General features: G+C 37.1%; 12 protein-coding genes across 12 annotated transcripts; 7 read left to right on the forward strand and 5 right to left on the reverse strand.

Moving 5' to 3' along the window:
- The first annotated feature begins 11,858 nt into the window (after nt 1-11,858).
- Nucleotides 11,859-12,870, forward strand: LOC135939001 (A-kinase anchor protein 14-like). Its single transcript, XM_065483110.1, has 2 exons — nt 11,859-11,985; nt 12,297-12,870. The coding sequence occupies exons 1-2, from the start codon at nt 11,974-11,976 to the stop codon at nt 12,660-12,662; spliced, it is 378 nt and encodes a 125-aa protein (XP_065339182.1). The 5' UTR covers nt 11,859-11,973; the 3' UTR covers nt 12,663-12,870.
- Nucleotides 12,871-19,845: 6,975 nt separating this feature from the next.
- Nucleotides 19,846-20,998, forward strand: LOC135939006 (uncharacterized). The gene is made up of 2 exons (XM_065483116.1): nt 19,846-19,956; nt 20,430-20,998. The coding sequence occupies exons 1-2, from the start codon at nt 19,945-19,947 to the stop codon at nt 20,685-20,687; spliced, it is 270 nt and encodes an 89-aa protein (XP_065339188.1). The 5' UTR covers nt 19,846-19,944; the 3' UTR covers nt 20,688-20,998.
- Nucleotides 20,999-23,454: 2,456 nt separating this feature from the next.
- On the forward strand, nt 23,455-24,116 carry LOC135939008 (cuticle protein 12.5-like). The gene is made up of 2 exons (XM_065483119.1): nt 23,455-23,608; nt 23,765-24,116. Exons 1-2 carry the CDS (start codon nt 23,597-23,599, stop codon nt 23,975-23,977), a joined length of 225 nt encoding a protein of 74 aa, XP_065339191.1. The 5' UTR covers nt 23,455-23,596; the 3' UTR covers nt 23,978-24,116.
- Nucleotides 24,117-28,110: 3,994 nt separating this feature from the next.
- Nucleotides 28,111-28,839, forward strand: LOC135939000 (cuticle protein-like). The gene is made up of 2 exons (XM_065483109.1): nt 28,111-28,221; nt 28,500-28,839. The coding sequence occupies exons 1-2, from the start codon at nt 28,210-28,212 to the stop codon at nt 28,710-28,712; spliced, it is 225 nt and encodes a 74-aa protein (XP_065339181.1). The 5' UTR covers nt 28,111-28,209; the 3' UTR covers nt 28,713-28,839.
- Nucleotides 28,840-30,498: 1,659 nt separating this feature from the next.
- On the reverse strand, nt 30,499-31,011 carry LOC135939004 (cuticle protein 16.5-like). Its single transcript, XM_065483114.1, has 2 exons — nt 30,933-31,011; nt 30,499-30,878 (listed from the first exon to the last, which is right to left on the reverse strand). The coding sequence occupies exons 1-2, from the start codon at nt 30,942-30,944 to the stop codon at nt 30,606-30,608; spliced, it is 285 nt and encodes a 94-aa protein (XP_065339186.1). The 5' UTR covers nt 30,945-31,011; the 3' UTR covers nt 30,499-30,605.
- Nucleotides 31,012-32,589: 1,578 nt separating this feature from the next.
- On the forward strand, nt 32,590-33,888 carry LOC135939003 (uncharacterized). The gene is made up of 2 exons (XM_065483113.1): nt 32,590-32,676; nt 33,454-33,888. Exons 1-2 carry the CDS (start codon nt 32,662-32,664, stop codon nt 33,775-33,777), a joined length of 339 nt encoding a protein of 112 aa, XP_065339185.1. The 5' UTR covers nt 32,590-32,661; the 3' UTR covers nt 33,778-33,888.
- A 1,547-nt stretch (nt 33,889-35,435) lies between these two features.
- Nucleotides 35,436-35,968, reverse strand: LOC135939005 (cuticle protein 16.5-like). The gene is made up of 2 exons (XM_065483115.1): nt 35,851-35,968; nt 35,436-35,796 (listed from the first exon to the last, which is right to left on the reverse strand). The coding sequence occupies exons 1-2, from the start codon at nt 35,860-35,862 to the stop codon at nt 35,533-35,535; spliced, it is 276 nt and encodes a 91-aa protein (XP_065339187.1). The 5' UTR covers nt 35,863-35,968; the 3' UTR covers nt 35,436-35,532.
- Nucleotides 35,969-37,240: 1,272 nt separating this feature from the next.
- On the forward strand, nt 37,241-38,050 carry LOC135939007 (cuticle protein 38-like). The gene is made up of 2 exons (XM_065483117.1): nt 37,241-37,402; nt 37,724-38,050. The coding sequence occupies exons 1-2, from the start codon at nt 37,388-37,390 to the stop codon at nt 37,973-37,975; spliced, it is 267 nt and encodes an 88-aa protein (XP_065339189.1). The 5' UTR covers nt 37,241-37,387; the 3' UTR covers nt 37,976-38,050.
- An 11,342-nt stretch (nt 38,051-49,392) lies between these two features.
- Nucleotides 49,393-49,983, forward strand: LOC135939002 (cuticle protein 38-like). Its single transcript, XM_065483112.1, has 2 exons — nt 49,393-49,490; nt 49,555-49,983. The coding sequence occupies exons 1-2, from the start codon at nt 49,479-49,481 to the stop codon at nt 49,882-49,884; spliced, it is 342 nt and encodes a 113-aa protein (XP_065339184.1). The 5' UTR covers nt 49,393-49,478; the 3' UTR covers nt 49,885-49,983.
- A 4,113-nt stretch (nt 49,984-54,096) lies between these two features.
- Nucleotides 54,097-54,687, reverse strand: LOC135939192 (cuticle protein 12.5-like). Its single transcript, XM_065483425.1, has 2 exons — nt 54,547-54,687; nt 54,097-54,482 (listed from the first exon to the last, which is right to left on the reverse strand). The coding sequence occupies exons 1-2, from the start codon at nt 54,556-54,558 to the stop codon at nt 54,189-54,191; spliced, it is 306 nt and encodes a 101-aa protein (XP_065339497.1). The 5' UTR covers nt 54,559-54,687; the 3' UTR covers nt 54,097-54,188.
- Nucleotides 54,688-56,839: 2,152 nt separating this feature from the next.
- LOC135939421 (cuticle protein 38-like) lies at nt 56,840-57,392 on the reverse strand. The gene is made up of 2 exons (XM_065483789.1): nt 57,309-57,392; nt 56,840-57,244 (listed from the first exon to the last, which is right to left on the reverse strand). Exons 1-2 carry the CDS (start codon nt 57,318-57,320, stop codon nt 56,933-56,935), a joined length of 324 nt encoding a protein of 107 aa, XP_065339861.1. The 5' UTR covers nt 57,321-57,392; the 3' UTR covers nt 56,840-56,932.
- Nucleotides 57,393-59,117: 1,725 nt separating this feature from the next.
- LOC135939354 (cuticle protein 12.5-like) lies at nt 59,118-59,722 on the reverse strand. The gene is made up of 2 exons (XM_065483681.1): nt 59,569-59,722; nt 59,118-59,504 (listed from the first exon to the last, which is right to left on the reverse strand). Exons 1-2 carry the CDS (start codon nt 59,578-59,580, stop codon nt 59,211-59,213), a joined length of 306 nt encoding a protein of 101 aa, XP_065339753.1. The 5' UTR covers nt 59,581-59,722; the 3' UTR covers nt 59,118-59,210.
- Between the last annotated feature and the right edge of the window lie 1,226 nt (nt 59,723-60,948).

Genomic DNA, 60,948 nt, shown 5'->3' on the forward strand with positions numbered 1-60,948 from the left:
GATTTTCGAAGGGTTTAAAACGCTTAATATATCATAACTTTAAATAGTTCAATAATAAAGTCCTTTTGAAGATAGATTGACATATCAAAGTTTATTGTAACTCATTAAATTCTTTAAAAATTTAAATAACCAAAATGAACGAGCTCTCTGCGTTTGATAAAGTGTTATTTTGTACATAAACAATTGCTTCATTTCAAAAGGAAATTGGAACAGCATTTGATTTGATTGGCTTCCATCTGAAGGTTGTATCAGTTTATACTGACAATTTGTGACGTTATTGCAATTTTGATCACGTTTTCCACCAAGGCAAAATATAAGAAGCTGAGACTTCACGTGCGATCAAAGTTCTCCTCTGCAACCAGACACACGTGCTTCCTTATAGTAGCTCGGTTTGCGGCACGGTATTGCTCATTGAAAGTGGTAGATTTATTATAGGTTGAACGAGATTGTCATGTTTGCAGAGTAATCTGCAAAATTGTTGTTCTTTCTGTAAGAATAATTGGGGAAAATTAAAAATTGCCCTCTTTAGTGAAACGCAAATTTTTTCCCGAGTGTGTGTGTGTGTGTGTGTGTGTGTGTGTGTGTGTGTGTGTGTGTGTGTGTGTGTGTGTGTGTGTGTGTGTGTGTGTGTGTGTGTGTGTGTGTGTGTGTGTGTGTGTGTGTGTGTGTGTGTGTGTGTGTGTGTGTGTGTGTGTGTGTGTGTGTGTGTGTGTGTGTGTGTGTGTGTGTGTGTGTGTGTGTGTGTGTGTGTGTGTGTGTGTGTGTGTGTGTGTGTGTGTGTGTGTGTGTGTGTGTGTGTGTGTGTGTGTGTGTGTGTGTGTGTGTGTGTGTGTGTGTGTGTGTGTGTGTGTGTGTGTGTGTGTGTGTGTGTGTGTGTGTGTGTGTGTGTGTGTGTGTGTGTGTGTGTGTGTGTGTGTGTGTGTGTGTGTGTGTGTGTGTGTGTGTGTGTGTGTGTGTGTGTGTGTGTGTGTGTGTGTGTGTGTGTGTGTGTGTGTGTGTGTGTGTGTGTGTGTGTGTGTGTGTGTGTGTGTGTGTGTGTGTGTGTGTGTGTGTGTGTGTGTGTGTGTGTGTGTGTGTGTGTGTGTGTGTGTGTGTGTGTGTGTGTGTGTGTGTGTGTGTGTGTGTGTGTGTGTGTGTGTGTGTGTGTGTGTGTGTGTGTGTGTGTGTGTGTGTGTGTGTGTGTGTGTGTGTGTGTGTGTGTGTGTGTGTGTGTGTGTGTGTGTGTGTGTGTGTGTGTGTGTGTGTGTGTGTGTGTGTGTGTGTGTGTGTGTGTGTGTGTGTGTGTGTGTGTGTGTGTGTGTGTGTGTGTGTGTGTGTGTGTGTGTGTGTGTGTGTGTGTGTGTGTGTGTGTGTGTGTGTGTGTGTGTGTGTGTGTGTGTGTGTGTGTGTGTGTGTGTGTGTGTGTGTGTGTGTGTGTGTGTGTGTGTGTGTGTGTGTGTGTGTGTGTGTGTGTGTGTGTGTGTGTGTGTGTGTGTGTGTGTGTGTGTGTGTGTGTGTGTGTGTGTGTGTGTGTGTGTGTGTGTGTGTGTGTGTGTGTGTGTGTGTGTGTGTGTGTGTGTGTGTGTGTGTGTGTGTGTGTGTGTGTGTGTGTGTGTGTGTGTGTGTGTGTGTGTGTGTGTGTGTGTGTGTGTGTGTGTGTGTGTGTGTGTGTGTGTGTGTGTGTGTGTGTGTGTGTGTGTGTGTGTGTGTGTGTGTGTGTGTGTGTGTGTGTGTGTGTGTGTGTGTGTGTGTGTGTGTGTGTGTGTGTGTGTGTGTGTGTGTGTGTGTGTGTGTGTGTGTGTGTGTGTGTGTGTGTGTGTGTGTGTGTGTGTGTGTGTGTGTGTGTGTGTGTGTGTGTGTGTGTGTGTGTGTGTGTGTGTGTGTGTGTGTGTGTGTGTGTGTGTGTGTGTGTGTGTGTGTGAGAGAGAGAGAGAGAGAGAGAGAGAGTTGCAGCAAGTAAACGAAAAGATTTCAGATATTGATTTATTAAACGGGGTTGGGAATTCAAGAATTTTCTTACAAAAAATGTTATTATTGGAGAGATATTCAACCCGTGAATCGTTCAAGCAACACCGGCTGCCTATACACGTGCGTCGCACTTCCGAGCTCGCTGTAGAGGTTGCTGACGCTAAATTTGAGACAGTGACGATGCGAGAAATTTGATTGATTGATAAATTACCAATAACGATGGACGATCCGAGCCACGCTGTTAATTGGGACTTTTGATCTCGCGTCTAGAATATCCACGCGCACCAGGTCAACGCACCGTCACTTGTAAGGGCGAGGCGTGCCAGACATGTTCAACCAGGTCAAAGGAGGCGATCCAATTAAGATAAAATTTATTAATTAAATTAATTAAGACCTGACAAGGCTTCAGTTTTGTCTGTTATATGTTATTTTTCACGAAGCCAAATAATTTTGTAGCTGGAATTGTATTGAAACAATGAGAAAAAAGAAACGAATCAATTAAAATGTTCCCAGTCACATAATTTCCTTCAGATTCATGCAAACAAAATTTGTTTAAAAAAAAATTCATTTCGTAATTTGCATATAAGTATAGTGCTTGTTTAACTCTGAGACAGACTTAAATAGCTCCAAATGACCGGAGTTGCTCCTAGGAGCGAGGCCCACGTGCGCTTGATACCTGATGCTGCTGCATTCTCTCTCCATTCCATCCCTTGTGACGCGACGTGCTTTGTTGTGACACATAGCTATATTCGAGGGGAACAATCGGCTGCGACGCTTATAGACAGGAGCGATCGGGGCATGGACCGCGAATCAGTGCCTGCTTTGCTACATCCAAAATTAAGAATGGTTGAAAATTAAAAATACAAACCTGGTTAGACAAATCTGAAATTTGAATTTTCAATCATATTGAAACTACATTGTCAGCCAAATACGCAGTAGTTCTTATATATTAGCTAGCATTATCTTGAGAGAAATGTTTTAAAGTCCCCTTAAAATGAAAAGATGAAGTGATTTGACGTTTGAGAATATCTTTTGCATTCAATTGTTGCTAATAGGCAGTAAAATAATTCTAGCAAGCAGTTTTTACTTCTTTCATCAACATACCAACAATTTCTTTAATTACTGGTATGTGTGGCATCTTTGATTCACCTTTAGGGGGCCTTTAAGAACGAGTCTATAAAATTAAATTTTAATATATGTGGAGAATTCCATAACTTTCTACTTTTACTTTAAATTTTACACATTAAAAAAGGCTGGAATAAATTTTGTTGCAATAATATATATTTTTATAGTTTTATTTACACAATTAATTATGAATTACTATAACTACACAAATTAAAATAATATCAAACTATGGAGTTGTTTGACAAAGTCCAACGACTCTAATTTGTGTCATTCGCCAGCACACAATAAGTTCTGATAAAAAAATTATGCCTATATGTCTGCTGCAACAAACATGCTTGCACAACAACTGGTGTACGTAGAGCAGCAAGGAGCATCCACCTTTTCAATTACCCGCAAGTACTTGCGAGAAGATGTGTCACACCAGAGCGTCTGGCTTGTGTGAGTGAAGCAAGGACAATAACCTATTCTTCCATCAACCCTCGTAGCACCTTTTCTAAATAAAATAAAAAAGTAATGAAAGCAACCACAGTTTGTGTAAAATTTTTATCAATTGGATCTTTTCAGTGAAACAAAGAGCAGAATTTTGCTTTATTGGTTGTAGCTAAAGGTGAATTTTGCAGAAAATCCACTTTAATAGTCAAAATCCTATTATTTTCTATTGATAAATTTTTAGCCATTTCTAATTTTTCCTACAATTTTGCAGTAAAGGTCGCAAAGCAATTAAGCATATCTTAGACCCTGATCAGTGATCTTGTATTGGAAACGCACTAATTGGAGAGCTTCTTAGAGAAAGAATTACGTTGAGTGACGCAATCGGCGTGGAATAATCGCAGGTGATTTGCAAACCATTATTTTTTTGCAGCGCAGATCAAGATGGTGCGCAACGCATAATGTTATTCACAAGGCCGCGCCATCGGACTGATTGACCCAATTCGCCGAATTTGCGACATTTGACACTCAGCTGGCGCCCCAGAAACGAGACCTGATCGGCACATTTGCATTGAAAATCTCTTTGTTGGGCTGTGCAGCGCACTCACTCACAGCGCTGACAGGAGCACTTTCACTTTGGGCATTGACACTGACCGCTCTTGACCTCCAGCGTTCGCGGCTAACAAACCAGAGAGCCGCGGCCGACCGAAACTCACCTCGGCTCGAATTAAATTCAACACATAAAAAACATTTAATTATGCTTGTTTATAAAATTTTCACCGTGTGTTTATAATTATATGTGTAAATTTATTATAGGAACCAACACCCTGATGTGCCCACTATCTCATCTTGATGGCTTCCAAAGGGTCGAACTGGACATATTATAAAATTTGTTGACTTGGCCTAACCAACAAAATGTGCATATCTTGCAGATTGAACCAATTCAGAGCCCACAATTATAAGGGAACTGAATATCGATCGCTTGAGGTCTACCCTGACGCCAGGATTCCATTTCTCACCTGTTATGATGATCTAGTCTGACTTCAGAGGGACCCCCAGCATGATGCAAAGGTCAAACTCAAACGACCATGCAATTTTGATGTTCTCACTAATCACCTTTACTAAAAAAACACCCTTTTTCAACCTTTGACCCATCGTCTCTCAGAAACTTAAGAGTTTACACCATACTAATAATTTCTGTGAATGCTACACCCACTTATTTCATCTCATTATTTGCATAAAAATATAATGTTGAAATTTTTAAAAAATCACAAATGAAATTTTAATTTAAAAAAAATCACTCGTCTTTTATTTAAATAATTGCTTTAAATTTAAAACTTGCTGGTATGTATGTATGGCACAAAGTTTAATTTCTTAGCGTAATTGGTAGAATTAGAAGATAAAATAAAAGTAGTAGATAAAGCCCACAAAGAGTTAATGCCGTCGCCGTTTATCAAAATATATTTGACAGAAGAAAGTGTTTAAATTTTAGTACAACACTAAATACCTAGTTTATACTTCCTGTAAACAAAATATCTTAATCACTGCTGTTCTGCGAGCATCATAAATCTAAATTCATGCAAATAAATGGACCACAGCAAGCTAAAAATCATACCAGCGAAGCTATACCACGCCACAAACAAACCGCAGTCGAGTGAGCCTGGATCGAACCAGATTTTGCGTCCGGGCGTGCAAAGTTTTCTTGAGAAATGATTGGCAAGCCGCGGAAGTTGGTCTGGGCGTCGCAGGCGGCGAGGTCTGCTCCTTCCTCGCAGATCCGCCGCAAGGTCGGTCACGTGGCCCTCCTTTCACTGCTGCCACAGGGCAAGGTCGCGGAGACGATTCTTTCGTGCGCGGCTCTAGTCAATCAATCCTGAGGAAAATTATTCATAATTTTGGCTACGACCTCTGCGACGCGCTGCACACACCGAAGCTAAATTACGCAGCGATTTTGTCTGATTTTGAGGTGCGTGTTATGCGGAAACAAAAAACACAATAGCTAGACAAATGCGGAAACAAAAAACACAATTAGTTAGCAGAGATAAAATTTGATAGAGGCGTGCACTTCCTAAACATTCAGCTATTTTAGTTTTCCAGAGACATGCAACACCGCAATTTTTGTTGACTTCAGAGTCACTGATCATTATCATTAAATCGTTTGGCAGGCTGACAAAAACTCACATTTATATTATCCAAAAAATTGAAGGAAAATTATATGCATCTTTATTAATGCTGAGAATTTTAAACGGATTTTTTGGGAATTAGTCAACTATTTTTACACTTTTTTGTACAAATTAAATGATTTCTGAACCAATTTAGACGGTTTTTGGCACACTCATAACGTGTTTTCTTTAAAATGTTTGCACTTTTATTGAAAAATTTATTTTGTATGAATTTCATGAAATTAACAATTTAAGAGAACTTAACTGGTGAACAAATTTTAAGATTATGGAAATATGGAAAAGGAGTAAAATGTGTGTAAATTTCCTGTAAATATTAAAACCGAAATTAGATGAAGAATGACAAATAATTTGTTGTATAAATAAATAGAAAAAAATAATAAATTAGATATATCTGACGTTTCATACTTCAACGGTCAATTTGCCTACAAGCGGAACTCAGCTGAATTATATCTGAATAACGGAAAATCGTAGTGCCTCTAATTAAATTTAATATCAACATAATTACTGCCAAGGCTGTCAAGATTATTTGCAAGGGTGCAAAATTTAAATTCCCTTGCAATGAGTTAAACCAAACTATTATTAAGCAACGTTTACAAGTAACATTTGACCTGATTTTTTAGTAAAAAGAGCCTGATTTAATGGAAGATGGTACCAATTAATTAAGTGTCTCAGTGTTAAGTACGTGAATGAAGCAATTGCTCTCATTCAGCGAGCAAGGGAAGTGCTGACGCTGACGTGAACGAGTTTCAGTTCGACTTCGTAATGCAAAATGGGATTTGTATATGCTTTTTATGTAATCTCGCTGCAGCCTTGCTGATTCCTGGAGGCCGACCAGAATCTCACCATATGACAATGCTTGCATGTTATTATACTCGCTATAGAGAGATCTTTTTCTCCTGCTTACAGTCAGAGGCGCGTGCAATGACGCACGACTGGCTATGTACCCTGGCTGACCCAGAGAAAAACTCACGACTTTATCCATTTTGTCAACAAGGTACTCTGAAACTCTTTGAGCCTGCTTGATTCGTGGGAAACCATAGAAAGGGAAGTGATATAATATCAGAAAATTATTTTGTTTTGATAATTAAAAATATAAATAGTTTCTTTAATTCATTTGATTATTACTTTCTGACACACTATCAAATTTGAATATTATTGTCAGCTGCCGTGCAAAAAATTCGGCTAGGCCGGTACTACCAGCCGCCGCCTTAAATTTAGACAGCTGTTGAGACATCTATAATTTTATTTTATTCCAAATTATATCACGAAAAAACATATTCAAATATGCTTGTCATCATTATCCTCCTCATAATTAAGAAACAAACTTTTTTCAAGAGGCAAAATTTAAAGATTAAAATATTTTTAAATTTTCACATTTTTAATTCAAACAAAAAGCACAGAAGGCAATATGAAACTGTTAATCACCGCATTATGAAAACGTAATTTTCCAAATGAATTGGCACACGCGTTGAGCATGGATGAAATTGTCGCACCGCACACGTGTGTGGCATTGCCAGACGATGATTTTACTCTCTCTGCGTGCGGTCAATAAGTCGTACTTAATAAAAACCACCGTTTGATTTACTCTTTGAGCTCGCATCCGAAGAAATAATGTCACGTCATTTAAGGCAACGAAATCAAGGATTCCTGGCACACGCGCTCGTCAACGTCAACTTTCTTGAATGATTGCTGGAATTTCAAGCTCCATTAAATTGCTTGTTTATGCATTCAACTCTTCTCAAGAAAATTATTGTTTATTTTAATGCTCCGTTGTTGATTTAATAATTGCTCTATACCTATTCTGCTGCAGCGTAAAATTTTATTCTTCAGGCTAATTAAAATCCAATATATATGTTACCAGAAGGAAAATTTAGATCATAATTCTCAAACCCAAAAGGTCGCGACGAGGGGAACGAAAACCAAGCGAAAAATAATTGACATACCACAGTTTAACTGTCAAAGAAATTTGGTAAATTCGATAGTTAAATTTTTTTAACATATTATGTATCCTCTAAAAAAATCCTGAATTTTTAAGTGACAAACTAAGGATGGTAAAAATTTCAAAAAACTTAATTAAAAATGCTCTTTTTGTTATTTGGATTATAAATAAATTTTGTAAATCAAGGTTTCTCCACTTTTCTCTCTTTTTCACAGCATTTGCCAACGATTTTCTCTACAGAAATGAGTAAATTGATTTGCCTTGCGATGCTTGGTCCAATAAATTGGCACTGCGGCGATCGATATTCGCGAGAGATGTGTCAATCGCGAAAACGAGGTTAAAATGACACAATAAGTACATATGTATATTTTCTTATTGATCAGCACACGCTGTAAGTGCATTTGAATTCTCGCCCGTTTGATTAATTTGCTCATCTGAGCGTGCAAAAGCGCTCGTGGAGGGCATGCATACACATAAAAGGGTGCGTCGCGAGAGTGTGTGTGTGTGTGTGTGTGAGAGAGAGAGAGAGAGAGAGAGAGAGAGAGAGAGAGAGAGAGAGAGAGAGAGAGAGAGAGAGAGAGAGAGAGAGAGAGAGAGAGAGAGAGAGAGAGAGAGATAGAGAGAGAATTGGTTGTCCAGCCTGGTCCGGCCCTCGTAATGCTGCGAGTGTGTCTCGTCTATTACGACAGTTTGTATGTACACCCGACGCACATTATGCAAATACCGGCTACGAGTCCACTCAAACGGATCGGACTGACGTGTGCAGTGCAGTTACAATAGAAATATGTATGCGCATATAGAGCGGCTGCCGCGCGTGGATACGCGGAGTAATGGGGCCATGCGATTGTCACTCGCAATTACCTCATCAACAACACCCTAATAACCCGCGATTGTTTGCACTTTTCGCTCTGGATGCTGGCTATTCACCGTGCTATACATACATATGTAAAAAGATGCTGTGTGTGTGTGTGTGTGCGTGCGCGTACCTGCGGCCGCCGCGAAGCTGAGGCCAAGGTGTGACCTCAATCTCAAGAATGGCAAAATATCGCCGGGTGTTAGCCCTCACTGCTTGCTTAATAAGCAGCGCCGGTTTTTTATTATATTTTACGACTGATGATGGCCATTTTCCTGTTCGCGAAATCTGAGATGTAAAAATAGCGGTGGCGGTTTTCGTAATGATTGGAACAACTTAACCATGGCTTTTGCATTTTAAAATGGATTGATACATAGGACAGCAGTTGAAATTAATTTTAATTGTTGAATAAAATTAACAGTATATAACTAATTTAATGATCTAGATATAAAATGTGCAACAATAAACTGAGGACCAAGTAAATAATAGTTTTTGTCAGATTTAAACGGCTATCTGTAATTTAAGGTTTTTCCCTACTTATAATATTGTGTTTAAAGAGTTAAAATTTAATATATGCTCAATTTAATTTAATTATTTTGCAAATCGGGCTGGGAGGCACACCAGCGCCGACTCGCCACTTGCTGGTTTTCGTAGCTTTCCAGCGACTTTAGGGACAAATGTGTCAATCACAAGCCTCGGTGCGAGGAGGCGAAAAAATGGCCACAAATGGGCCTGAGCTCCTCTGCGGCCACTCGGGCCCCATGTTATTTGCTCAGCGGTGTTATTGGGACCCGGTGCGAGCTCATAGACCACGGGATGAGCTGAGCTGTGAGGTTTAAAATATAGGACCATATAAGCAACATTTATTTATTGATCCCTAGATATTTTCCATCCAGATTTTTTCTGTTGTGTGCCGAGTTTAAATTCCTCTTATCAAGAACTGTTTACAAATAAATTTGGTAGAGCGAAAAAAGAGGATAATAATTAACCAAATAACACATTTTACTGAACATCAATATAGGTCGAAAAATTTCAACAATTTTTATAACTATTTACCCTGTTCTCTTGACCCGGTTTTTTTAATTAAAATTCTCTGCTCTACATTTTCCTTTTTACTCGTTTTGGTTGGGTTGCGCAAGAATTAACTAGAGTCGTTGCTGAAGAAAAGGAGGAAAATGAATCTTTCACGTTTACAGGCATTTATAATGAGTACGAAGTCAAGGATGGAAGAAAGAAGCCAATTCAAAAGCAAAACTAATTAATTGATTTTAAAAAGAACGAGGAGAGAGAATTCAATGTATCGATGTAATGAACAAAAAAAATGAAGCAAGTGACGATTGAGCGTTTGTGTTTTAAAATGCTTCATTTCCTTGACACTAATACTGAACATGAAAATAAACTTCTGAAGCACTTGCATGAAATTATGTCAATATCTATTAAATAGTATATAGGCATTTTCTATCAAATTAAAAATCGGAAACAACAATTATGGTCAATTTTGCAAAATGATATTAACAAAAAATTTGATACTGCAATTTACTGATAATTTATTGTATTTTATTGTATATGACGAGAGCAAGAATAAACAAATATAAAAATTCCTATTTTTCCATAAAAATTAAAACGTTTGCAGGAAAATTTGACTACTTAAAAACCAATTTATACCCACATAAAATGGCTCTAAATATTTTCAGAAACTAATAATTTTAAAATCAATGGTATTCATTGATTGGTGAAAAAATGTGGTAAAGTAAATTTTGAATTTGCAATGAAATTTCTTCTTAATGCCTTCATTAATTTTGCAATGCATATTAGTTAATTGAATTACGTACCATGGTGTTGGGGTAACGAAAAACATCCAAGCTTTATAGTATAATATCGAAATAAATTTGACCCTCTCTGCGAACCTACAGCATACTGGATTGAGTATCATCTGCGATCAAGCGAGACCACCTTGCGAACTGATGGCGCAGAAGGCAGAGGCCAAATGTGTGACCTCAATCTCGAGAATGGCAATAACACGGGGCAAAATAAAGCACTTGCCCAATAATAACAATGCAGTGGCCATCAGCGAAAATATTTCCTTAAATGTTTACCTACTAAGTAGGTGTGACATTAGTGATGCCTAATTAACAAACAAGTAATTATTTCCTCGAAGTTTACTGTAATTATTTTACAAGCTGCGCGTAATTTTGCAAAATTTTCCTCGTTATTTCGTTTCTCAAATCCAGGAAAAAATAAAAATCATTCACCGTCGTCAGATCGCAATGAAATTGTTCGGGGCTGTAAAACGAGTTTCATTACCTGCTGTTAAGTGAGGAAATCGTGCTGCCGCGCGTTGCTAAAACAGCAATAATTGAAACCTCTCATTTTAGTAATATTATCGAACATCAAACAAAAGCAGCAATCTGCTCTCATAACCGTTTTCTGCGTTGAAATAACTCTAAGGGAAAGAGCACAGAGTGAAACAATATCATAAATTTTACTACATATACCAGCTGTTCACTCTTACTCTCTCACGTCTCGACGTCGCGCATCCTTTAATCCGCGCGACATAAACACATACTTAACACGCCTGTTTATAATAACATCATCACAACGTGTTTGTTTATTTACACCGAGTGTGCGTAATGAATGATTCTCGCTGTGATTGATAAATCTCTCTCTGACCCGATTCCCGCGAGAAGGATGAATAATTTCAGATGCAACGTTAGGCAAATAGTCTTGAAAAATGACTTTCTTTTTTTGGAAATAGCCTGAATAAATCAAAAACTTGATTGAAGAAATTTTAACAGAAATCCCCATTTTAACGGTTTGTGAATCTGGAAAATGTTGCCATTTTTCTGCTGATTTAAATTTGTTATTTCTTGCACACATCAAACGTGCTTTTTAATTAATTTTTTTCATTGGCAGTTTAAATCAATTCTATTTTTCATAACATCGCCTTTAAAAAATTCAGATATACATTTTAAAAATTTTACTGCAAAACTTTTCACTATCCATGAAAACAAATTTTACTGAAATCAATTTCTTGGCCATAAAAATATCTACTATATAGACTTCCATGTTTCAAAAATTGATTTTTTAGGAATTTTCAAGACGATTTGGGTAAAAGTTTGATGCTTTTTTGTTCTTAGAAATCTGCAAACCTATATTGGCACACGAGCCGAAGTCGTAAAATCCATATAGCGAATAGATTGCAACTGTGACAATATCGACTTTCCTGCCGCTGGACCAGTACGAGTATAATTAAATTGATTAAGTAAACATAATGATGATGATAGACCAAATTAAATAGCCTTTCCTGCTGCCGTGCCGTCGAGAGTGAGAGCGTTTTGCAGAGAGGGGCAAAGGTGTAGCTGACGCGAGATCTGCTCCAATCTGGCTGCGGTAGAGAGACGCGCCTTCGAACCCCTTCCCTGAGATCAGGATGGCAGGTATAAAAGGGTCTGCGACCCAAAGGGAGGCACGCTTCTGTCTACAGAACTATAGCAACCATGTACAAGCTGGTGAGTAAACGTCCAAGTCTTTTCTGGCTTGGGTTTAAATTACTACTTGAGACTTAAAAAAATTCACTGAAAGTGATGGTGTAAATGCTTATAACTTTTTTAATTCGTTTATTTCACGTTGCAAAAATTCTTTGGATTATTTTTCTAATTTTTTTAAATACACTTCTAAGGTATGTACCTGAAAACTTTAATTGAAAAGTAGCAACCTCAAACAATACGAAATTTAAATAGAATTAATTTTTCTTCCCATTTAACTCTCTCGAAAACTAAATTTTTGTCTTGCTGATTTTAATCAAAATTATCCGTTTTAGATCCTCCTGTCCGCCCTCGTGGCCGTCGCCTCCGCTGGATTGTTGCACACTGCCCCCGTCGTGGTGCCCGCCGCCGTGAGCCACGCCACCGTGGTGAGGACCCACTCCGCCATCGTGCACCCCTCCCCCATCGTCAAGGCCGTGCCCGTCGTGCACGCTGCCCCCGTTGTTCACGCTGCCCCCGTCGTCAGGGCTGTCCCCGTTGTGCACGCTGCCCCCGTCGTCCACGCCGTCCGCACCCACGTGCCCGTGATCCGCACCCACGCCGTCCCCCTCGTGCACCACGCCCCCGTTGTGCACCATTCCCCCATCGTGCACACCGGTGTCGCCTACGCCGCCCACGCTCCCGTCGTCCGCGTCCTCTAAGAACTTTTCACACTGCCCCCTGTGCTGACTGAGTGATAATTTATTTTGTATATTGAATGAAAATCCACCCTTTTGCACCCCTACAACGAATACACACACTCACTGCGTATAGTTCCATCCTTTGAATCTCAAGTGTTGCGCAACCAAGTGCAACGCTGCACGCTGATGCTCAAACTGTGAATAAACCAAATTTTCACTGACCAACAAACATTGCTTTTTCATTTTGCTCTCATTTAAACAATCTTCCACGCAGCTTTCGGGGGCTCACGGCGGGATTTTCACTCAAACCTGCTTTTGGTGTGACAATTATTGAATTTAATTTTGCAATTTTTATAAGCGAAATTTTTCCTGATATTTTTTTACATTTTTAATCTGAACGTAGCACCTAACTACACAAAAACTCTAAAAAAGAATTTAAACTCATAAGAAACATTTTAATTACATATTGGGTCATGTAAATGAAACTTACTTAAGTTGCTTGGATGAAGGATTTCTGGCCATTTTTGCAATTAAAACATAGTTGGGATAGATTGTTGAGTAAAAACTGCTTTTTGGAATTAAATTTTTAGCGATTAACAACAAGAATTTTCAAACTCTATAGTGCCAACCAAAGTTAAACTTTAGGGGGTCTTTAAGATTTTTCATTTCTAGCGCTAAAAATACATTATATAGTTTTATTTTTCCAACGAAGACGTAAATTATGATGTCTTTTAGTTAGAAACTAAAATTTCCCCTTTGATTGACGTGAGGCAACATTTAAATTATAAAAAAATGTCCAGAAGAGAATAATTAATGAAATTGACCAAACACATTTTCTGGGCAATTTTTCAACTTTGAATTTATTTTGATATTTTTTAAACATTTCAATGCCAGCTAAACAATCTTGAAAAATTCTTATCCCATCTAGAGATTCAACATTTGAAATTTTTGAATTTGGTCTAGACTTGTTTGTCCCATAAATGTTTTAGCTTCATTTTAACACATAATAATATAATAGTGTTTTCACCAAATCAAGCACAGATTAAATTTATAAAAAATCAATCTATTAGAACCTTTCCAACAAAAAGTTATTTCCCTTTGAAGTTAATTTACTTCCTTTATATTTATTTTAATTAATTTTCTATTAAAAATTCCAGTTCAGATAGTTCCATTTAATCTTGGCCACATTTCTGCAAGGAAATATAAGGCTTACGAGAGGAAAGTGCTATAATCATTCACTTCGTCAACGCGTTTATCTGCAATTAGTTTCACTCCGCTGCAAACACATCTGTCTGAATGCATAAACAATATTAACACACACGCGTATCGCAAGAGGTGCGATTCTACTTGATTTTATATAAACACTCGCGGCCGGATTAAAAGTCCGTTAAGCGAAGTCTAACGCAATGCTGATTAGGAAAGCGCGTTTTTAAACCCAGGAAGCGATTATTTTGAGCTAGCGAGTTTCATCACACGGGAGAGGAAAACATATATCTGTGCAGGTCCACTCGATTTCTCAATCGCCGCGTTTGGAGATGATTGTCGGTTTTCACCCGTCCGACACAAAACCTGTGCGGCAGCCTTGACAGCCCAAATTACACGCGGCGCGCCCCCTCCTGCGGTCCGAATTTATCGCAATTCCACTGAATGAATAGAGTGGACTTTATTTTTGGAAAAATTACGCTGACCGTCTCTGCAATCAGCACACACGCAGCGCCAGCTCCTTGTAATTTGGCCTACTTGTTCGCTTGGGGTTTCTGTGTCTGGGCCAACGCGTGGGCAGCGCAACAACAATCTTCGCAATTTTATTTCTTTCGTAGTTTAGATTGAGGAAAAATATGCCAAATCCAAATAGTTGCGAGATTTTTTTAAACGAAATTGTGCTTGAGAGAATACACAAAAGAAAGAAGAAGAATACGGGAATAACGTTATATTATTTTTAAAAAAGAAAAAATTGTGATAAGTATTAAAAATGTATTTTTCAGCCATGATTTAAAATTTAATAGTATGATTTAACTGGATAGATTAGTGGAATCGCAACCAAATTTTTATAGGGATATAATTTTAAACAGATTTTTTATTTTTATATTTCTCTATTTTGAAAATTAATAAATTTACCGGTCCAATAATAACAACATTAAATTTCAGGTCCAGACTTACAAAGTGAAGGCCCCTAAGGTGCATTTGATTCCGTTCCTGTCCCTCAAGGTGAAGGCCCCCAAGGTGAAGGCCGTGCCCGTTGTCCACCACAGCCCTGTCCTCGTGCACCACGCAACGCCAGTGTACCACCACGCATCGCCAGTCTACCTCATCCATTAAATATTCCACGAATACATTATTTATTTTGAATGTAAATATGATTATGCAAGCTGCATAGTTATTTATTTGTATTTTGTAAAAAGCAATAATTTATAAGCAGAATAAATACCATGCGATCAAAATGATTTTCCATCCATCATATGCACCGTTTATTATTTTTTAATGAATAATATATGTCTCTTGAATTGTTATGCCCTGTTGATTAAATGTGCAAATTATTTTTAAAATTGATAAATATAGAATAATCAATTAATTAGCAAATCAAGCGTTCACTTTCACTTTATTTATAAATTTTGTATCTTTGTCATGATTTGAAAGCACTCGTCATTAAGGAAACATTTTGCACGAAGAGTTAACTTAGCGTGAAAAATTGAGTTCAATAACTATCAGAAACTTCACATCACTAGGGCTGTGAATTTACGATTTTTTTACGCTAAATAGTCGAGCATTTAGAGGCTATTTTTTGGTGCATAATAGACCGTTTTAGATGTTTGCTCAGTATAACCTTTCTCGATCAATAAAAACCATAGAACCAAAACATCTAACTCTATATTTAACTCGATGAAAATGTCATATCCTCACAAAGTATTGCACGAATTAAATAAATGTATTTTAGGTTCTAAATTTAACTTATTATTTTTTCGCAATATTGTAACATAGAAACTTTTAGTTTGGTTTTCTTCTCTTTTCGAACGAATTGAATACCATTTTATTCGTAATGATAGGAATCATTTAATTTCATAACATTTATTTGACTATGTTATCAAATTATTCTTGCATATGCCATCAAAAAAGAAAAGACAAATTAGTGTTTCCCATGTAATAGAGATTTGCGAATTATTTAAAACGCTAGTGAGTAGCTAGATTTTATTTTTGAATTTAAACCCCAAAGAAATAAAAACTGAACAGTATTATGTCTAAAAATAGCATCAAACTCGACTTACGCATGAAGTAAAAATAATTTGATTGGAAACCCGATCAAAATTAATTACGGACTAAAATGTTAGTAAAATTTCCTTACGCGAAACGGACTTTTAAATGGTTTGAGATGTGGTTTAAATGGATCAAATACGTAATAATTTGAGGGTCCCTTTTGACGGTAGGAAACTCATTGTCAGAAAAAAAATATTCGATCGTCTTAAATACACAGTCATTCACTTCAAAATCATAAAAGGTTCGACAGTATTGCATAAAATGAATGATTTCGTGATTTTATATCACCCATTTCCACTTTACTTAAATTTGTATAGAATGGATTGTACAAAAAATGATCAGCGCTGTCGTTAGACATGGCGGCAGCTTGGATTTGTGAACAAAAGCTTCATTCAATTCTGTGGGAACAATATTCTTTTGTATTATCCATGCCTTTTAAAAAGAGGTGCGATAACAGGAAAAACGTGCCTTTGAAACACGTTTTCGTATTTTGGATGATATAATTTTTTCGTCAATAATCCACAATGAAAGCAATCAATACGGAGTGTAGCTTTGCGTCAGATAAGTTATTTGAATGTTATGCAACTTGCTTAACTCCAGAATGAAGCTTTTTGCCGATGTTGCTAGTCCTTCGCTGAATAAAATACAAGCGTGCGCGCGCCTTTCAATAATCTGGTGTTCCTCCATAGGCTCCATTGTAAGATACACATATAGAGATGCTGTAAATTAGAAACTACACAGACTTAAGGTGTCTTATTGTATCGAAGGAAAAAGGAATATATTTATGGAAATTAATGTTAATATTTAAATTAAATAAAAATATTAACGAATAAAAATCGCACAAATTTTGACCATTTGGTTTTTCCTAAAAAATCAGTAAGACAATTCCGATTTTTCACTAAATGAGTGATATTTTATGTAACTCTTTTTTATTCATAAAAATTGACAACAATATGTGCAGGAGAAACGCTCAGAGAAAACATTATAATATATTTTCTTAATTTTTCAATATTTGAAAATGAAAATAATTGGTTAAGCTATTTAAATATTTATGTAGATCTCGGTCTCCAGAGCTCTGCAAAAACATTTGAAATTATCAGAACGCTTTTCTTCATCGTTGATTAGTTTAAAGGAATAAAACCTGTGCAAAATCAAAATAAACATTTAGTTTAAAATTTTTTATAAGGTTTTCAGTTATTTCTTATTTCTGGACATGCTTGGGGAAAAATTGGGTTAATTTCCACCCTTTTGTCTATCTCGACAATCGCAGTCACAAAAAGCAAATACCAATTTGTTCTACAGCAGAGAGCATCTAAGCGTTTTTAAAATATTAAAAAATCATTACTGCTGAGTTAAATCATTAATCAAGTTAAAAATTTCAAACTTTGACAGCCTATATTATTTATTGTCTTAAAACAAATTTTTGCACCCGTTGATGGAACCATTATTTACATTTTCGGCTATTCACTTACAAAAAAGTTAACCATACCCCCCACTGCGTAAAAAGTAGTAGCGAGAAACACAATCTTCTCATGGTCAAGTCACTAATCACGACTCCTTATATCCATAATGCTCAGGCTTTATTAGCCCAAAGAGCTATATAGTGCAATAAAAAACCTCATGTATTCAAGATGAAGTCGGATATATATGTAAATCTAAAATAGCACTACGGAAGTTGTGCGGATGAAGGTGCAACAGAGGAAAGCTTTGTGTGCTTGTCTAGGGAAATCATGATTAATATATGCGATTCGATAGAGCTGACGCACAAACATCCGTAGTAACAGTTTTTTGCTCTCATATGTGCAATAATGAACTTTACTCAGAATAATCAAAATGAAAATTTAAAATTATTTATTGGTTTTGTAGTCACATGCTCATGTTTATTAACACGTGTTTCATTTTAACGAATTCATAAAAATGTGACATGTGTCCTGTGACACCTGAACGAGTGAGCCGCAAATGTGATGAACTAATTAACTTGTACGTACCATTCACTCCCATTTCCTAGAAAGTGGGTCTGAAGCTGCTAAAGCAAAAGAGAAGAGCAGTAAACGATATAATATTATAACTTTATTTATCTTATAAATTCATATACATATTGTGTTTTGTAAAGTATTTTCTATTGTTTTGCAGGTTTTATGATAAGGCAAGTCTAATTTAATGATCTATATAATGCCCTTATTTAGTTTTTAAAATAGTTTTGATATTTTAAAACGCATACTACCCTGGCAGTTTTGGTTAGTGTAATTTAAACTTATGAGAAAAAATGAAAACCAAATTACACGCATGTTCCTTTGAGATTGTGAGCGTTCATTATGATTTAAATAGACTCTTTTTGCTCATCTGCTTAATCAACAATTTTCACAAAATTACTAAAAATGAATTAAACCCGGTCAAGATTTAATTAAATAACTCTGAAATCAACGAGGGCGAAGTTGTGTTATTAATTTACCACGGGAGAATGCAACAAATCTTGAATTAAAATTTGTTTTCAAGAAAAAATAAATTGCCCAAAGAGTGTAAACTGCATAGTAGCGTGTGGGTTTTGTTTTCCTGACTGACATCGCTTCCGGGCATATCAGACGCGGAAGATCAGCATACACAATGTGATAAATCAAAATCCCTTTTGACTACGCAGTTTTGCATTAAAAAATTTCAAGGAGGAGTGATGCAAGCTAGACAGAGCTAGATGGCTATAAAGGTCACTCTAAATTTGAAAATAAAAAAAAAACGCCAGAAACTAGGCACACACGTTGACTGTAGAAATAAATAAAAATACAATAAAACAAATCTTCATTCGCACGTTTCTTCGCACAAAAAGATGCCTCGTGTTTCAGTTCAATTTTCCTGACGTGAGTGATGTGTGGCGTGTAATTGTCGGTATCATTTTGAAACATTATTATCCTTCCCAGCCACTCTAAGGTGTATAATTGCAGACACTCCTTTCGCTCTCGAGCAATCAAGAAAATTCGCGTCGTCATTGAAACAGAAGCAAAGCACAGAAGCCGGAAAGCAGCACACAGCATCACGCGGCAATAAACGAGACTAAAGCAGCAGGAAACACAAATGTCAAAAAGTTTCTGCGCAGCCAAGCATGCAATTCAAGCCTGGAAACAATTCCAGCGCAAATCACGTGCCACATTTAAAAGCGGACGAGTGCTGACAATTGCAAGATAGTTGTCTTTTCCTTGAGAATATTGACAGTCTGTCTGAGTTCATTTTTTAGTCAGAAATGCCATTTTCAATTTAAATTAATTGCAAATATTTTGACATTTAAATCCTTGATACAAGAATTTAGCAATAAAAATAGCATTTAAATTGCACAGTTTATTTGATTATATATCCTATATATGTATTAAAATGAAATCCAGCCCTTTTAACGTGCCATATAGAATAATAAAATATTTAAAGATCCAAAATTTTAAAATTTTATTTTGCTTGATAGTTTGACTTATCCTGACTTATTTTACTGGGCCGTCACTGCAGACCCTGAGAATATTTAATAAATTAAATAAAATAAAAATCAATGCAATATTTTCGAGTGCAAATAAAAATGTAGACTAAATTTATAAAAACTATAGACTAGAACTTTCACAATTTTAAAAATGCCGGATTTTTTGTGTTTTCTCTTAAATTCTGTTTTTGGATCATTCCCATAATTTATGAGATATGTAATAAAAAATTGATAAAACCAACACTTAATGCACAATCAAGCGAGTGGCTGCCCTTTGTGGTCCCACTTTAATGTCAAGAATAGTCCTAGAGTCCTACAAATAAATGAAGTATTGTTTATTTTATCAAGTGGCGTGCAGGAATAATTAGAAAAAAAATGATGAGCTACGCACGAATTTGAGAGAATGCGCGCGGGCGATGCGGACTATCGCGTGGTCGGCCTTGGACGCCGAAAAGTGCTGCAAGGTCTCGGGCGTTAGATTGTTTTCTGCATTTGTGGGGGAGACGAAGAAACGCACCCGGAAATTATCTCAGGTATAAAACTGCGGCGCCGGGACGGACACAGCATTCTGTCTCTGCAGTCAGACCTCAAAGCATCATGTACAAGCTGGTGAGTAAACAAACACACACGCATATTTCGCCGCGTAATATGTCAGCAGGCTTTGGCCGGCCGACGTAACCACGCTGGACCTGCCGCTGACAGCGGGCTTGTTTTGTAAGCGCGGACAAAACGCGGCTGACGCAATTCTCTTCTTGTGGACAAACAATGTACATCAAAACGGCGCAGGATGGCTCGCCCTTCTTGTCACAAACACTCACTTGCGCTTTTCTTTGACTGAAAGTCACCCTGAAATTTTTCTTGCAGAGAAATCTTCATTTTTTTTTGTAATTTTCATATATTTTCTTTTAATATATTTGGCTGCTCTAAACTTTTTCATATTTTTACACATTTACAAAAAAAGTCCTGAAATGTGGAGTTTTGCTTTCAGCTCAAGATCACTTTATTTTTTCTCTGTTTGATTTTTAAAACATTACAAACAATTTATCCATTTTTGCCCTTTCTAAATTTTCCCGAATTTCCAGGTTGTCTTCGCCGCCCTGGTCGCCGTGGCCGCCGCCGGAGTGTTGATTCCCGCACCCCAAACCCTGGCCTACAGCTCTCCTGCCCTTTCGATCCACCCGTCACCTCTGCTGCGCAGCGCTCCGATTGCCCACATCGCCGCCCCCCTGGCCTACTCGCCGTCCATCCTGCGCTCGAGCACCGCCTGGGGCAACGCCGCCTGGGCCCCCGGAGTGACCTACGCCTCCGCCATCCACGCCGCGCCCGCCCTCTACCTGTAAGCAGTAGCAGTAGCAGCAGCAGCAACCCCCGGATCGAAGCCAGCAGCCGTAGTTTTTAAGGCCTCCAGACGTAGCCGAGATTTGGCGTTTTAAACGCTAGTCCTCGGAGTTCGTTTGGTGACGAACCGACGACCACTTGTCCAACTGGTGCAGTGTCTGATTTGCGTATGCGGAACCAAAAATCGCAAACGTTCATCTGACGACTAATTTTTTTTTATAAATTTGTAAATTTGTATACCGACTACTTGCTCAATTAGTCTGATGTACATTTTGACCAAAAATAAATTTTTATCGAATGTTACACAGTCAAACGTCACGATTTTTACTCACAGGTAAAGGAACTAGAACCCCGATATTTAGACCAGGTAAAAATTCCTAACTAGCATATATGATAATTCGAAAAAAACGACTCATACTATTCACTTCAGTAAACACCATTAACATCATTTGAATATTTTAATGAAATGCTACTTAATCTAAAGAGCAACAAGTATGTTACGCAGTCGGTTAAGTAAAATATTAGTTTTTTTCAATTTTCTCAGAACATTATAGCGTTATTTGGCCATGCTAAATTGTTTCCCAGGCACCTATTTCAATTTGTCTTGAATCTTAAATTTTGCGTGCCAATTGCCAATTAAAGTAGAATCTCGTCTTAAAGAAATAAATTTTTATATTTCCAGAATAAGAAATACACTACCGCGTATTGTAGAATAACTAAGCTTTGCAACCAATTTTCTATTAAAAAATGCTGGTAGTTTGTGGCTCCTAGAGAACTGTTATTTAATACGGTAAAAAGAATTTGTCAGGTTTCCATTTTCCATCCTTTTTCTTCCCTCTACAAAATAAGTTTGCCAGCACAAAAAAATAAAACAGAAAAAGAAAAAAATATTGCAAATTGAAATCTTGCGAGGCCAGAAGCACCAAAAACGCCAATTAAATTGATTTCAATCCATTTTAAGATTAAAATTACATACAGTTAAAGTTGCGAAAATTTTAATAAATATCATTTTTAAACGTAGGATCAGTCTTTTTACGAATTACCGACCTTTGCCAGGCTCATAGCTCTACACTTTGGTGATGTTAACCAGCCCGTTGGCTCGCATTTTTAAGGCATTCTCAGTGGTGTCAAAGCAATGGGAGGCATTTGAGCAGTTCGGAGATCTAATACTGGCTACCCAATGTCAGAGATGGCAAAAATTGGTTAGTTTAGTGACTCGAAATGCTCAAATTGCTCAACGGGCTGGGAGGCGCACCGGCGCCGACTCACCACTTGCTAGTTTGCGCACCTTTCCAGCGGCTTTATGGACAAATTTCTGGCGTTTCAATTAAAAGACCTCGGTGCGGGGAGGCGAAAAGATGGCCACAATGGGCCCAAGCTCCTTTGCGACCACTCGGGCCACTCAGGCACCATGTTATCCGCTCGGTGGTGTTATTGGGGCCTGGGACCCAGTGAGCTCATAGGCCTCATAGCCCACAAGAAGTGCTGCGCAGAGAGGTTTAAAAAAAAAGGAAAAAAACATAAAAACTACTCGTCGAAAATTTTCTTCCCAGTAAACTGTTAAGGAACTATGGAAGCCGTTTTTTTAATAATTTTTTAATTTAATAGACGCGTATGAAAGCTTACGTTATTGATTTGATTACTTAGATCATTCAAAGATATAAGTAATATGATTAAATAAAATCATGTTAAAACTTGTATAGGATCAAAGAGGTATGAGATTCATTTACTATACTAAAAAATATTTTTTAACAAGAATTGCAGCATAATTTCATGAAGTGAGCATTTGTACTTTGCGAAGATTAGAAGCAGATAATTGAGTCCGTCACGTTGATGCATTGTTCCACTCAGATGGCTTGAACTGTGGTGCTAGATGCCAAGGTAAACCAGCGAGGCAATAATTTTTGAATTTTTCAATTTCCTTCGTCATGCGTCGAGTCAGTCGAGTGCCATTTACAACCACTTAAAATTTTATCACAGCAATGTCAAATAGTTACTATCCAACGAGTTCGCAAAGGTGAAAAATATTAAAAAAAAACTATTACACAATATTTAGCACCAAAAACAAATTCTTCGTTATTTAAAACTTTTTTGAGAGCTTTAGTAGAGAAGAGCTTAATATTTTTATTAAAAAAATAAAAGGAAGATATTCAACCGAATATTTGCAGTTTTAACTTTGATGCTTCAATATTGTTTGTGAGGAGCGTTCGTCCGCTCTATAGGTTGGGAAAATTAATCCTATATTAGACTGATCCATAGATGGTACACACTGATGCAAAATATTTAAATTACAAAAATTCGGGAGTAAACCAAAATTTTTCAGTAGCATACAAGTCAGAAGTTTATTGTAATAAACTTTTGATTATTTTCAAGTCTTTCTCACTGAGTCTCTAATAACACACTTCTCACGAGGTAATTGGCGTTTACGACGAGTGCAAGCCTATTCGTTATGAGCACTCACAGTTAAAAACGAGCTTTAAACACGATTTACCGTGAACCCCAAAGTGGCCCTGAGCTTCGCTGCTCTTTATAATGCGGCAGGCGCAAACAAAAACAAGCAAGCAATCATCTCTCTGCATGTGAAGATAAACGAGAAGGGCGGTGAAATAAAAATTCGATCGCCTGCCTGCTTGGCAATGCATGCAGCGCAAGAGATGAAGTCACGGTGAATGAAGCTGCCTCAAGGATGACCACTTGGCTGATTATGTGAGCGTGCATTTGTTGCTATCACAGCCGCCCCCACCGCCACAGAAAACAATGCACGCCCGCGATCACAATTTCAGCCGTTCAAACTGGCTGAAGATTTTTTTGAAAATGATTATTTCCGCAGGTGGGGGTCTCACCGAGGCATATATAAACCCCTGGGGTCGACGAGCAAAGCAGATCACAGCACAGATCAACAATTATCATCATGTTCAAGCTCGTGAGTATTCATCGGTTTTAACTGTCCTCTTTTTTGGACTTTATTTTTTATTTCTTGACAATTTCCAGTTTTGTCTTTCATTAAATTAAATTTTTGTTTCTATTATGCCATCTATTGAATTCAAATGAAATCTAATCCAAATTTCCCCTCTCTTAGGTCGCTTTCTTCGCCCTCCTGGCCGTGGCCAGCGCTGGAGTCGTCGCCCCTCTGGCCTACTCCGCTCCTCTGGCCTACGCCGCCCCCGCCGTCCACGCCCCCATCGCCTATGCCGCCCCCGGAGTTGCCCCTGTCGCCTACGCTCCCCGTCTGGCTTACTCGGCGCCCCTCGCCTACGCTCACGCCCCCGTCGTCAAGACCTACCTGGGCTAAGCTGACTTGCTGTGACCTCATCATGGACTGATACTCAACAACCCTGAACGCACCCCCTACAAGCGAATGTGATTTGGAGCTTGACTGTTGAAATTGTTACCTATCCCCTCAAATAAATATAATTATCATAGCATCATAATTTTAATCTTTTTAATTTTTCCAAACACAAAATGTTAGGGAATCTTAGGAGCATTGTAGTTAAGGCTATATACGTATTTAGTAATTTTTACTCTAATATAATATGAATTTCAAGCAATTGAAAGCCTCTATAAAATTAACAGACTTCACAACTTTTCTTTGACAAGATTTCACGTTCTTTTTTTATTCATTAAAGTTTGCAACAAAACTAGATTCTGGATATTTTAAATAGTCATCTGAAATAGTTTTAACTAGATTTTCTTTCTACCCTTTTTAACGAAAAAAATTGTTTATATAGACCGCTTGAAACTAAATGAAAATAAAAAACCACTTTGACTCATTAAAATAATTTTTTTAACAAAACAAAATTGGATTTTCACACTTTGGACTACACTCTCGCACTCAAAAAAGTTATTGAACCATCCTGTTTTTATAAGAACGTTTGTGGTTTACTCTACTGTCACGATGATTGTTACAAAATTAACTCCTCTTTTCTTTCTATCCGTAAGGTGATACTTAAAATGAGCAGCTAGAAAATTTACATCTCGCAAATTATGGCAGTAAAAATTGTGGTTATCAGGTGAAGACTTCCAAGGGGTCTAGAAAAATCGTTTCTAATTTTTTTGTCGTTTATATTTTATTGAAGTAGGATTTGCCTAGAATCGTTTTAATTTGTATAAATGAGCTAGTAGGCATATTATTGTTTTTGATCGCCCGCAGCTGGTCCCATCGCCATGTTCAAGCTCGAAAGTCCTTTGAAAATTTTTACTAAAATTTCATTTTAAAATTAAAACCCACTTCAAGGTTGCCTTCACTGCCCTCCTGTCCATGGCCACCATTGTTTTCGTCGCCCCCGTCACCTATGCTCACCCCGGTCCATTTGCCGCCCCCGTTACCCTTGCCTAGATAAAATGCTTTGCAGAAACTCACGCAGGTCGCTCGCATTCTATATAAATGCACGACTTTTAATTGGCAATCATGCCTTTGACCGAGCTCGCAAGAAACGCTCGTTAGTCTAGTTGCAGAAGACAACCTTGGTCACGTGAATCCTCAGCTTCTTTATTGACTCTTTGCTTTAGCAGAAAACGTGATCAAATAAGTAACAATTATCTGTCCTGTAAATTGATATTTATTTACAAACTGTATTTAGAATCCGCACTCCTTCCTAAGCTGACTGTGACAGATTCTTTTAGTTATTTTATTTTAATGATTCAGTAAACTCTTTAGTTAACTGAATTTTCATTTTTATATTTCAACTTAACTAGCTCGCGCGTGAATTTGTGGAATGGGGCCGATCTAATATAGACCGATTGAGGATGATTTTTAAAAACAAAAATTGAGCATCGTGAAAAACTCAATAGGTGAATGTGAAATTTTCTATTGCGCTCTGCGCTGGTCAGGAAAGGTAGTAATCAAAATAATTTCAAACCAGTTCTACATTTGATTAAGATATTGATATCCTTGCAAAATTATAAGACGCAAACAAGCATATGGATATTTATTAGTACCCGCCATACATGGTTTCAAATTAATATATTGTATTTTATATTGTTTTATAATACTGCAAACGTCATTCATGATGCTCAATATTTGATAATATACGTCGTAATTTAATTTTTGTAGAATTTTTATCCAGTGAAGAATTACACATTCTAATTTGATTATTTCATTTTATAAAAAACGCATTATAAAAATAATAACATGAAAAAGATTTTTAGTGAACATTGCAAGAAGAAAAAAAAGATTCTATGGCAGTCATAAATTCCTGATTTTGTGAAAAATAATCAGGCAAACTTTATTTTCATAATTTCATACAATATAATTTTTTATTCGTGGATCATTTTAATGGGCTGGCACTGCAATATCGGTCAAGCAATGCAAGAATAAGTAAAGCAATTTGCCAGCGAGAATGCGTCAAGTTGAGTCGTTGCAATTCAATCGATGCGAGTGATCCGGGTGCCAAGTTTTCATCCATAAGGGCATCAGGGCGTGTTTCTCAAACTGAAAAGTGACTGTGCACAAAGCGGCCGCGGCACGTTTTCTGCGCGACGAATATACACCTTCACAAAAGAGAGAGAAACACAGACATGCAGTCAGTGTGCGTGGCGAGCGAGTTAAAAGTTGTCATCCTTGTTTGGCCGGGCGGTGGATTGGATATCATTTTAACTCAGGCGCGACGGTAAATTTGCTGCGTGTATATATGTCTCTCTCAGCGGCGTGGGTGGCTGTGCAAGGACCACGACTCGCGGCTTCTCGTGGCCCAGCTGACAATGAGCACAAATCTCTGCACTTCTGTGCAACACGTTTTTTCAATTATTTTCTCCGCGTAACTACGCACTCTCATAATTGCAACGATTATATAAATCACAGAAGTGGGCTTGGTGCCAGTAAAAAATATTGTATTTTTGCACTCCGATTTGTTTTACTTGCCCTAATAAGGATTGAAAATAATTAATTCCAAGAAAATATCTTGAAATGATTTTGTGGCTAAATTAAATCGTTTAAGTAATGATAAAATTTATGAGCATTAATGCGATTCTAAGAAATTTTTTGGTGTTGAGTTAATACTTAAAAAGTGCCCCAAATAATTTTGAAATTTCTATTTACGTTAATTTTTAAATAAAAGTTTTATTTACAATTGGAAGCTAATATTTATAATTATTACTTATATATTGATACTGGAAATCGTTGATTTGAATTCGTTAATTTTTTGTGAACTCGTATTTTGGAACGGTACTTACACCCTAAAATGAAAATTTGTTTTAATTCTAAGTTTTGCCAAAGTTTAAGGTCCAAGTGAATGTTTATTTTAGGCGTTCAATTCCCACGAATTTTTTAAATTCTCGTTCGATTCACTTATTGGAAGCCTTTTTATTTCATGAATTACTGCCTTAAAACCTTTCGCGGATAAGAAAATATTAAAGTCGATCATTTAAGATGCCGGAAAGCTGAAAATACGAGTTAAGTGTCAATCAAGAGTACATTTTTGCCAAAGTGCCGATTCATTGCTGGTGTGATTGATAGAGCTGCTCTTATTGTCCGACAACACGGAATCGCTTGGCTTGTTTGCATCTGCGTTAAATCTATAGGAAACGCTGGAGAACCCTTTTCAAGGTGCAAGGTCGAAAGCAGGAAAGGAATTGTCTTCGCAGCGGCCTACAACACAAAAGCTTAACTCGGTATTGATTCCTGCACCGCCTCCTTTTCAATCAGTAAATTGACACTTTAAATAATCGACAAGGATATTTATGGTGAACAGTTCAAACGAGAAACAAATAAAATTATCTGACATTAAAAGTTATTCAAATGTTAAAAACTGGATAAAAACAACTGTATTGATTTTGTTATTGATTATTTTTTTTACAGAGGTGGAACTCAACATTCATTCTTTTATTAAATATTTTATTTATAGCTACATAAAACGGCAGAAAATTGAAAATTGTGTATCACTTTTAGGTGAGAAGCAAATTTTCTGCCATGTGGGTTTGCATTTGCCTTCCTGGTGGCCTGAAATTATTACTTGAACTACCTCAAGAACGTCACCCTTCCTGTAATATTAATGGTAGGCTATGATCTAGTTTTCAACAATTAAGAAATGTATTCAAATTGTTTATATTTAAAAGGATTTTTTAAATAAAAGCAATAAATTGCAAATTATCGTAAAAATCTACACGCTTCCTTCTTCGTCCAAACGAAGCTTAGTTGGAATTGACTGTTTTTTTCTTAATGCTGGTTTAGGCTTATTCTCCTGCAATGGTTTTATTTCATGAAGTCTCTTTACATAAATTTGATTGGATTTATACGCGAGGCCGCTTTAGGATGACCACTCGGCGTCTACCTGATTGTGAGTGTGCATTTTTTGCTATCAGGGCCGCCCCTCCACCGTACCAACAATGCATGAACGATCAGAACAACACACGCCTGCGATGGGAAAATCAAAAGTCTACAGCTCGAACAAATCCCGATTTGTTTTTATTTTTTTTTATCTTTTGGAAATAACGAGCATTTCCTCAGGTGGGGGTCCATCCGAAGCGTATATAAGACCCTGGATTCAACTACCAAGGCAGATCACAACCCAGATCAACAATCTCAACATGTTCAAGCTCGTGAGTATTCAGCGTCTCTTTGAATTTCAAATTTTTCTTCAAAACTTCATTTCAAATCGTTTACACTTTTTAACCACATTCTCGCAATCGGTTTAGTTGCATTTGATGCACCTTTTAATTTTTGTAAGTCCTATATTTATCCACACAATTCTTGTTTTTGAAAAGTATAAAATGAAAATTTTCTTTTAATCTGAATCGATTTTTTTTGGTCTTACTAAAGAGATATCCAAATTTTGATTCAAATGTTTAAACTAATGTTAAAAATTCATGATTTTCAGTTCGCTTTCGCTGCCCTCCTGGCTGTTGCCAGCGCTGGAATCGTCGCCCCTGTGGCCTACTCGGCCCCACTGACCTATGCCGCCCCCGCCGTCCACGCCCCCGTCGCCTATGCCTCCCACGCTGTTGCCCCCGTTGCCTACGCCGGCCGCGCCTTCTCCGCGCCTATCGCCTACGGAGCATCTCCCCTGTACAGAGCAGGCTACCTCGGCTAAGTGCCTTCAATGTGACATGCACGGACTGATAAATTGCACACAACACTGATCGCATATCCCCAGACTGTTTTCGATCTTCAATGTTGAAATTGATTCCTATCCTCAAATAAATGTAATATTGAATGAATTTTTGTGTTTAATTATTACATATATAATTCGCATGAATTCATAGTTAATTCATAATTAAGGGTTGGGAATTCAAGTCTACGGTACAACTCTTCAGGCAAGCCCCGAAGGAATTGGGACTTGGTCATCCGGTCCTGAAGACTACTTCGAGAGGAGGCTGTCTCGCCCGCGTAGAATGGCTGGATGCGGATGCGGGGGCGTGCCTCCGCAACTAAAACGGTGTGGTTCTTGGGTAACGGCTTTGGGTCTGCACTTGCAGGCGCCGGGGCAGTTCATTCCGAGTGATTTCACGACAAAGACATTCTCCATTTTATATTCTGTTCGTCTGAATTTAATTTAGATTCCTGCAGGTGAGCACAAATCACATTAATTTTAAGACTATATTGAGAGTCACACTTTCAACAGTCTGAAAACCTGCTAGAAATCAATTCTGAAGACTGACAATCTAATTAAAAATCGCACAAAATGATCTTCTTTGCTGGCGCAATGGGCATATAAAAGATTTTCTTTAAAAAATTGATTTTAGGATAGTTGATAAATGCAATTCTTTTTAAATGTTTCTTTTAAAGTGCAAAGATTTAACTCATTTTATTTCTCAGATATAACAGGTAAAATAAAATATTTTAAAATTAAATTTTGATGTCGCGAAATAACGCGCTATGGCAAATATAGACTTTTGTAGTGTTGCAGTGATCGAGCGCGTCACTGAAAATCATAACCAGGATATTAACAAAATTTCTACTACCTCGACTACTCACACTACAGCCGCGATGGAAAAAATAGCAAAAGTAGAATTCATATAAATTTTAAACAGCTATGAAAACTGGGAAAGTAAAAAAATACTTTTTTCCAAAATTTTCAATTGCCTGGGCGCCTGGAAATGGCGCCTCCGGTCAATGGCAGGCCAAAGAGTGTCACGACCGTCACGTAAAATTTACGTAAAATTTATTGACCAAACAAAATTAACTACTCCCTACAGGAAAAACACAATAAAACGTCAAGAATTTTATTTCAAACACAATTTTCGCGAATATGTTGCTTTGGAAAGCAGAATTTTAGTAAAATGAAGCAAACAAATATAAATAATTTTAATGAAGAAAATATTTAATTTACTTCTGTTCTTACAAAAATAACCTTTGTCTAGTTGAAAGCAGTTGAGCCAGCTCCTTTGGCCTTATCAGTAGAATTTGTTAAGTTTTAAATAAAATCCAGCACAATGCAGAAAAAAGCTTAGAGGCCCATATAGAAACGGATTCAATTGACGGACAATAGCTAATTTAAAAAACTTTTTCATGTGTGTTTATTTCGTTTTTCATTTTAGATTTTTCGTGTTTTCCATTAGAATACCTAATTACGAAATTAAAAAAAAACAATAAGGAAAATGAAGAATATTTTAAAATGCCCTTTTCTTAACGAATTTCGAGTAAATATATGTATAACACATATTTCGTTGGTTACAAATCGTTAACCACATGAATTCAGCTTTTAAAAAAGAGCTGAAAGATATCGAATTCATATGGTTTACTTAATAAGTTATATTTTCTTGAAATTTTATAATTTTATTAAATAATATTAAGCTTTTATCAAAAAATGTACCTAAAAGTCATCAATTTTTAGAAATATCAAATTTTGGGCTATCAAGTTAAAAGAAAAGGATGTGTTCAATTTTCATTTGCAGCGTTTAATTTAAATTTTTACATCTTATTCACAGGAGCAGGAGACATTGCACAATTTTTCTCTGCAAGCCAAAGAGTTCAGTTGATAAGCTCAGACGTAGTGGACAGCGGGGGCGGCTGCGACGTAGGGCGCAGAGTAAGCGTAGGGGCTGAAGGGGCTAGCGACGTAGCGGGCGGAGGCGACCACGGGGGCGGAAGCGACCAGGGGGGCAGAGTAGACGAGGCCGTTGTAGTTGCGAGCGATGTACTGCGAGCTGGTGGCCAGGGGCACGGCGGCCGGCACGGTGTAGGCGGCGGCCACAACGCCGGGCTTGGGCTCGGGGGCGGCGGAGGCGGCAAGCACCACGCAGGCGGTCACGAACAGCTGAAATGAAATTTTAGTCAATTTTTGAAAAATAAAACCTGACTGGATACTCACAAGCTTGAACATTTTGGTAGAGGTGTGTGAGTGCAGTTGGGTGAACTGATGCTCATCACTGGGTCACCGTTCTTTTTATACGATGACCACCACTGAGTGGCCAACAATGGAGAAAGCGTGCGTCGCTGACCATCGACATTCAGATCGCGTGCCAAACGTTATGTAAGCATTGTTATGATTAGGAGTGCGAGCCGAGGTGGAGGCCAATCAATATTGTATCACAGTTGCAAAATCGTGGGAACATCGCAAAACATCTTCCTATTCAGTTCACTGCTGAATCAATAAAATCATCGAGCTGGCATTTTCTTGGCAATCAAATATTACTATTTGCAAACCTACCAGAAACATTTAATTCGTGATTTATTACTAATTTCCACATAGGGCACTACCGTTTATTGAAAAAAGCTGTCAAATTTAACCAATTTTGTTCTTTCTTTCATTTTTAATAATTTTTTCCGTATTTCGATTTCCAGTAAGAGTCATATTTTTCTCCAAATTAGACTGAAAAAGAATAACAAAATTTTAAATCCATTTTTAAGTAAGTGCTAAAAATGTCACTAAAGAAATAAAAGGAATTTCTATATACAACTCATGTTTTTGTACTGCAATATTAAATATTTTTATGATTTACTATACAAATGCATGTTGTTAGGGAAAATGTGCCAAAAGTTATGTCTTTAGCGAAGCAGTGGGTATTTTCTCGAAAAAAAAATACGGGTGATTATAAACATGTAAATAACTTCATTTTTTCCCCGGATGCTTCAAAATATTGACAAAACCTCCAACACTGAATTAAAAAAATTGATAGCATTCACCAAATGTCCTCATGCAATTTTTTTAAATCATCTTTTATAGTGAAAAATTAAAAATCGATAAATTTCATGACCGTGTGTCAGATACATTTTGTATTGTTCAAAATTTTCCACATTCTAAATGCACAGAGAGTCGTGCCAATGATTGCAAATGCATTCGAGGTTTTCATAAATTTATTTTACTGCTGAATTCTCATATCAAGAAATTTGCAAAACAAATTAATTTTTACGCCAGAAAATGAACATATTGCTCAATAATTAGTGCAAATCAGTGTCGGATAGGGTTCTTTGAAACGTTTGAGGTCGTATTTTTTGTCTCGTAATGATTGAAAAGTGATATAAAATGTGGTGAGGCGTGTCCTTGGGTGACATAAACAGGCGTAACGCTTTATAAATGGCTTTTGTATAATTGCTTTGGATGTTTCACTTTTAGACGAGTGCAGAGCATTTAGTGAAACAATGACACTCAGAGTCTGTGTGCATATAATAATTTGGCGCATAATCTGGCGGCAACTGCCTCTGTGATAGACACTTGACTCATTCCCAGCCGCGCTCATCAATATTCTATAAATGAAAATAGAATTCTAGGCCGGCTTGGTGTGCGTTACATGCACACGCCTAATCGATCGAATTAATATTCTTGGGCCGCCGCCGTCTCGACACTCGTCCTTAGCATTGTTTTTTCTTCGAAATTCCATCCGCACTCTTTGGGGAAGCTGCAGTTTGGCCTCTACGCGAAATACACACACGCCTTGTGACATAACAATAAAGTGGTGCGGTAATTGCTGCCTGCTAATAAAACAAATATCGAAACTGTAAGTGGCAGGAAGGCCTATTGCAAATTGCACATTAGACCGGCTCTCGCAGTATAAAAAGCAAACGAGCTGCTCGAGGAGCATCAGTCACTCGCAACAACAATGGCAAGCAAAATCGTAAGTGCAAATTTTCTTTCTTTGAACGTCATTTTCAGTAATATTTTAAAAATGTGTTGTTTTAGAAACACGGATAAAAATGAAAGACATTATTTATTTTTTAGTTTTTCATTTTGAACATATTTAATCATTTCCTCTGTGCAATCTTTTACTAAACAAGTTTATAAATAGAAATTTCATGCAGCTTAATAATTTTATTTAAATTTTGACCAAATTTATATTCTGAAAGCAAATTACATTTATGAATTTTATTGATACTACAAAATCCTATATAGAAAATTTTCATCTTTCTGCTTATTTTATAACGTAAATGAATTATACAAATTAGAGTGGATGCCATTCAAAAACATTTTATTGCAAGTAAAAATATATTTATAAAAATCTTACATAATGCATATTTGGCTATATAATTCAACGGCTATATGAGTATTATTAGAGAATAAATCTTGGCAAATTCGGAAGGCTGACCAAATGTGCAATTTTTATCATATTCTGAAAAATTGTTCCTCTCTGCATTGTCCCGGAAAAGCCGTTTTGCAAAATTACCCCGCATTTTTTAGCAAGTCATGCGACCCGCAAAATATTTTAAAATATAAAACTTCATTTAATGACAATTGCGTCTTGGAATTATCCCTAATATAAACCGTTACATTTTATGCACGCAGCCCCTTTCTGTCACAAAATTTAGGAAAAATCATCAACTTAAGCGAACGTTTGAAAATTGTACTTCATTTGATTCGTCTGCTTGAGCACTTTTTTAAATAAAATTTATTTCAGGTGTCCGTCGCTCTGTTCGCATGCCTGGTGCTGGCCAGTGAGGCGAAGCCGCAGCTGTTTGCCACCCCGGCCGTCGTGGCAACCCCCGTGGCCACCGTGCGCTCTTCTGCGGCCCTGAGCGCGCACCCCGTGCCCGGCACCAACCTGATCAGTGGCTACAGCTCGCAGGCCGTGCACCAGATCTCCAGGTCGACCCTTCTAACAGTGCCGGCCGCCTCCTACGTCGCCGCCCCCTACGTCACCGCCCGATACCTGTCCTCGCCCTATGTGTCAGCCCGCTACGTGTCTGCACCCCTTGTCTCCGCACCCACCTACTACGTTTAAAATAAAAACGTGTGTAACTTACCCCGACTGCGCAATGCCAAGGATTCTGTAAATTAAATTGTAAAAAATCAAATTAATGCAATAAATTATTGTAGAATTATATGCAAATTATTATTTTATTATTTTCTGATTATTTATCCTGGATAGGTCCGTGATGTTTTGGTGCTAATTTCAAAAGTTGTGTTTATAGGAAACGATCATGTGCGAAAATAAAATGTTAAAGAAAAGGTTGAAATATAAGTTTATAAGTTAAATTTTAATTTTGCAGAAATTAGAATAGAACAGAAAGTTGCATGCAAATGGAAGAACTTGTTTCAGTGGTTTAAAAAAATATTCAACTGTTCTACCAAAGTAGTACTGTAGAACTCACAATCAGAAATATAGTTGTTACTAACTTCAGTTAATTAATCTCATGCATGCATACACAGTACGTATAGATGTTTCTCTCAAAATTGCCTTTGAGAGAGGCAGCTAAAATTTGTAAAATATTTATCCATTTTAGATTTAATGTTGCACGCATATTTTTGCGTTTAATCAATCATTAATTAATGAACTTCAGTTTTTTTAAGCATGCTGTTTGAATTTCCAATAAATCAGCTACGAAGTTTGCATCCTAATCAAGCGGCGTCTTCTAGTTGAAAATTTTTATTTGTTTGAACACAAAGGAAATTTAACTCATAATTTAAAAAACCGTTGCATAGATCACGACGCGAGGAATTGAAAACTAGAGTAAAAATCCATCTTGACAATCCGTTTAATTTTTAGATAAATTTCACCAGAATCTTGAATTAAATAGTTAGTAGAGGTCCTTATCTAACTATCGAACGTTTAATTTTTTGCTTTGATAACTATGAAAAATTTAAAATTTCTTAAAAAACATTTTTGGACTCTGATAACTGGTAAAATTATTTAAATTATTACATTGTGACATGTGTTATAATACGATAAATATAAAAAGAAATGCTGCTGACTGTATACCTTATGGAGCATGAATGTAAGATTTTTTTTGATGTTATTGTCACGAAAATCAGCCTCAAAATTATGAAACTTACATATTAATTAATTCCCTCGTCAAGGAGAGTCTGCATGCCAAATGTCACAATAATTGGACAAACACTGTCGATTTTTCAAAACATGGAAATCCTCGTAAAACACCATATACTATATAAGGTTTGGGTCCATAGCTCTACTATTGTATAGGTTGGAGAATTTCATCGGATATTTTCTTCTAACTTAATGAAAATCTAAATGACTGATGCAAAAAAATACTTATAATTCCGGAAGGTATGTGGGGGTTTCCTTGTTACATTGTGACATAGAATTGTTTAGCCGTGAAGAGTACATTTTTAATTTATTGTTTTAAATAATTGTATTTTTACTAACGGTATAGGAGAGTTAAAGAACCCAGTGCAAACACAATTAATTTAAAAAAATGATACTCCATAACATGATTACGTTTTTGCCAACTTGCCATTGCCTCAAATAAACAATTCATCGTCACAATATCATCAGATTTTTAAATGGACTGAATTATAATTTTTATGGGTTTAATTATAGCTATTCAAGATAATTGAAATGATCCCAATCAAAATATTTGGGTATGTAGTTATTACTATTTAAGTGGGGACGATAAATTACTTAATAAAATATTTTATAGATTTGATTTGCAGCAATTTAAATATTTAATTTTACATCTTATTCACAAGAGACATTATACAATTTTTCTCTGTAAGTCGAGGAATTCAGTCGATAAACTCAGACGTAGTGGACAGCAGGGGCGGCGGCGACGTAGGGCGCCGAGTAGGCGAAGGGGCTGGCGACGTAGCGGGCGGAGGCGACCACGGGGGCGGAAGCGACCACGGGGGCAGAGTAGACGAGGCCGTTATAGTTGCGGGCGATGTACTGCGAGCTGGTTGCCAGTGGCACGGCGGCCGGCACAGTGTAGGCGGCGGCCACAACGCCGGGCTTGGGCTCGGGGGCGGCGGAGACGGCAAGCACCACGCAGGCGGTCACGAACAGCTGAAATGAAATTTTAGTCAATTTTTGAAAAATAAAACCTGACTGGATACTCACAAGCTTGAACATTTTGGTAGAGGTGTATGAGTGCAGTTGAGTGAACTGATGCTCATCACTGGGCTGCCGTCCTTTTATATACAGTTACCACCACTATCATTAATGCTGGACAATTGAAGCAACGCGTTTCGCGTTCGGTCGCACATCCATAAACACACTGGCGCTGCCCCACCCTATGGTGTATTCACAAAACATGACGAAATGCAGGTGATTGAAACACATCAACTGTCAATCAGTTCATGTTCGACATCCTTAAAGGTAATTAGATTAATTAAATATCAATATTTTAATAATCATTTCTAAACAATAAATTGTGTTTTTTATTAAAGCTAAAAAACTCAATTAAAACTCTTCAAAATTATTAAATAGTTTTTATTAATCTACTACTAGACGCCAATATAGTGCTGTAATAGTTAGTTCAAACATTTTCCTCATGAACATGTCACAGAATCGTTTGAATTGTAAAGTGTCCAGGCGTGGTGATTCCAGCACGCTCTATTTCGATAAAATGAATGTGCAACCACATTTGGCACGGAGACAAATGCACCCATCCATCCTTCACTTTCGCTTTTAATAATTTGCTCTTGTTAATCAATAGCCACATACGTCAATTTCTGAAATGATTAATTGTGTGAAAAATATATTCCAATAGCTATCCAAATTTAAGCCAAAATCTCGAAAAAAATGTTAACTGCCATAATCTCTTGAAAAGTGGTCGCATTGCAACAAACAATAGACATCTACTCAAGTGAGTCTAATCTAAAAGAAGTAAGAATTTCAAACTCTTGGAAAATTTGGTGATTTTTCCAAAATTTTCCAATAGAAAAGTACTCTGGGAAAATCGCATCGCATGCAGATATATAATGGCTTGAAGTTTTTTCTTAAAGAAATCATGCTAAATTTTGGCTCTTTCAAATTTTTTGTGGCTAATTATGAGTCATTAATTATTATAAAACAGTTGCTTTCCTTTAAAAATGATTTTTCAAACCATTGTTTTTGAACTCATTAAGTCTCTTGGATCTTGGATTAGATTTTTTCATTATTTTTTATGTTTATAAGTTGTGAAAACCATGCATACAAATCTTTAGATACCTGAGCACTCATTTCAGACAAATTATGCGAAAAATTGATTTTATTGAATTTCCCTTTCTTAAGCCTAGGCAAAGAGCTGTAATTTATTTTTAAATTGAAAAAAATATATTTCTCAAGTGTATTTGCAGACGCAAAAATTTGAGTCTGCTGTCGATTGAAGCCGATATAATCACTATAATTGAACTGATTCAAGGCACTGGAATCAAATAGTCTAGAAATTTCACGAGCACATTCATTCACGATCGATCATCTTGCTGCCTTAAGTGAATTTTAATGTACCCTTCACTAAACTCAGGTTTATTTAGTAGTTTATTCCCTCCGCATTCACAAATGTAGCAATGTTGCAGGGCTCGCTGCCAGAATCCATCGCGTCGGGGCTAGTATATAAAGTGGCCAGTTTGGCTATCAGGCATCACACACCACAGTGAGCCATACACATCTAAACATGTTCGCCAAGCTGGTGAGTTTCAGCCATAATTTAAAATACAATTTCTTAATAATTCAATTTTTTATACTTTGTATAATTTATTTCTATTCTGACTATCAACATTGGAACAATAATAATTTCACCCAAACATGAATTCCCTTTTTCAACATCTTCAAAATTGTTAACCAGTAGTCTTTACTCCGCATAAATTCCCTGGCAAATAGAATCAGAATTTTAGCTTCAATTTAATTTCTGATCAATCCAGGCTATTATTAATTTATCCAAACTAACGGTAGAAAGCGAAATATTAATTTTATGCTCAGAAAATAACTAACTGCCCAATTTTCATTTCAGATCCTCGCCCTCGCCGCCTTCGTGGCCGCCGCCCAGGCCGGACTCGTGCCCGCCGCCGTCGCCTACACGGCCACCCCTCAGGCCATCTCTCCGTTCAGCTACTCCGCCAACCTGGTGCAGCGCAACCTTGCCGCCCCCTTTGCCTACGCTGCCCACCCCCTCGCCTACTCCGCTCCCCTCGCCTATGCTGCCCACCCCGCTGCCCCCATCGCCTACTCGGCTCCCCTGCACGCCCCCCTGCTCTTCAAATGAACACTATGATTGCCGCCGCAATGACTGTTTTGTAAAATACATGGTTGAAAATTAAATTATAATTTTGCACTAAAATTCGTTGTTTCAAAACATTCAAACCCCAATAGAATTTGATGACAAAATCCGAAAAAGAGCCAGACGTTCTCAAATGCGCTCATTGAACTCTCCGAATTATCTCTAATTTTTTTAATATTAAATTGCTTCAATGTTTTTTATATTTCTTTAGCACATATATCTTTACAAAGTTTTAATCAGTTTAAAATTCGCAGTTTGGGAGAGTTAGCTTTTAACTAATTATTACAAAGAAAATATTATTGTCTATAGAGCTGTGAATTTTATACAGCTATATCTTCTTAGTTTCCAATCATTTTAAAACATTAATCATGTAATTTTAAACCTTTCGTACCGCACTCTTCGAACTGTCTAAATCATCTAATTCAGCTGGAAATCATGCAAACTCGCGAAATGTTGTTTTTCATAAATGCAAAAATATATTTATTGATTTTTCAGATCAACATTATTTTTTAAGAGCTTATTCGGATACTGTTTTTTGCTCTAATTGTTGCAACAACTTAGCTATGTTATATGTAGGAGAAACAAAATGAAAAATTGTAATTGTGTTTGCATTTTGTAAACTGAACCAGATATTTTAATTACAAAAACTGATGTATCTTGTCGATAAAAAAATATTCAAAATTGAGTCAAGGTTCAAAGGCAATTATTCTGTTGTGAATTAAAAAAGGGTTAACAACTACTGAAGATATCAAAATCATACTCGATTGAAAAGTTCTTAATGCTTTCTTCGTAAGAAAAACTTCACCATATTTGATTTTAAGATGCTGTTATAAAAAACGTCGCTTATGGTAGATTTAATTAAAAGTTAAATAAACAAGAAATTGTTGTTTTTTAACAATTTTACTAACCAAAAATGTGCAGGGTGCAAGCAGCTAACTCATAAAGGATGTTGGAATTTTTTTAAAGGAAACAAAACAAAAAACCTCATTGAATCTCTTATTAATGTAAATATTTTTATGGGATGGTTAAGCTGTACGATATTAATAATAAAGGATTAAAAACCAAACATTTTACGCCAAACAATTAATATATCGGCTTTGTCATGTCATAATACCTGTGCTTTCTTTTGTCACGTGTTTTTAGTTAGTATAAAAATCTGCATTCAAAAATATTATACAAATATTTGCTTCAATTATCACGTAAACGACGAAAGTTAAGACACACTTAATTATATAAATGGCTAGATTCTACAGTTTAGACTAATACATTTTGCCGTGCTGATGTAGTGTGTTTTGCAAATAATATGAAGGAGATACTTTATTTAGGTAATGATTTGCAACAAATAGGCCGGACACACGAAATATTCCAATTAAATTATTTAATTAATTTATCGGGAAAAGTAAAAACCTGAAAACTGACTGAGAAAAACAATACTGACAATTAGGTAGAGAATGGTGTGCAAACAAGACATTGGAACGATGGTTATCACGTTAAGGTTTGCAATAAACGGCGTAATATTTCATGGACATTGACCAAATGCAGCCACGCGAGTTCAAAAATGGATAAAGTGCAAGGCCCTGCTGCGTTACACATTACATTGCAAGGGCGGACACACTAATAGACAATCGTTAGAGCTGGTGCAACTTTCCCCTACTTGAAATGCGGATGGCGCCTGCAACGAATCTTATATCACACTTTGGCGCTGACCCAGCACGTTGCTCGCAATCGAAGCAGGTATAAAAAGCGGCGGCGGAATCAAGATGACACTCACAACACAAACAACAACCAAAACAGCAACATGTTCAAGACGGTGAGCTCTTTACTTGAAGTTTGCACCAGCAATCCATTTTATTGAATTTGAACTTTCTTCCTAAATTATTAAGTTGATATAGGAGATTGACAAATTTCAATTAAAATAATTTTCTATTTATTTATTTCCAATTGTTCTTGGATAATTTAAAATTCGCCTTCATTTCTATTAATTATGGTTGGTAGAGATAGATTCTTGTGATGTAATTTCGAAAAGAGGAGAACCTTCAGTCTTAGAAATATATAATTTTCTTTTTAAATTAATTTCCTCAATAATTTTAGAAATTTTCCCTTTATATGATTTTCCGCTTATAAATTGAAATTTTTAATTCATTGAAAATTTTAATACTTATTTTGATTTTTTGTTCTTTAGATCCTTGCCCTGTTCGCCCTCGTGGCCGTCGCCCAGTGCGGAGTGCCCTTTGCCGCTCGCTTTGCCGCCGTCGCCCCGTACGCCACGAGCTACAACGCGCACGCCGTGACCCACTCTGTGGCCGCCGCGCCCGTGGCCGCCCCGATCGTCGCCCCGGCCGCCTACTCTGCCCTGCCCTACACTGCCGCCTTGCCCTATGCCGCCTACCCCTACCACACCGCTGCCTACACTACCCTTCTGTAAGCGAAGCGATCGGCCACCGAATCGACAACCGACGCCCCCATGTGAACAACTGCTGCAATCAATGGACTGGTCTCATTTTATTTGAAAACAGTGTAAAAATAAAAAATTAATTTTATAACCAAAAATGTATTTGTTTAATTGATAATTGTATTATTGTCAGTTTCCTAATTATACAACTTAAACAAGTTCTAGAAATTATTTTCGACAGGTTAATAATTCTTTTAACGCTTTTCCGGTAAAAAAAAACTTGCACACGTGCATTACGAGAGAATTCTTCGTTGTGCTCGGAGCAATTAGGATCCTTGTCAAAAATATTGTTTTTATAACAATCTGAAGCAGTTAGTGCTTCTCAAATAACTGTAGGGTTTGAAATTTTTTAAAAGTAAAATGATTTGTATGTGATTAATATCACTGCAAAATAGCGGAGAATTGTAAAGAAACATAACTAAGTCTGAGACGATCAGGACCGAGGAATTAAACTGTACAATTTCAGAATTGGCCAAATTTATCGAAAGGTTTAATCGGTTCGTCGATGATTTTTTAGTTTGATTATGATTCCTCTCGTCACGTCATAGTAATTATGAGCCAAAAATTCATTTTTTGCAAAGTAAATCATGGATTTTCAATAATGATGAAACAGTGTCTTGCCGCTTGGTCAGCGACCAAACGTTTTCGCCGATTTTCTCAGAAATTAAAACGGCAGGCTGGGAAAATTATAGCTGTTTTTCAAATTTTTATAGAAGGCAAGGGTAAAATATATTTTCAGAATTTTTCAGCACAGATCAATTTTTACTTTTGTTTGGCAACCTGTACAGTTCGCATGTCGAGACGGTTGCATAGCTTTCGCAAACGAGATTCAGCAGAAGTTGTTTGCTGACCACCAAATATTAATGAACTCGCCATTTAATTATTATGTATTAATGGAAGCAATTTTTGACAGACACCTCAATTGATGTTTATTTTGGTTTTGTTTTGACACTGCTATAATAAGTAATTTAAAATTTCTTTATTTTAACATAAACATGTTACACAATTTTTATATGAGCTCTATTTTGAGATAACTTCATGAATGATTAAATAATTAATTAAGATATAATGTTGTTAATACAATAAAAATTTAAATAATGAAATCTACTCATTTCAGTGCTAATATGTTGCGCAAACTTGACCTTTTTAGCAGATACACGGTCTTGCACTTGCAATATGACTCAAAATAATTAGGACTTTTACGTTTAAAAATTGTTTATTTTTACAAAGGCTAAACAAATATGACAAAATTAGCCAAAAGACCTTTGGTTTTATTCATTAACATGTTTTCGATAGTAAAAATGAATTTTTCGTTCCATAATAGCATGGTCAAAATAAATTAATTTCTACACCAAACTGCGGCAAAAATTAATTCTTGCAAAATTTAATGGCCAAAATCGAAAGTTATTTTACTACATGTCAATTCTTCGCAGATTTAATTTTTACTCTTATTTATTCTCTAAGTTTTAAAAAATGTTCATTAAATAAATCTATTATATGTACAAATTGAAAAATCATTTCACCCTCCAGTCAGTAATTTTAGAATTGCTTTTTTCCTAGCTGGTGTGTGCGGTCTAGTCAATTAAGATTGCTGAAAAAATCAGCCGTTATAGCTTAACAAAAAGCTTAAAAAAAGGTGGCCCTATTGTTCCAATTTGGTTTTACCGTAATACTGTGAATAATGTAATCATTTTGTGTTACTGTTCCATTTTAAATAATGCCTCCTCATTTAGATAATTTCTCCTTTGATCAAATAATATAAGTGCGCCGGTTGGACATGAATACAATTTGTTTCATAACAGTTTTTCATTTTTATTTCGCTCTACTGCATGTGCAACGTGAAAGGCTGCAATTTAAGTTGATTAGTTCATTCTCTACGTTCAAGGGAAAGAGATATTATATTCTGTTACAAGTTCAATCAAACTTGATTATATCGAGGAAAATGCGATATTAATAAAAAATAATCAGTGCAGACTTGAGCAAATGTGTGCCAAAACGGCAGTAAGGTCGCAATTAGAATTTCGCAAGCTGCCAGGGTGCTATTATAATTAAAACCATGCGTAGTGGACATTTGCATGTGTGTACACGCGGGTAATGAGCAATCAATCGATTTCTCACGGAGGCTCGGCGCAACTAATTGTCTTCGGGGAAAGAAAATGCAAAAGAGTTGCATGTGTGCGCGATTTAACACGTTTTTGACTTGTAAATCAGTGTGCGAAGCGTATTATTAAATGTTAGAGCTGAGCACGGTGGCCGCAAACGAGTCGTTTCTCAAGGAGCAGCTGACGTCACGACTTGACCCAAGCGGCAGTTTTGGTTTCGAGACTGCTATATTCTCGCTAATAAATCGCCAATCATTCGAACAATGTCCGACACACGCAACGAGTTAAGTAGAGCACTGAGTGTTTCTATTATTGTCGATTTGAGCATAAATTATGCTGATTGGCCTGGGACTGGTGTGCGCGGCGCAGCAGAGGTCGCGACAAAGGTGAAATTGACCTTGCAAGGAGTCAGGTCAATATTTCACAAGGTTGCCCGGCCAAAATAGGTAATGCTGCGTTGTTTGACGATAATTCTTAAAGCAAACTGTAACGAAATAAGATCATTTTTAACTCAATTGCTGCTCGAGAATGTGGAATTTATTGAGATGAATGGGCGGCAAACTCAATGGCTCAATTAGGACGACATGGTTTCATTTTCAGTGCCTTATATATTGGATATATTGAACACACAGATTTTTCTGAAGTAAAAAAATTATTTAAGCATGAAAATTTGTAAAAAAAATATGTAATGAATTCACCTTCAATTATTTTTTCTACTTCCACAAAACACAGGTCTAACTTCGTTTCAGGTTGCAAAATTACAATCGAATAACCAGTCGGTGCTTGCTTTGTGATTAGCGTGAATTTTTCCTTGTTGAAAATTGAGTGAGATAAAACATAAATTTAAGTTTTATATTTCTGATTTACTAAGATCAAGGATAAAAGTCGATTTAAATATTTATTTAAGTTATATCTTGTACTGAGCAATATAAGCTGTAAAATTTAGACGACCGTCAATTTTTTCTTAGTTTCCAGTCGTTGCGGGACCAATAAGTGAGAAAGAACCATATTCACTTAAATTAACCACTTGAACCATACTAAAAACCATCAATAGCTGCCAAAACCATCTACACTAATTGTCTAAAAATCCTTGACAATTAGTGCACATTTTTGCTTTGCGTGTTTGGAGATTTTTTTCTTGGTTTCATTTCAAGTAGATTATTTTGATTTAAAAAGAAGTTTTAACATGACAAATGAAGTTATGTAAAACAATTTAAAAATAGTGGACCATTTTCAAGAAATAAACATCATGCATAGCCCTACAGAGAATCAACCTTCAATGTCACAATAATTTTAACGCCGCAACACTCAACAATTGACTCAACGACGCTTCAATTAATTAAAGACTTCCATTCGTGTAATATTAAACCGCAAATCGAATCGAGGCAATCTTTCCAAATGACTCCGCTCATTGACAAAAAAGGTCACACACACGCAACTTCCTGATTGTTTTATGGACGCACAATATTCCTGGCGAATATTGTGGCCATAGAGCGAATTTGAGGTCAGACACTTGAACCCGACTTTCGGGACGGGCAGCGCAGGGAAACGAAGCTGCTCGCACGCGATCCTTGAAGCTGGTAGAAAAGATAGGCATCGCATTATTAAGTGTGGTCAAGGTACGTCCGCTTAGATCCAGCCACTTTATTTATCCACGCGAGAAACAGCGAACGGAGCGCGGTGATTCGCATTGTCAGGGACTGGCCTCGTTTTTAAACCCAGTCACGTGTGACAGCTCGCACGTCCATAATATTTTTCGTGCATTTATCATTTGCTACACTTATTTCGCTTTTTTCGTATTAAATAAGGCGGTCGCGTTGGTCGCCCCTGAAAAAAAGATGACTTGGCCTCAGTGGTGCGCAGAAATTAGGCCGCCCGCCCGCCTGGCCCACCGTGCGCGGAGTTATATCAGAAATGTAATTAGCAATTAAGATCGCTTCAGGCGATATCTCGCCGCGGTGTATATAAAATTGAAAAAGCTCTCGTTGATCCCGAGGGACTGCTTTCGTGTCGGGAGCTGCGAATTTGTTGCGAAATAACTATTATGGTGGTGTGCAAATCGGTACTGTGCAATTATAATCATTGCTTCAGCCACCTCGGTTGAGGACGCTGATGACGATTTCCATTCTGTTATTTGCAATACGGTATAGAGGGAGACAACATTGAAACATAAAAAGTACAGAGGTATTAAATAATAATAGTTAAAATATAACAATTTTAATAACTCTATAAATAATTATTGCAAACACAGTAAAATCTATAAAGCTGACAAATTGTATTTTTAAAATTTTTTAATAAAACATATTTAAAACTAAAAATTTAATTTAAGCATTGTTTTCAATTTTTTTTCATTTGTTCTACATAACACATTATCAAATTATTTATGATAAAAGGTGCATTGAATACTCATAAATATTATAAATAACATTAGCCATTAGCCTAATGTATTACTATTTTTAATGCTAACGAATGATTAATTGTTGACTGCGTTTGTCAATGAAATTTATCATGAACTCATTCAACCAACATAATTACAACCAAATGCAATAAAAAGGCACGGCGGAATTTGATGCAATATTTGTTTTACAACAAGCGCCCTTTCTTGCGTGAAAATATTTATTATTATTTTTCAGCAAGTCCTATTAATGTGACATATTTCATGTAAAAAATCGGAAAGAAAGAAGATTTTGCGAGCTATTCAACTGATGTAGGTAGTTTTGTATGTTTACATACGGTTAAGCTGCTTCTTCATAGCTTTAGCAAACATGACCGACAATCTGAGCAGTGTACAAGGCCACACTTTACATTCCACCATGAATCATCCTTAATTTGATAACTACTAATTTATATGCAAATCTCTAGAGAAACTGTAAACGCCTTGGTATACACATCAACTTTTAAATGTTGAGAATACTAGCAAATGCAGCATACATGGATTTTTCCCTACAGCCATCGTCCCAAGTTTGAAATCAGGAGAAAATTTGCCTAAGGAAAATTTACCTTTATTCGTGGTTTTTGTGTTGTTGATATTCAAATCTCAAATGTTGGAGACTTTCTTTGCTAATGCCTAAGCTGAAAAATCTTAAAAATCAAAATCCGGATTGCTAAGACGATTGATCTAATTTTATTAAATTATATTTTTTTATTGATGAAAACATGGGTACGAGTTTGGCTTTTTAATTCAGTGACTGAGTGTCTGAGTGAAAATCTTGGATAATTCGTAAAGCTGATGAAGTTTGCAGTTCTTATGATTTTCTTCATATTCTGAGAATAATTCCTCTCCCAATAATGTACCGTTTTAAAAATTTACACGTATTTACCAGCCAGTTATGGGACTGTGAAAAAATAGCTTCATTTTTATGAAAACCACATCTTAAAAAATGGAAACTCTGTTACAAGCCGCTTCATTTCTACACGCGATTTACCTACAGGCTTTTTTGACAATTTTGGAAAAATCCAGAACTTTTCCAACGTACACATCATTTGATTCATCTAGCTGAGCAGAATCCAAAATTGCAAATTGTATGTCCATCCACTTTTCAGAAATATTGGCAAATTGAATTTTCTTAAATTTTTTCATTTTTCAACACATTTTCGTGAATCTAACCAACTTTAAATATCGGCCGGCAACAAATTTTAATATTTTAACAAACACTATACCGAATGGTATTGCAAAAAACACCACAAAATTCATTCAGCCCACGATCTTCCAAAAAAGATTTACCTCTCGCGTGATAAATCACAAAATTTGCCAAATGACAAGATTGGAGGCGTCAAAATCTGCGTGACCTCTGTGAAACTAAACAATACGAAACACAATGGGAACAGCCTTGCGTTTGGCAGAGATGCAAAGAAAACAGAACGTGCTGGACCAACAAATATAGTCGCTGCAAAGGTTAATCAAAATTAATGCTCTCCAGTCGCGGCATAAGCCAGCCGCGTGTGAGTAAATTATGTTCGATCCGCGAAAGAGAGCCGCGCCGGAGCTATTAAAAGCACAAATTTATGTGCGCGCGCGAACGTTGCGAAATCCAGTGGCAGCGTGTGTTGGTCTATTGCAAAAGTTGGCAATTTTCGCCACAACCCATCGCAAAATTAAATGAACCATAAAACGTGTTTTATGTTGATCTCTCCTCCGCGAGGATTGTTTTCTTTCGTCGGCTGCAATAAAATATAAAAATTAAAATGGCTGTGAAATTTAGTTATGACTATTTTTTTCTGGACTTACAATCGTTTCCATTTTCTTCTTTTTATTTTCTATTAAGAAATGAAATATCTAGTAATTTCTTGATATCTGTTACTGCAAAAAAATATCCAAATTCAGAAAATAAATTTGATTTATATTTTTTTAATTCAACGAAACTTTTCATGATATTTTTTAGGACATACATTTGTTTGAATCCATGTCCCTATCTGTTCTGAAAACAAAATTAAAAAATGTAATGAACTTTCATTTATATCGGAAACAATAAATTTCGGATGATGGTTACGTTGAGAGGAGTTCAATGTCACTTTGAGTGGTCGGAGATTTGTATGCCTGCAAACGCAAATATTGTTCAACTATCCAATTGTTTATATTCGAAGACGTTTTCACAAAGGCTTGTTCGGAATTAGCATATTCGAGTGTGTATGTGTGTCGTGCTTTACGTGTGGGCGCTGAGATTCAATATCGTACACTGGAGTTTGTTCGTTGTGTAATTGGAGGAGGACTGGCAATGAGTATTTGAGTGTCTGCGCTGCCCTCACGACCGCCGCTGTTTGACTGACACTTCAATGAGCAATTTCTCAGTTGTTTATTTAGCCGCAAATGCGAATTGGGTCTCACTTGCAATGGAAATAAAAGTGAAATGATCAATGTTCGCTCGGCAAGACAGGAATAACTCAGTGGAGCAATTAAATGTCTGTCATCCCGTCTGTAAATGTTTAAATTGTTCTGTTTATCAGCAGCGCAATGAATACTTTAGAGTGTTTTATTCATTCATCTTGTCATCTAATTGATAGACATAAAATTTAATTATTAATTTCCACTAAAGCTGTTAATGTTTGACTGCAAAATATGGCTTAAACGTTTAACCACCAAAAATAATTTTGGGTTCAAGGGGTAAAATAATTAACAAAGTGAAGGCTTTTTTCCTTTAGAGCTCTTGAAATTTCATATCAATATGTGATTAATTTCATCAGAAACATTTTTCTAATAAGTCTTTAAATTTGCTGGAAATAAAAATATCGGAAAAATCAATTCAATTTTTACAAGGTTTTTTCTCGACAGGATTCTTTTTTAATTGCATGTTGTTGTTTTTAATAGTATATATCTTTATGGCCCACTTTGTCTCTCAATACATAATCTTGATTTAAAATGAAAATCAATGGTAAAGCGGAGCAAATTTCGAGAAAACCAACAAATTTGTATTGTTGTAATAATTTTTTAATCCATTTCATACAGAGTTAATTTAATTGACCAGCTTTATTATCGCTCGCCTTTAATCTCGAGTAATCCTGCTAATCCACTCTACAGTAGAGTCTGTAGCGGAGGTAATCGAAAGGAGTGAAATGCAATATAGATCGATTTCGCAATTTTTTCTCAAAGCAGTGCCAATAAATTGTACATTGTTGAAAGTTGGGTGCGTGGTTAGCAAATTGTCACACTTTGACGAATGCGTGCAATTGCGATAAAAAAATTATGTCACCGCGCGGCTGAATAGCCCACGAGGAAGCACGATGAGCCGCATACAAATTAGGAAGCAGCGGGAAAGTGAGAGTTTGCAGTGCATTATTTGTCTTCCTCGCTCTATCGCTTTTAGAGGTCTGTGTGCGTTTAGTTTTTGTCAACAATTTTATTTTGTGCGCGCATCCTACGGTGCAATGGACTTCAAAATAAGCATGAATCATGGAATTTTATGCATTTTAGGTTCGGGTCAAATTCAACTTTATAGCCTTTTTTAACATAACAATTATTAGCTTTTCGCCGTTTCTACAAAATGTTACTCTCTTAAAGTTTGCAGCACAAATTATTTTTTGTGAAACAAATTTCGACGAAATTTTTTTCACTTTTTAGACCTTCAAGTGAAATTAACAAAAATAAAATCATTTTTAATCTAAAACCAGAGTAGTTTTTTCAAAAGAATGAAAATTTGAAGAAAATTCTGTTCCTTTTTCTCAGAGTTTCGTGATTTTTGGGGAAAGTTAGCTATGACGATCCTTTATTATTGTTGTTTAGTCTCATCAAAGTCACGGGGAAATTAATGGTCTAAAAATAGTCATATATTTATTTAAATTTAGATGCGAAAGCTAGCGGAAAACCGATCAATGAGAACGTAAAATTGAAATTTTTACCATGCAACCACCTGCATTTTTTGAAATAAAAAAGTAAAAAATCCAGAAACGAATGTTAAAAACATATTTTACACGATTGAGTTTAAAAAATACCAAAAAACAACCATAAATCTTTAAACTTTGCTGGAAGATTGTCAAAACTGTTGAATTTTTTGGTTGGAAGGTCGCTTATGTTTAAAATGAAACAAAAATATTAAATTTGTTAATTTAAAAAACGTTTAATAAAATTAATAAATAATAATAAATGAAACGTTGGTATACAATATTTTGCAGTTTTGTTTAACGGTAAAAATAGTTTTACCCCCTTTGTCCCCTAGTGTAAAGCAAATGAAACTATTTCAACGAAATGTAACATATACCAACTTCTTTAGGAAGTAAAAAAAAGATTAAATATTTTTCTCGGTTTAAATGTAATAGGAAAGACACCGCGATAGCCCCCATCCCTTCTACCAGGTTGATCTGTGCTCCTCTCCTGTATCAAAGGCGGCGGTCACGTGGCCTGGGCGGAGAGTGACCTCCAGTCGGCGAGGTATATAAGTGCGGCTCATTTGCCGGAGAAGCCAGATTGCTCACTCGCAAATCACAAAACCCTATCAGCACCATGTTCAAGCTCGTGAGTGCTTCATCCCTTTTATCGCAAAGGAAATTCTTCTGACTAAAAGCCCTTCTTTTCTCAGGTTGCCTTCGCCGCCCTCCTGGCCGTCGCCAGCGCTGGAGTCGTCGCCCCTCTGGCCTACTCCTCCCCCCTGGCTTATGCCGCCCCCGCCGTCCACGCTCCCGTGGCCTATGCTGCCCCCGTGGCTTACGCCGCCCCCGCCGTCGTCAAGACCGTTGCCCCCGTCGCCACCTCTTACGCTAACACCTACAAGGTCGCTGTGAAGGCCCCCGTCGTCGCTGCCGCCCCCGTCGCCTACGCTTCTCCTGTGGCTTATGCCTCCCCCCTCGCCTACGCCAGGCCCGTCGTTGCTGCCGCCCCCGTCGCCTACGGCACCACCCTCCTCCACTAAAGAGTTCCTATACAGTCATGTACATATAATTCGTCATATTTATTTTGACTGGCCACTACAACACCTCGTGGTCCAATAAAAAAGAAAACTGACTCTGAATTTTGAATATTTTATTCATGGTATACCTCATCACCTATCGCTGCTCATATAGCACACAACGAAATTCTCCTGCTTCAAGTTAATTTTTGGCTTTTCTTTAAGAGATTATTGAAGTATTGAGGTTTTTTGCTTCTTTCTGTCAAGATTGTACAAAAAGTATTTTCAAGAATTAAAAATCATTTTTAAAATTTAACTAAGAATTTTTAAAAAAAAAATATTGATGAATTAATAAGGAATGAGTGGCTCTAAATTGATTTATTTTTAACAATAAAAAAGTTTTACCCGTTTTAGGAAGGTTTTAGCTGGACTGTTGCCTTAAATCACATGATTTTTAATTTTTGACTATGATTAGAGCTGCACAGTGGAGACTTTGGATCAGCAGTACCCAATCCTAAAATAAAATTGATAATTATGCCACTATTAGATGTAGTGAGGCATTTTTGCCGTTGTAAAAATATATTTCAAATACAAATTAATAATTTGTTTCTTAATATGGTTTAAAATAATTAAACTAAACAAATATGAGCCATAAAAGTATCTGCACTTACGCGTGTTTCTTATACTTTATACCGTTTTAAACAGCGGGGGGTCAGATGTGTGAGAAAATTGGTTCCCACTGCGCAGATCCAAGATGGCATCTGAATGTGGGAAACAAAAAGCTCTATTTGGATTCCCGTACGAATGTCAAGAGTTTGTTTTTACGATCCAAAAGACACAATTAGTACAAGTTGTGCAAATTATGTGTCAATATTGATGAAAACTTGGTTCTTTTCGCGCATTTTCACGTGACCATTTTTTCGCGCCCAACTCCACCGGACGCCATATCTGCGCGTCGCACGAATCTGGCCCCCGCGGGTTTTAAAACGTGTATTTTAGCTGCTAATCTTATACTTCAATAATAATAGCCAAGATAATTTAAACAAACAGAAAAATTAAAGAAAAATCAAACGCACGCAAGACATTCTATGAAAATGGATTTATTCTCTGCGCTGAATTTACTCTAAGTTTTAAAACATTTTCGGTTAAATGAATTTAATTGCGAAGGTGATATTAAAAGGGTAAGTCTTTGAAATTATTTCACCTGCCTGTCTTATCTGATTCTAATGTCACCATCTGTCCTTCAGCGAGTGGCTTGCGAGTAAAATCTCTCATCCACTTGGCAAAAAAGGGTAGCGCTTCTTCAAGTCACAAAACAAAACGATTAAATATCATTCCTTTTTAAAATGTAATTAAACCACTTTGGACGTAAAAATAAAGTGCAAAAAACATTAAGACGATCAAAATATTAGGAAAATATATAAATCTCTGAACGAAACAAGAAATTTTCTGACCCAGATTTGCTGATGAGATCTGGGGTTGACCTAATTTGCAACACAGACCGTGCTGGATCAATTTTGTTCACCATATCTATCATCTCACTGCACAATTTTTTTAATACTCTCACCATGCATTCTTGGAAAAATTTTACACTCCATTTAGAGATTCTGTTTTCTATTTAAAGAAAGAAATAAATTATAATTTAACATAATCACTTGTGGTTTTTTAATAAAGGTACATTTAATTTTAATGAACAGATTGGTATGTGATTTTCACTTTTCCTTGCCATAAAAATAAGGTTGTCTAGCGCATTCACCACCATGGCATAACCAACAGAAATTGCGGACTAGCACATCTTGTGAAGGCACTTTATATCAGAAAACAATTAAAAGTAATTGCTTCTTTAAGAGCATTACCTCATATTAACACACTCGCATTGGGCGTACGATAAATATATGTATATAAACACAGAGCTCTCCCTGAACATATATACGTAATAAAATCATCTGACATCGACGCAAACATGACCTTATCTTTACTCTCCGTGAAAAGTATTATATGTATAATGAGCGGCCGTCCTGTTCACAGCAGCATGCACACATTGTGTATTATTTCTTATTCGGTCGAATAAGTACGCTTTATAAATCAAGAGCTACGCTGTGATTGTGGAAAAGAAAGTTCCTCGCGAGTGTCCACATAAATTCTACCAGCCCGTTGGCTCGCATTGTTAAGGCACTCTCAGGAGTGTCAAAGCAATGTGAGGTATTTGAGCAGTTCGGAGATCTAATACTGGCTACCCAATGTCAGAGATGGCAAAAAGTGGTTAGTTTAGTGACTCGAATTGCTCAAATTGCTCGACGGGCTGGGAGGCGCACCGGCGCCGACTCGCTACTTGCTGGTTTGCACCTTTCCAGCATGCGTGATTTGGCTTCACGGGACGAATGTCTAGCGTTTCAATGCAGTCCTCGGTGCAGAGGCAAGTGGCCCTTCAGTGGGCTGGGTCCCTGTGCGGCCTGGTGCGCCCATGTTATCCGTTCGCGGTGTTATTGGGACCCGGGTTTCAGCATTCGTGCTAGTGCAGTGCGCGCCCTTCCCGGTCCTCGGACGGACAAGGATAAAGAGAAAAAAAAAAAAAAAAAAAAATAAATTCATTCATACGTTGTTCTCCAGCCTCTGCCACTCTATCTGATTAGCATGAGAAGAGGAGACACGCCGTGCGCGTTGCGTAACTAAAGTGTAACTTTTATCAGTCGGACAACGCCGATTGACTCACTCGCCGCGCTGGCCGAAGGCGGCAGGCAATCACCGTGCTTTTCTGGCAGCCTGAACTGCCTTGAACTAAGTTGCTCGTTAATCAAATCTGGGTGGACACGGAAAATATGAAAATACTTTTTTACTTAAGCGGCCTGATGAGAAGGGCTTTTAGTCAAATAAAAGTCTTGTTTGCATTTTTAAGTTATTTTAAGAGGTGGAGTTGAACGCAAAATTTTTATTTAATATTGAATTACTTAACCATTTTATTCATCGGGTTGGACGGAAGTTATCCAAAAATAATCAATCTGAAAGCCTATAGACTATCTCAACGTAGAACATGTTAAGCGTATATAATCAATAACTTGGCATGTCAACAAGGCTAAAATGTGTAAAAACCCTTTGATAAATTTTGAAAGAGCCAAAAAATCTTTTGATTTGATGAAAGCTATCCTTAGAAAAAAATTAAAACTTTCCTACAATAAAGCCACTAAGTTTTTGAACGCGATTTTCCAGAGCACATTTATGTTGAAAATGTTTTAAAAATATCGAATTTTTCCAAAGGTATAAAAATTGACGCCTTGCTGGCTATATACATATATAGTTAAAAAAAAAGTTTATACAAACAAATACCTCCAGTTTGAAATTTGTTAAAATGTTTACTTTTAAATTACGGATGTGTGTGGATCTAGCATCATAAATAACGGAACTATTCATTTGGCAAATTGTCATCTTTTATTTAAAATGTGTGCGCTCCCCTTTATAGCATACTATAGTCTCTGTTAATCGCATTACGCGAATGGGAGCACAGTGGAACACGGAAGTGACGGCCATAGGGGGCCAAAAGAAAGGAAGGGTTTCGTGAGGAAAGGTTCCTTTAAAGCAAGGTCATAGTGAAGTACTCACCAGACAGAACACAGTAAAATTGCGGGTTGTGTCTAAACTGGCCGAGCTACTTGTATGTGTCTCTGCTGGCAAAGAAACGCCCTTTCAAGCAAGTCTACTCCTTAAACAGACTGGACTTTTAAAGAAAACCTGAAAATAGTCCATTTCAGAAACGATTGCACTCATCTTAAAAAATCCTGTTACCTGTCCTAATGTAATTTTTATAAAGGGTGTAACAGGATTTTTGGAACATTGTCAGATCCTATAAGCTCTGTACTATCCTTACACATCCTGGGAATAGTCTAGGTTTTAGGTCCAACGATCATGTTACCTCCGCAATCGAATTCTTTTACAATTGGCATTTTTCCAGGAAAATCTCCTTGTTGGCAGATACACATTTTTGTTTTTCAAATTTGAGCAATGACTATTCTAATTTTCAATTAAATATAGCTAAATGAATAGGTTGTATAGTGCTTCATATGCTGATGAATAAACAAAAATTGTGAGGGATATTAATTGATAAACATAATAGGCTTCAAGAATTTCTAGTAAAAATTGATTTGTCCTTTGAAAGGTGATAACCATTCTTAAATCCGTGATCAATGTAGTCCTCTTAAGTAAGAACCATATAATGTATGTTGTATTAAAATTAAAGACATATTTAAAATATAATTTTCATTATATTTCAAAAGGATTTTCCAATTTTGCATCATCATAAATAACTCTGTACAAGGAACATCTTCGTGACAAGTTTAGTGGAGGAGGGTGGCGCCGTAGGCGACGGGGGCAGCGGCAACAACGGGCCTGGCTGCGTAGGCGACAGGGGCGGCATAAGCGACAGGGGCGGCAGCGACGACGGGGGCCTTCACAGCGACCTTGTAGGTGTTAGCGTAGGAGGTGGCGACAGGGGCGACGGTCTTGACGACGGCGGGGGCGGCATAGGCCACGGGGGCAACAGCGGGAGCGGCATAAGCCAGAGGAGCGGAGTAGGCCACGGGGCCGACGAGTCCAGCGCTGGCGACGGCCAGGAGGGCGGCGAAGGCAACCTGCGGAAAGAAGGGCTTTCAGTCAGGAAAATTTCCTTTGTAATAAGAGGGACGAAGCACTCACGAGCTTGAACATGGTGCTGATGGGGTTTTGTGATTTGCGAGTGAGCAATATCTGCCTTCACTGGCAAAGGACCGCGCTTTTATACACAGCAGAGTCGAGGTCAACCCCACCTCGGCCACGTGTACAGTCTCTGCAAATTAAAGCGCCAGATCCGAGTAATCGATGTATGGGCAGAGCAAAGTTGACCTGCGGGTACATTTTAGCGATCACGGGGAGAAATATTGATTAGATATACTGCCATGGGAGTTAGCTCTTACAATTAGCTGGAGTGTAGATTTTTCAGAGATTTTAAGTACAAAAATAAAAATTGTGATGTCAAGGATTACCATTAAGTGTTTTAAATTAACCATACCTAATTTGCCACATTAGATTACAAATTTTATACTCTGTACATTAATAATTGTTAATGGTGTCATGAAAACAAGCTATAAGTATCAACAAAATTTGGAAATTACAAAATAATTTCCTCCGCAATACCTTCTCCAAAGGCACTATAGATTTGAGTATTCCCTAAAAATTTGTATAAATGTAAAACCGAAATAATCTTACATTTTTACCCTCTCAAATATGACCTAGAACCTAGATACAGATAAAACAAACAATTAAACATTTTTCAAAACATTTTACGCTAGAAGATTTTACATTCATCGACCACACTTTCGATTCTCGGCATTATAGTGCGCTAAATTTAATTCTTTTGATGAGAAACGAGAATTGTGAGAGGAAAATGTGTGTCCAGCATATATCTTTTAAATCCAAGGAGAAACACCCACCAGACTATTTAATTACACACTTTTTAGAGAATAATATTTGAAGAGATTACAGCTAATTTTTGGGAATCTCTGCACAACCCTTGCCGTGGGCTATGATCTAACGTTGTCCCATTACCACCGCTTAGCGGATATTATGAGTCCCGAGGGGCCACAGAGCTTGGGCCGAATGTGACTATCTCTTCGCCTCCCCGCACCCAGGTCTTTTATTGAAACGCCAGATATTTGTTCCTAAAGACACTGGAGAGGTGCGAAAAGAATAAGCTAGAGGCGAATCACAGCCCGTTGAACTATTTGAGCGTTTCAAGTCATAGTCTTTTGACACTGCTAACAAATGCGAGCTTTTTCAATTTAAAATTGCATTTATTACGCAAAATCGACGCCCTGTCAGTTTTAACTATCTATACACTTATAAAATTTTATTTCGTTTCAATTATCAATAATATGCTATTTTAATATTAATTTTATTTTTTAATTCTTATATTGTTAGTAATTTAAAAAAATATTTTCAGCAGAACATGCAATTTTATAGCTAGTAATATATTGCTTGTGGCTGTATTTTTTTCATCCAGTAGTCATCGTTGCTCATGCGTGAGATATTGACGATGTTCCTGCTCTTGTTGTCAACGGGGGCTTCAAAAAGCACGGAAGACAAGGTGACGGCGGGAGCGGCCATGGCAGTGGAGTGGACCACGACGGCGAAAATCAGAAGGAGGGCGAAGGCCACCTATAGAGGGTAAATTGATAGAAAGACACTTTTCAGGGAATATTGTGCAAAACACTCACAAGCTTGAACATGGCGATGGGTTTAGCGAGCAAACTGCCTCCAATGGCAAAAGGCTGCTATATATAAACCGTTTTTAGGGTGACTCCCACCTTAGGCACTTAAACAGTTAAGAAATCTAAGATAAGTGTGCACAGAGCTTATAGGGATGTCAACAGATATTAAAACTGCATTTTACTTAATCTGCGTGGCCCATATTTTGAAGCAACTTTTCGTTAGTTCTTGATAACTCCTTGCAGAGAGGTGTCCATCTTCACGAAATTACAAGTAAAAAATTTCTCCTATAGCCTTCAGGTGGTCCGACTGAATTTGTGAATAGAGCTATCGCTTGCGTCACTTGCATGTTTTGCAACTATCCAATTATCATGATAATTATGACAAATAAGTTATTATTAAGTGCCAATAATTTAAGTTAGCGTAATTGGTCACATTGAAATTCAATTAAAAGATTCCTTCTACAGAAAAACTCAATAGGGTTGAAATGTTGGTCAACTGTTTTTGCATTGTTTCGTAGCTGAGCGGATATGTTTCATTGAAGGGATGGGTTTACCAAGCGAGAAAGGCGCCAAAAACATCATCACAACCGAAAATTATCTTCCGTTTAATTTTGCGATTATAGCTAAGCAAAGAAAATTATATAATATTAGCAGATTGAACGCGAGGCATAAATTATATTCTTTTTGCGTTGGACTTTGAACGGTTAAAGTGTGTAGGTTTCATTTTTTAAATAAAAACTAGATTTAAAATATAATTTTGCATTATATTTCAAAAAGATTTTCCAATTTTGCATCATCATAAATAACTCTGTACAAGGAACATCTTCGTGACAAGTTTAGTGGAGGAGGGTGGTGCCGTAGGCGACGGGAGCAGCGGCAACGACGGGCCTGGCGGCGTAGGCGACAGGGGCGGCATAAGCCACAGGGGAAGCGTAGGCGACGGGGGCGGCAGCGACGACGGGGGCCTTCACAGCGACCTTGTAGGTGTTAGCATAGGAGGTGGAGACAGGGGCGACGGTCTTGACGACGGCGGGGGCGGCATAGGCCACGGGGGCAACAGCGGGAGCGGCATAAGCCAGAGGAGCGGAGTAGGCCACGGGGCCGACGAGTCCAGCGCTGGTGACGGCCAGGAGGGCGGCGAAGGCAACCTGCGGAAAGAAGGGCTTTCAGTCAGGAAAATTTCCTTTGTAATAAGAGGGACGAAGCACTCACGAGCTTGAACATGGTGCTGATGGGGTTTTGTGATTTGCGAGTGAGCAATATCTGCCTTCACTGGCATAGGACCGCGCTTTTATACACAGCAGTGTGGAGGTCAGTCCCACCACAGCCACGTGAACAGGCGTCTGCGAATAAAACGCCGGATCGAGTAATTGATGCATGGGCAGGGCAAAGTTAACCTGCAGGCACATTTTGGCGATTGTCAAGGCGATTTCAAGGGGTTTAAAACTACATAAGATTGTTAGGGTTATTTCAGGTTAAGCCCTCTTAAAAATTAGTTAAAAGTTATAATTTAAAAATTTTAAACAACAGAGTATTAACAAATCAAATCAAATTTTTAGCTAGTGTGTGAATGATATTGACCTAAAATAGCTCGACCATCTGTCAAATTTGTACGTATGGTTTTTTCTTGTGATGTGTAACTGATGCGTCCATTCAATATGAGTAATATAGCATTAGTACTGCTTCAAAATACGTGAGGGCATGGATTAATTTTTGTGTTCAAAAATTCATAATTTTAAATGCGAATCAAGCAACATTCTGGATTTATTGATGATACTCTTTTTTAAATGAATGCTGCTTGTTTAAAATTAAATCAAAATCCAAACCTACTTATCTCGTACATTATCACAAATTAAAAAATTAAATCGCAGAAAGTTATATAATTTTATAGAGTGTGCAAGTAGAGTTCCTATTAAGTATTCAATTAGAGACCAGAAAGAAGACCGTGACCAATTTTCATAGAATATAATTTTTTATTGTTAGGTCCCTTAATTTAGTTCTTTTAAATTAGCAAACCATGTTCTCTGAGTTAGCATCGCGCAGCACAAGGCCGCAGAAGAGCCGGTCCAGCACCTGAGTCTCCTCGCCGACAAATTTGCTTGAAACCGCTCTCTCCGGCTGTGTCCTACTGGGCAGGGTCTTAGTCAAGCTGTTTGCCAGAAGTGACGCCATTTCTCACATGCTTTGAATATTGAAAAATTAATGTATAGTTGAGAATAAACAGATAATCATCCTATAAATGGCTTGAATATTCGTCGCATGAGTCGTTCACTAGTTCTAGTTCAAAGTTATCTTCGCTAATGATTTATCGAATCTTTAGATATTCATTATAAAGCTATTTAAAATCACAACCAAATCTATATGGTGCATGGCGGGCATGTATAAATTAAAGCAAGTTTATTTTGTCAATCCTTTTTTAATTGATTTATAGCTTGCATTTTATTAGTTTTAAGAAACTAGTATAATTTACAAATTGATCATACAAAACACATTATTTTATATTTCACCCATTAAATGGTCGTCATTCACAAGCCACGTACTCATTAAACGTCGTTTTCACACATCTTTTACATTTAAATTTGAACTCTTTGGTGATCATAGATTTCATCGTGCTATTATATACACGACGTTTATGTTAAGGTAAAAATTTAATCGTGAATATCATCAGGTCCAGATTTTATAGTCTTGTCAGAATATAATTTGTCTCCATCTATATCAAATTATTTGTATTTTATTTTTAGAAAAAAAGCACCATCAGTGAGGTGAGTGCTTGCAGATTGATTATTATTCCTTCTGTCTAGATATAAAATTTACTGTTTAAATAATTTCGTCCTTGTGTCACCTTCCACAAGCCACGAATTTTTGTCAAAGAAAAAATTAAAAATAAAACTAGACTATAAACAAAAGGTTTGGGAAAATGAAATTGTTATCATATTTCCTTTCAAAATTGTCGGTGAACTAATTTTTCCCTACACTGCTACGGGAGGATGTTTGTACGAACATACAAATAAAATACAAAGATTTTTAAATATAATTTTGCATTATATTTCAAATAGATTTTCCAATTTTCATCATCATAAATAACTCTGTACAAGGAACATCTTCGTGACCAGTTTAGTGGAGGAGGGTGGCGCCGTAGGCGACGGGGGCAGCGGCAACGACGGGCCTAGCTGCGTAGGCGACAGGGGCGGCATAAGCCACAGGGGCGGCAGCGACGACGGGGGCCTTCACAGCGACCTTGTAGGTGTTAGCGTAGGAGGTGGCGACAGGGGCGACGGTCTTGACGACGGCGGGGGCGGCATAGGCGACAGGGGCAACAGCGGGAGCGGCATAAGCCAGAGGAGCGGAGTAGGCCACGGGGCCGACGAGTCCAGCGCTGGCGACGGCCAGGAGGGCGGCGAAGGCAACCTGCGAAAAGAGGGGCTTTCAGTCAGGAAAATTTCCTTTGTAATAAGAGGGACGAAGTACTCACGAGCTTGAACATGGTGATGGGATTGGTTTGTGATTAGCTGAGCGAGCAATCTGTCTGCACTGGTAAAGAGCCGCTCTTTTATACCTGGCAGTTCGGAGTGTGGAGGTCGGGCTCCACCACGGTCACGTGATCAACTTTTGCGAATAAACGCGCCGCGGTTATTGATGCACGCTGACAATGAGACTGCCTGCAGGCACATTTCGGCGGTTGAGGGGATAATTTTTAAATGCAGTTGTTGGATAATAGAATAGCAAGCCAAGGGTTTCCACTTTAGCAGACAGGTCACTCTTAATTATTCTTTTGAATGGGTAGTCAAAATACAGTGCATTCAGCTGCTGTTGGTCCAGTTTTTCTAAATTAAAACCAAGACCAGTTTTTTCACAGCCGTTTATTTTGATGAAATAAGTCCAGTTTTTCACAGATGTAGGGTATTTCCAGTATTTTTGGCAAGAAACAATTTAAACATTTTTAAGTCTAAGACTTATTTATGGAGGATTTTTTCATTTGAGGTTGTTTGGATATTTTTCTTGTAATTCCATTACGAGAAAAATACTCACAAAACCCCCGGAATATTATTTTGTTGCATTTGCTACTACATTTTTTTGAATTATTGAGAAATTTGTAAAAGTTAATTTTAAACAGCAATAAAACTAGCAAAATAATTAGTAAACCAAACACCATACGTGAAATTTTTTGACAAAACTGAGATTAAATTGCAAAAAAAAAACTGGACAACCTTTTTGTGAATACTGATCCGCTCTTTTCCAAAGAGAACAAAAAAGAGAACAAAAAACTAGACATAAAAACCGTTTTTTTATTAAGAAACTTCAAAAATCACTGTATGTTCTGCGTGCCTTAACAAAATATATAATTATAACTACCTTTTTAAACGTGCAAATTAACTCGGCGTCAAGTGGTGATCAGTCAAAAATTTAATGCTAAATTTTCAGGTCAGCTGAAGGAGTTGCGCAAAGCCAATTTGTGATATTATCATCTAGCTGGGCCACCGCGAATAAATCGATTTATCATTGGAAATCTGGTTCTCGCTTAGAGACGAATAATTATGTATTCTCCACTTTTCCCACTCAAGAGCGCGTGTACAGCTAGTTAATTACAGTAGCCTCACCTACAGAAGCAGATTATATAATCACAACTTAATGCTAATGTCCTAGACATATAAGAAATTTTCTCTGATTTTGCTTATCCTGATCAATCAAAGTTAACGCCAAGAATTTTCGAACACCTGCACTTACCTTCTTTCAATTAAATCGTCGTGCGCCCTTGTTACCTTTGTAGCGAAAAAGTAGTTTGCACGCAAAAAATATATCTCCAGGCTAAGCACGATATCATTATTCTTTAATCCCATATTATATAAGCTTG

The sequence above is a fragment of the Cloeon dipterum genome, chromosome 3, assembly GCF_949628265.1.
Source record: "Cloeon dipterum chromosome 3, ieCloDipt1.1, whole genome shotgun sequence".
NCBI classification, from domain to species: Eukaryota; Metazoa; Arthropoda; class Insecta; order Ephemeroptera; family Baetidae; genus Cloeon; species Cloeon dipterum.